The following is a 72,089-nucleotide window of genomic DNA, read 5'->3' as shown; positions in this document are numbered from 1 at the left end:
TGGTATATTGACGACTTAAAATGCTTTGGTTTCTAAAATATGACTATTTTATCAGAATCCCCTTAGAATCTGTGATTATCCAAAGCATTTTATCGTTCATGTGTATTGCTACTGATAAAAATACATATCAAAATAAGGAACGTTTAAGAAAACAATACATCAGAGAGCTAGACACAATAGAATATTCAAAAGTTATTCGACTCTCCAGAAACATTTTCATGTCAATCCGCTTATGTAAAAATCATGACTAAGAGATTCTATGTAAATGTGGGAAATTATACAAATGTGAGTCATGTTATTCACTAACAGTAAAATTAGAAAAACATTGAAAAGCTGTAATATGTGGAGAGATTGAAAAATCAGTTATGGCAGAATATATATGGATGGAAAAGATAAATCATCTACCATTATGGGATAAAGTAAATATTATAAATAGAGAAGAACAATGAAGAGTAAGCTAGGTTATATATTATTTAACACGATAACGGAACCATTAATAATAATAATATATATACATATAGTAATATGTAATAAAAACTGTCTATACATCCATATATATATATATATATATATATATATATATATATAATTTAAAGGAGATTAGAACAATAGTCTAAAGAGCTGAGTGTATTTTAATGTAACAGTGAAATTACTAGTTTAATTAAAATACAGGAAATAGAAAGTGCTCGTTGTAATTTAGATATATAATAAGCTCGATAGTTAAATGTCCTAGAGCTAATTCAATATTAATAATGTGATTTATAATTTAAAATTTAAAAATTTTTTAATTTAAAAATCAAATTTTAATTAAATTAGAAATCAGTTTCATAAGAAGGAACAACAACAAAATCAATTACGATCGTTTCGGAAATCCGTGCTTTTTATTGTGGTATACATGAAGTTATGTAGAACAATTATATATAGTTTTTGGGTAAGCAAGGTCTCCTCATCAGCAAATTTAGGAGGGTTTTATTGAATTTAAAAGACACAATAAATAAACCTAGCATTAAAAGTAAGGCAGATGAATCTGAAAAAATTATAACAACTACCAACATAATAAATTGAATTTTACAACATGAAATGTACTTTTTCAAATTTATTTTATACTTTCAGAATTTGCAACAATGAAAAGAAATTCATTAATGGATAAGAAGCACCTTTCTTGTGAAGTAGGTGGTTCTTCTTTTACACGGAAGTCAACGTTGTTGCATCATATGAAAACACATACGGGAGAAAAACCACATTCTTGTGAGGTATGTGGTTCTTCTTTTGCACGGAAGTCACATTTATTGCATCATATGCTAACACATACGGGAGAGAAACCACATTCTTGTGAAATATGTGATTCTTCTTTTGCACACAAGACAACTTTATTGAATCATATGAAAACACATACGGGAGAGAAACCACATTCTTGTGAAGTATGTGGTTCTTCTTTTGCACGGAAGTCAAGTTTGTTGCATCATATGCTAACACATACAGGAGAGAAACCACATTCTTGTGAAGTATGTGGTTCTTCTTTTGTACAGAGGTCATATTTATTGAGTCATATGAAAACACATACGGGAGAGAAACCACATTCTTGTGAAGTATGTGGTTCTTCTTTTGCATGGAGGTCAACTTTATTGAATCATATGAAAACACATATTGGAGGGAAACCACATTCTTGTGAAGTATGTGGTTCTTCTTTTGCATGGAAGTCAAGTTTGTTGAATCATATGAAAACACATACGGGAGAGAAACCACATTCTTGTGAAGTGTGTGGTTCTTCTTTTGCACAGAGGTCACGTTTGTTGAATCATATGAAAACACATACTGGGGAGAAACCCAATCTTTGTTAAGTATGTGGTTCTTCTTTTGCACGGAGGTCACATTTGGTGAGGCATATGAAAACACATACGGGAGAGAAACCACATTCTTGTGAAGTATGTGGTTCTTCTTTTGCATCTGGTTGATATTTGTTGAGGCATATGAAAATACATACAGAGCGTTCCTAATGATGCTGGACTTAAAAGTAGTTAAAAAAACTCCACACATTGTATTTCAAAAATTGGACAAATGTGCCAAACAACAGTGTGCTAAGTTTTTTCTTGAATTATTATTACTATATAATTATTACATAAGTAAGGAAGGAATGTTTTATAGACTGGCTTTAAAGAGGATTTCTTCACTATGATCAGCATAGAATTGTAATGACTGCTTACAATGAAAGCTTGATTACCACTGCTTTTAATAAGATAGAAAAAAGGTGGAATGTTTGGAGAATTTCTATTTTAGTAATTATAGGAGCAACTGAATTAGACAAAAGAATCTAAAAAACTGACAAATATATTTTGTGAAATGACTTCTTGATTGAAATATATTAAATTAAAAAAGAAACAAACAACATTCTGTGGTTTTGTTTTAGGTAGGGAGCCCCTTGATTTCTGAGAACTTTGAAAAAAATTGAAACAAAAGAAAAAACTATATGAAATCTACAAGCTAGTTTCATGACAAATCCTTATAAATATTTTTAACACAATGCTTAGAACACTAAACTTTTGCAACGAAGCAATAACAGGGATAATAACTGTCTATAAATTTTCCCTTGGCTATGAATTCATATCGTAATAAAACCACGTGTAAGTTCCATGAGGATCTCTTCAAACTAACTAAAATATATGGTTCAACTAACAATTTATCAGGTCAATTCGACATTCAGTTGTGAAAAGTTCCGACTGACAACTCAAAACTCTCTTCTCAAAACATTCAAATTCAAAACACGACAGTATTTCAAGTTGACTTACACGCAACTACACACATAGCACACCTTGTTCTAACTCGTCCTCTGTTTACATTTTTATTCACCTTTATCATTTGCATAAGAATGTGACAGTCTGCGTTGGAAGCACTTAGATGGACAACACCCAAAAAATGCAAGGCCACCTCCCTGCAAGATTTGTGAAAACCTAATGTCATAATTTCCACTGATATTGATATACATACAACAGGAGATTGCTTGTGAATTTCATAATACCATGAAACTTTGAGAATAAAAACTTTGTTTATTAACAGAAAATTATTCACATAATCAAAGAAAAACGATTAAAACAGATACTCAATTAGGGCGAGTTGGAACAAGGCGTGCTACACACGTGTGTAAGGTAACTTTAAATAGTATTGTGTTTTGAATTTGGACGTTTCCACTCAGCTAATAAACCAAGAACCACAGTCTATATAAAAACATGATATTAACGGATTTATACTCAAGAAAAATATTCTGTTGTCACAGCCCTACTAATAACTGTGGCAATTTTCGTTGTGAGAAATTAGACCAGGGCATTATGTATTAAACTTCCAAATCATACGATAAAAGAAGAGTGTTGAAAAACATTCGATTATCATTTACTGTTGCAGCATCAGATATCGATAAAAATTCAACAATTAAAAACTGATAAGCCATATACAGTCTTGACTTAGTAAATTGTGTAGTAGTTATATTTTGTAGGATAGTTTTATATTTATGTGAATAATTAAGTGATATGGATTCAGGTAAATCAGGGTGTGGAAAAACTAATCTCTTAATGAATTTCTTACTAATTATTATTAATTTAATGGTATATGGTAAATCTTTATTTCAAAAGGAATATGAACTACTACAGAAGTTAGAAGAACTCCCTAAGGATGCGATATTAAAATTATTTCAACATCAAGATATGGATTCAGATCTAGTAGTAGAATATTTAAAGAAAAATGCAGTATTCACTCCAGATATAAACGTTACCTTCTTTAATAAAAATACTGATATTATGGATCCTTCTGATGTAGATCGTAGTTATAAGAACTTAATTATTTTTGATGATGTAATTCTAGAAAAACAAGTAAAGATTGAAGAATATTATACTCGTGGAAGACATTCAAATATTGTTTTTATATCTCACAAAACTATTTTAAACTAAACAAACCATCAGAGAAAATTCTAATCTATTAATTCTTTTCTATCAAGATAAAAGATCTCTTAGATTTATCTATGAGGATTACGCCTGGGATGATATGTCTTATCCTGAATTCCAAAGATTATGTAATGGTATATGGAATAAGGACTTTGTTTTTTTATGTATAGATCTTAGTAAAAAGAGAGATCAAGGGAAGTAAAAGATAAGTTTACTCCTTAAAATCTATAATAAAATTGATATATTTGGAAGAATAAATTCAAAAACTCAAGGATCAACTGTGAAAAATACTGATTATGTAAAGAATGGAATTGCCTCAGGAGAAATTTATATGAATTCTCAGCGTATAAAACATCTTAAAACACCAGTAGATTCCAATGATGCAGTTAATAAACAATATGTGGATTCAAAAGAAATAAATATTACAAAGAATCTTGATATGAAGAATCTTAGAATTCTTAATCTAGAGAACCCAATAATCTTATTGGATTCTGTGAATAAAACATATGTTGATTATCTTACAAAATGATTAAACAAACTGGACCAAAGAATCTAGTTTGTACTCCTTGAGGATTTGTAAAAATTTGTGATGTAAAAGTTTGTTGAATGGTCAGTAAGAAATCTAAATGGTTTTACACCAACTAATTTAGGAAAACCTTTTAAGGACCAAGAATCAACGAATAAGTTATATGTAGACTCTACTAGATTTAAAGGTGATATGAAGAATTCTAGAATTACTAATCTTGACGAACCTATAGATCTAACTGATGCTGCTACTAAGAATTATGTTGACTCTACAAGGATTAAAATGTAAGAAGTAAACTTTGGAATATTTCAAAGAGGAGATACTCGTAATGTATTCCTAGGAATCAATAGAGATAAAATAATTAGTTTAAAATTTATTACTAGTAATTATTCAGTTGCATATAAAGCATCAGCAACATTTCATCCTACTAAAGATTCTAATGGAGAGTATGTAACAATAACAACTTATGAAAAACCTTATCTAAAAACTATTTCCTTTTTATTCGTTTGGGTTAATGATACTACTTTTCAAATTCATAGTTTAGAAGCAGCTTATCTAGATGTTAGAAATGGAAGTGGATCTATAAATGGGGTGTATTAACTAGAAAAAGTTAAAGTTATTTACGTTTAGAAGCTCATTATTAAAACCTTTCTTATAATATTGATATTGAATCAGTAAAAACTAACCATTGAAGGAAAATGTAAAAGTATACCTTCCAAGGAGATTTACTAATATTATCCAAAAGAAGATTAAAAAAAATGAAAACTATGAGTCTTTATTATCTAGGAGAAAATTCTAAGGGGTGGAATGATATTAAATTCACTAAGGATCAAGAAAAAGAAGAAGAAGAGTCTGATGAGGATGTAGAATTAGAGGATTAAAAAAAGTAAAAGGAGGGAAAGGAGTTATATACGTTTAAAGAATCTATGTAATTCTAGATGTAATTTATTTCTTAGATTATCTATTTTAGGTAAAATATTAATATTACATTTACTACATATAATAAATCTAGGAGCACCAGAAATACTACAATGATCAAGACATCTTCTTTTATTTTTTCTTACAAAAGTAACACTCCTTAGAATTAATATAAACAGAATATAAGTAATCAAATAAGGGGTTTTCATTCCTCTTGAGATCCATAATTTAATTAATTGCCTTTTACTATTTCTTTTATAATATTCTTTACATAAATTCCTAGAACAATAAATACAATATGCTCTGGAATTATCTTTATAAAAGTTTTCAAGAGGTTTTATTTCTTTACAACTTCGACAGAATTTACTACGCATTTTTAAAGGGAACTATATTTTTTAATTACTTATGTTTTAAAAGGATCTGAATGCCTATAAAAAGGTCTAGTACTTATTCCATCAGGGAGAATATATCTCTTATTATCAAATGGATGAATTGAAATCTTTTTTATCTGTTGAAGGAATAGTTTATGTTTCTTTGAATTTAAACAAAAGTTATTATACTGTAGAGTAGAATTAAATAATGATTGTTTGTAATCCTCTAGTTTAATATCCTTTCTTACAGTAGCACTAGAACTACCTTTAAGTTTTTTAAAGACTTGTCCCGAATGAGAGTAAGTATAACTTTTACTTTTTAGAGCTACAAACTAATACATCTTTTCTCGATTTAGTTCATCTTAAAACTTTCCTACAACCTTCTTATTCTTTTCTGAGTATAAAGGGGAATCTTTAGGATAAGCAGAGGTATCAAATACATTTTCTATTGATTCATTATTTAGATATAAAGGATGTTCCTTAGGGACGTTAGTAGTAAGTTTAGTTTCTTTCATCATTTTGTAGATATCTTAATTAGAGGTTATAGATATTACTATTGAATCTGTATCAGAATATAATACTTCATTCTCTAGCCATACTTTTTCTATGATATCATAATAGAATTTATACATTAATAATTTAGAAAGATCAAGGATTGCTTGACCAAGATATAAAGGTTTATTTAATAGTACACTTCCTTTTCTAGAGATTAGGGCTACTAGGTCTTCATTAAAGATTATAGAGATTAGGGCTATTTAGGATTATTGATCTTTTTCTTTAATATAAGTTCATTATTAAATAATTCGATTTCATTTGGATCTCTTACATTTTCCATTGTCTTTCCGAAGATTGTTTAAATAGATCTTTCTAAAAGTTGGATTCTGCTTTCTATTTTCTCTATTAAATGTGATATACTCCTTAAGCCATGATTTTTCTTTAAAGGATATTGTTCTATGTACATTAGTTACTTTCATTCCTAGTTAGATATATTTCCTTAATACTTTATAATGTACTACATAATTCTTCTTATCAAAAAGAGTTAGCATTAACTTTTCTTTCTCTAGTGGTTTATCTCCTTGTAGGTCTCTTTGATATTTAGATAACATTTCTTTTGTTGGTTGGAAGTGTTCTGGTGCTAGAGGGAATTTCATTGTTTTATTTTTACATCTTGAAGGATATTTCAAATCACATTCGATAATACACCCTCTTCCTTCGGGGGGATTTTTAAAGTAGTTAGGACCTTCTTCCCATTTAAAATCTTCATAAGGTAGTTTTTCTGACATTGCATATCCGTATAAGTTATTTGAATCTAAGTAGAGTAAGTAATCATCTTTCTTCTTTGTATTATAATTTGGTGAATACTTATTATTTACTTTCTTATATCTTGAACCTAGTACTCCAGAGAAACCTCCATTATACTTTTATCAAATAGTAGAAACATTTCTTTATCTTGCAGATTTTCTAATTCTATTCCAGTGTATTTTAATCCACATTGCCAGGTAAGTCCAGGGTTTGTATAAGTATATCAAGTATCTATATTATTATAAGTTAGATTAAATTCTCGATATTGTCCAAAGGCATCTGCTAAGAGTAGAACATTTAAGATATAGATTATGATAATCTTGAAGTGATTTACAATTATAATATTTCCATACTTCTTTGACTCTTGAATATTCTTCAGGTGTTATATCTTCTCTCTTTAAAGATGAATACCATGGAGATACTCTTTTGTAGTTATACAATTTAAGAATATAAGGATATAGTTTATGATCTTTAGGGATATTAAATAATTTTTTATCAAGATGTATAACTCTAGTTTTCTTATAAGTAGGAAGAGAAGTTTCTTTTAAGATATCTACAGATGTGATATACTCATAGAGATATACTCCTTTCTTTTTAAAAAACCTGTTTTATATTCAGAGATGATTCTTTCTCCTTTATTGGAATCAAAGTAAACAAACATTTCATCTTCCATTAAAGGAAATTTACTAAAAGATATTACTATGCAAATCTAAGCTACTTGCAAGGAATCTATAGGAATCTACGAACCTTAACCTAAGGGATTGGTTTCCATAGTCTATTGAGATAAATTCTTCTGCTGTTCTAGCTAAGACATTTACTTTATGATATTTAGTTTCATACTTGATTAGTTCGGTAATTAAGAAATGGAAATCATAGTTAGAACCATTGTGGAAAAGTATAGGAATTAACTTTGAAGATTTACCTTCTTGACATGATGCTCTACGATACTTATGACTAAGGTGAGAATGTTCTTTTATTTTAGTATCAGTAAATTCAGTATTACACATATAACATTTAGTTGCATTCTCAAATTCTATTTTCTCTTCTGTAGTTAATCTTATTTTAGATTTACTTTAAGTACCATCTCTACAGATTCATAGAAGCACATTATATTTATAATATATTTTTAATTGCATCTTTTCCTGTATAGGTTACATATTCGGACGGTATTAAGTCAGGGTAATACGATTTAAAGTATAATCCGAAACTATTAATTTCTTGTGTTGCTAAGGTCTTTGTATTATCTTCACAAAGTTTCTGTAAAGGAATATTAGTTGTTTCGAAATCAGAGTATATTACAAAGGGAAGTCTTGATCTAAAATGATGATTAATAAATTTAGTTACAGGTTGAGTAGGCATATTACATTTAGCTGAACTATTTTTCTCACATTTGATGTCTTTCTAGTGCTTCTTCTGATCTATGAAGGGTTAAACATCTTCTACATACTATTTTAGAATTTCTATGTACTTTATCTGAGAGGTATCTATTAAGGTCTTTTATATAAACGTAGTAAGAAGTTTCTGAATCTTGTATAAAGAGGAGATCTATTACTTCTTCTCCTTTAGAATTATTTGATACATATATTGGATACTATCTTTTACTTTTGGATTTTCTAGACCAAAGACATTTATACTAAGGAAGGGGTTCTGTTTTTCTACTTTAGGAATATCTTTTATCTTTACTGGATAATCTATATTATTCATATTGATCATTTCTTTATATGGTTCATATTTAGATACTCTTTCTTTATGTACTTCTGCTGGGTAGAGTTTTGCTAGGATACACCATAAGAAACGTTATCATCATTCTTAATATTGATTACTCAAGTACCTTTTTATCTTTAGAGGAATATAACTTGAACCTTCTAAGAAGGATGTTTTTATATTGTTTAATTATTCCTTCTGTTGGTGCTATGAAATTATATCCACTTCCATTTAGTTGTACTTCTTCTACCCATGTTTTAAATTCTTTATATAAGTTGTAATATATTGTACTTGTATTATTTTCTGTTTTTACTACTACTACTGGGTATAAGTTAAAGTACCTTTGTATCTTCTCTTCTGTTTCTCTTTTATAGAGTGCACTTATCTTTACTTTTACTGGGAAGAACTTTATATATATAAGAGCAGGAATATCAAGTATTCCATTTATAGTATAAGTTTGATGAAATATCAATTCTTTGTATTGCTTGCTAATCACTTTGGTGTCTGCCATTTTTTAAGATTAGTTTTTAATAAGGATTTTTTAAGTTAGTTTTTTTCTTTAATTTCTTTAATTTTTTTACCCTTAATTTTCACTACTTTTTTTACCCTTTAATTTTATAAGTGATTGTGATGCGTGACCAATGTTCAGATCACCCTATGCTGTTTTTACCGCCGACTAAAATGGGAAATGTTTTTCGTAAAGCATTTTCCTCGAAGGAATTTTTCCTTTCTTAGTTTTACTTTATAAAATGTTTCGTTTTTTACATATTGTGTCTCCATCTACTAACAATTTCAACGCAATATATATATATATATATATATATATATATATATATATATATATATATATATATATATATATATATATATTGTACGCAATTAAAAAAATTATTTACACGCACGTTTTATTATTATTTTTAATTAAAAAACTTTCTGAAAATAAAACTTTCTAATAAATAATAAACCTTTTTTTTTTAAATAAATAAAAAAATAGATGAATTGACTAGAGCAGGATAATGAATAGATGTGAGATGAGGGCGGGAGTGATGTGGAGGCGAGAATGATGCAATGATGTAACTTTGATAGCGTAGGGAAGGAGTAATATAGAAAGAAGGGGGAGTGGGGGAGAGTAAGATGGTGAGGAAGAGGGGAAGGGAGGTGAAGAGAGGAGAGGGGAGGAGAGGTTGGCGGAAAGATTGAGGGAGAAAAAGAAATAATAGAAAAATATGGTGAAGAAAGAATATGGAAAAGAAAAAAATCAATAGAAAAAAGAAGAGAATATATATATATATATATATATATATATATATATATGTATATATATGTATATATATATATATAATGAGTAAATGGTAAATAAACCTGAAAAAGAGCTCAATACTACTGTAGAGCAAAATATGTTTTTATTACCGATATATAGACACACTTTCTGAACAGTTGTAACTGACTGATTTCTGTATAATTTTGTTTGTCTATACTTCGCGTTAACTGGTGGGTGTGCCCCATGGGCTCTTTTAGGGCTAATAGGGCTTTTTTTTTTCAAAATAATTAAAACGTTTTAAAAATTGCTAAAAATCATACATTTTATTTTCTAAATTTAAAAAAAATGCGGCTTTATCAATTTACATGATTTTTGGATTATGACTTTGTTCCGTGAAGAGTATGTACATGAAGGATTTGTGTGTATTTTTTAAATAATAAAATAAATAAATAAAAGCATTAACCCCTCCACACACACACACACACACCAACCTCCACCATATCCTTTAAGTACCCAGAATAAATCAGTAGGTCTGCTCGTTTTTCCTTTTTCGATAAGACCTCAAGAAGGAAGGGTCAGACTCTTCAGACCCCAAGCTAAGCTAAGTTAAACAATTTTTTTATCTATAACTTTTGAAATCTATTTCATCTTAATACAGATAACATTTGCAGTTTTGACTTACACTCGGAACATCTTAACTTTCTCTTGTTTTTTTTTTGTTCTTAAATCTTTCTGTCAAATATGCCTAGTATTACTCTAACCCAGTGTAGGGGACTAAAAATTAGAGAACACCAGGAAGGAGTAATCTGCCCCTTATATATTCCTTGTGTCTTTGGTCACTGGCAGACGTGTTGATTTTCCCTCTCAAGGAGAGGAGAACCTTTTCCACCATGAGGAGGTCAGCTCTAAGGCCTTATTCCACCAGCCGGTGAGTCTTATTGAACTGTCTCCATTGTATTATGTTGTGTTGTTCTTTAAATGTTTGTCAGTGTACAATAAATGTGTAAATGTAATTGTTTTATTTGTCTTTTATTTGTATTTTTCTGTTTAGTTTAAACTAACATGTTCAATTAAAGTAGTTTAATGAAATTAAAAAGTAGTTTACTTAACAAAATAGCAGAGTTAAGTTCCAAGATTAACTTTTAAACCGTCTTTTGAACTAAAAAAAAAGTTTTTCAAAAATAAATAAATTACGATAATTATAAAAGTTGTTTTCTTCTTTTAATAGTTGTCTATTTTGCATGTATTATATCTCTTAGTTTAACCCCTTCAATAGTTATCTCCCTTGGCCGGACGTTTTTCTTATGGAGTTTTCCCTGACTCGACACCGGAAGCTTGACCGGTTGTAGTTTTATTCCCTAATTGTAGTCTTTCTAGCTGCACATGTCTTTGTCTCTTTTATCTTCTGTTGTCCTTCGCCGTTTTAAGCCATCTCCGGTAAGAAACAGTATATACCTCCTTCTTAAAGACACTTTTTAATATTTTAACGTTATTTTTTTTTATATTATTTCATCTTAACTACGAACTTTGTTTATTTTCTTTACCCACATGTCCGACCCCCTTACTTCTAGTTGTGTTGTTCATTTCCTTACGCATACGACTCCCCATACTTCTCGATTCTTATCCTTTCTCTTTGTGTTCTAAACAATGTTTTTGTTTTTTTTTCAGTTTTTTTCTTTCATTTTTTTTTTCCGTATCTTTTATCGAACTTACAAGGGAAGATAATAATATCTACTCTTAATATACGTTTGTTAATTAAACGGGTTAAAAATATAAACAAATCGAACTTATTAGGGAAGATAATAACTTCCGGGGAATGCCGGAAAGATATCCAGTAAATAAATCGTTATTTGTATTTTAAACTAAATATTTTATTGTGGTTTATTTTTTTGATATTTGACATTTCATTTAACTTAATATGAAAATGGATAATAAACTTTAAAATATTAATTATTGAATGCATTTTATTATTTCCTTTTCTTTTGTTGAGAAAACTTGAAGCACTTACCTGCGACTCTCAGGAAGAGTGGCAGCAAAAACCTTTTGTTTGGGTGATGACTCTTTTTATATTGGTAGTTGTTACGTTTAATTTATTTGATTGGCTAACTGGATTATAAAAGGGATGGAGTGAACTGAATTTTGCTTGTGATTTCAGTTTGGGATTGGAGTTGAAGGAAATTGAATCGTTACCCTTATTACCAGACCGACAAGGTTCTACAATTTTTACCTAGTCACAGGTCGCAACAAACCATTGTTGCAAAATCCTTGTTAATCTCTACCTTTCAGTGGAGAAAGTGTCCACACTTTAAACACTCAGTTTTATTTTTATGGATACATGTGTCCAGTGACACAGATATGATGACTAAAATCGCAAATTATTCTCTTTTTAAATTAAAAATAACGCATGAATTTCTGTTTGCTTTTTTATATAAAAATAAAACATTGTAGATGTTAACAATTAAAAATAGTTTTAATATTTCAGGAACATTACGATAAGCAGTATTCATTTCAAATTTTCACAAAAAATAATATCAAAAATATTTGCTGTGGTTTTAATGATAAAAAGTATCACAAAAATGTTGCTTGCATGGTTTAATGGCCGTTTTTCTCCCCGAAAATATACAAATTTGACAAAAATAATATGAAAAACTATTTAATGCGGTTTTAATGATAAACATTTCGCTTACATGATTTAATAACTATTTTCCTCTCAGAATTCATTTCAAGTCACGTGTGACACTCTGTTCATAAAACTCAGTAATCTTAAACTTCATGTTATTCTCACGAGATCCTCATTTAGCTAAGCCTGCATAATGAACACTCGTTAAAAGAAAATATTTATGTTGAAACGATTTGAATTAATATTCCTAACACGTAAATAAATGTTATTTCATCTAAATACAGTGATTTCGAGTTCTTTGTCAAGTGTCGTTATTTTCCAGAGTTATTTCTATATATTTATTTTATGTATGTGAGGATGTGCCTTGGTGGAAACCTATTTATTGCTGATCTCGTTAAATTTACTTTTAACGGCCCTGCAGATACTCTACTACTTTTGACTTTAAGAGATTCCTGCAGTCCTGCACCTGCAATCTCGCTCCTAATTGATAGATCCCAATTATGTTATCTGTCATGTACATATTAAAATGTTAAATAAAATAATATTAACTTTATCCATGATATTCACCAAATAGATCGGCTCTATTTCGAAATGATTTATTTTTTTATTTTTCCTTTTCAATTTTGTTTTCTGCGAACTTGCTCTTCCGTTCGTTATCTTGAATGTTAAGTTGAGATTGTAAAGTCAATCAGTCACATTTGAAAAATCGTTTCCTTTATAAAAGCAGATAAAGTTAATCTAAAGCAGATTATAAAACAAAAGCATAAGTATTACTACATTAATTTACTATCGATTTTTTGCGCATTTGCAGAATACGTTTAAAATGTAAGGGAGATAACTACATTTACTAAAGAATAATCCTAATGAAAATGTTGATTTATCGTTTAACATTTTTCGCAGTGAATTGTTTTTATTTTGTTTTCAATACTGATTTTAATATAAAAAATTTCTTTATCGTTTACAAAAGAAAAAAAATAATTTTATAAATTTTAAATGTTTTCAACTGTTTAACAAGTTTAAAGTAAAAAAAAAATCTTTTGTTTTTTATTTTTTTCAGCAAATTATTTTATAGTTTTTCGGGTGTGCTAAAAAGGAACAAATATTTCAAAAGCGGCACAGAGAATTATTTTCCATGATATGAGGAAATTACTTTTTCAAAAGTTGGGATCAGTTTTCCGTATAAATTTAATGTAAAATAAGCACCCACTTTCTGGCCACATGGTGATAATTCTTTTATATGTTTTGTTGGCCTGCTTGAAAGCCGTTTTGGTAAATTGTTATTTACGTTCAAGCTGAACAATCATCTTTAACCTTACAACTTCGATATGTTTTTGGATATGCTGAAAACGAATATCACTTTAAAATTTGCTGCAAACAAGTAAGTATCTGGATATAAAAAAATGTAATTGTTTGTTATCAGTGGTGACCAATTATGTATGCACTTGCACGTACAGAATTGGTCACCACCGATAACATAAGGAATTACATTGCTTAATACTTGGAAACCTACTTGTTTGTGGTAAATATATGTGCGCACTTGCATATACAAGAATGGTCATCATTGATAACATGAGGAATGACACGTATCTGTAGACAGATTATACTTTATTTTTGTTCTTAAATACCTTTGTGTCTTTATTGAAAGAGGAAATCAGAAAAAAACAAAAACAAAAAATATTTTTTGCTCAAAAAACAAATGCAAAAAATTACCCCTTCCCTAAGTTGCCATAAAGTGGGTGCTCATTTTACGTTTAATTTATATTTAAATGTGATCCCTCACTTTTGGAAAAAGTAAATTTTTCATATCATGAAAACTATTTCTCTGCACCGATTTTTGAAGTATATATTCGTTTTTAGCACCATCGAAAAGAAAACTTCTAAAAGTTGTCATTGTAAAGGATTTGGGGGGCGGGGGAGATTTCAGACATTAACCAAAGCAACAAACCTTACAAATAGTGTTGACTAAATTAAAAAAAATTACAATGATTTTTAAACAAATTACAATATTACGGTTCTGAATTTTTTAGATGAGGAATGATTCTTTGTATTATTTAGATTATTAAGACGACTGTTCTCATCTTGAGTGTTATTTGTTGTGCAAACATTGTTAAAATAACATTTGTCGAATATTTACTTACTGGATTGTGATAGTACACTTTAACTTTAATTCTGTTTTAAAAAGTGAAGACGATATAAAATTGAACTATTTTGTATTTGGGGAGACATTAATTGTGATAGATGAAAACATTTGAATTTTTATTAATGGGTTTTCATAAGTGAATATTCTGCATTTGTCATGTGCACAGCTTGACAGAGAAATGACCTTTTATTTGCGTTTCCACTTTTTCGACCATTTTTTTCTCTCACGGCATATGAGTTAAAATACGTCTGACTGCTGTCGTTTAAATTGTGTCTTATCCATTTTTCTGTCTTTTTCTCTTCTTTTCCGTGACATCAGTATACGCACACTTGCTTTATTTGCATATGTGCTAAGATGTTGGCTGCTTATATTTTCACTAGCCAGCTATCCTACAGCTGCTTCTGATTTCCTCACATGAGCACCATGCACGTTATATTACAAGAACATGTGTTTTTGATAGCTGAATTATATATGCAGCATTTAAATAAAGCCTGAGTATTATAACTCTAATTTCTTTCATAATTTATTTCAGCTGGTAAGACCCTTCTGGAAAGTTGTTAAATCCAGTTATTTTGAAAGTTAAAAAAAGCTGAGATTATTTTAGTTTTTCAATAAGTGATTCATTATTAATTTTTCTTGGTGTTGGATTGTTAATGCTTCCTATGCTTGTATGTTTTATTGTTAATGCTTCCTATTATTTATTACTACTGCTGTTACTCCCCCTTTTCTATTATGAACTTTTCTTTTTCTTCTGGTTATGATTGAAGGTAGCCTTTTGTCCATGGAAATAAAGTAAGGAACCGTTATGCGCCTCTTGTTATTTGTATAATATCTTCTTTTTCTTTCAATTATGAGTAAAAGAACGTGTGTATCTAACTTTTAGATCCCTAGCCATGTGTTAGTTATGAAATTTGGATACGTTTCAAATGTTACCTATGATAATCATCTGGGAGGATGTAAGCAAGTAAACTTTTAATCCCCTTCCTCATCTTGAGGTGAAAGAGGATAAAGATTGTCACAAGGAAGAGACATGCTTGTTAGTTCTATTTGGATATAGGGCACATATGAAACTAACAAAAATTCCTTCTCTTGGAGAGGCTTTCCTTAACTCTTAAGAAGAACTTCAGCGCATGCCGGCACTCGCGGTAGAAGAGGCATTCACCTCGGGGCAACCTGTGTGCCTCCCCCTCGGAGTCATGCTCCCCTCTCAAAGCCGGAAAGGCTTTCTTGGTGTCCTCCATCCAGAGACCATCGTTTTACCTATCTTGTATGCACATTTGATCTATGAAACTTAACCATCATCAAAATTATGTGATTAAAAACAATACATTAAGATGGTTCTTATTAAAATACATGACTTTTTCAAAACTTTAAAATTGACATCCATTGTGGTTATTGCTTGTCAGTCCCAGAGTGGTATGATCACTGTTAAAATGGGTCAATATTCTATGAGATGTGCTATTGATATTCTTAGCTATCAGGGTTGCGGAGTCAGATTATGAAAGTCCGACTCCGACTCCTAGAATTCCTAGAATGCTGACTCCGACTCCTTTGATATCTTAGACTCCGACTCCCGACTCCTTGATCCCTATGCAGAAATCAATTCTGCAGATCCATATACGAGCCTCCCACACCTATTCAGCATTTTATAATTACTTTTCATGCATATCATTTTTTATGTTTAACATTCACTTGTATGATTAATATACTCACATATACACTCAACCAGATTTATTTATTTATTTATTTTACTCACGGTAACTCTGAGTGAGGCATATCACCAATTGGACAAAAAATGGCTACTTTTTGGGACCATATCTAGGAAAGATTAGCAAGATGTCGATTTATGTTACATTTAAACTTCTGCATATCAGTACGACCAGGAAAACAGGTAGCAGGAAGGGAATTCAGAAGTCTAGGTGTTCAAGGGAAGAGACTATTAGAATAGAAAGCTTTTTGGCTTCTAGGGACCTCAACAGTGAAGGAGTGAGATCTTATTGCTAAACAGGTTTATCGGGGATATGTATGGGGTACAAGTTCAATGAGTTCATCAGAACACATTGCACAGAGATGCAACATTGTGACGATGGGAAAAGAGCTGAAGCTTAGTTGATAAAGTGGGATTAGATTGACAATTCTTTTGAAACCTATCCAGGAGGAAGATATTAGTTTTAGGTGCACCAGCCCAGATGTGGCAACAATACTCCATGCATGACCGATTGTTGGCCTTGTAGAGGTACGGGATACTCTCAGGTGTGAGTAGTCATTAGCTCGATAGAGGGAACCCATCATCTTTGCAGCAGTCTTTGCAATGTCCTCTATGTATTTGTTCCAGTTCATATTGCCCACAAAGTAAAATATAGTAAAATCGTCCCAATTCTCAGGTAGGGTGTTATTTTTCATTGATATAAGCGGTTCAAGAGGCGTCTTGTAATTGTTAAAGGAGAGCAGCTTAGTTTTATTTAGTGTTATTTTTCATTGATATAAGCGGTTCAAGAGGCGTCTTGTAATTGCTAAAGGAGAGCAGCTTAGTTTTACTAGCATGTTACTACTCATTTGCGTCCCCATTCAACTATGGACTGGAGGTCATTTTCTTATGATTCTACCGTTGTCTTAGATTTATGTACATCTGTTCTTCCTAATGCATGTTATAGAGCATTGGATCATCACCAAATATACCCATCTTTTTTTACATAGGCATCACGACTTATCAAGGCCCAGAGACCACTCAAGGATAAGGGTTTTTAGAATCAAGAATTCACTTACCTTCCCTCTCCACCATTATGGACCATTTAACTAATTTCAACATATTTATTCAGTAGCAATTAGTGGTATGCTAATTGCCATTGGACCAGCCTACAATTAGTCAGGGATGGTGGGTTGTTCTATTTCAAGGCGCCTGATTGGCTAAACATGCCAGGAGGGGCAGGTGCCACTCTACAAATGCCAGCTGCTCTGGCATTCAGGGTTTTCTGTTCTAGACTTCTGCCAGGAACTACACTGTCAATTATCGCATTGGATTAGCTGGCTCACCCTAGCAATATTCTACAGATAAGGGTTAGCTCGATGGACGGAACACATCAGCTTTGCAGCAGCCTTTGCAATGTCCTCTATGTATTTGTTCCAGTTCATATTGCCTACAAAGTAAAATATAGTAAAATAGTCCCAAAAAAGGAGTTTGAAGGTAGAATTCTCAGGTAGGTTTTCATTGATAAAGGCAGTTCAAGAGGCGTCTTGTAATTGTTAAAGGAGAGCAGCTTAGTTTTACTAGCATTAAATGTTACTACTCATTTGCGTCCCCATTCGACTATGGAGTGAAAGTCATTTTCTTATGATTCTGCCATTGTCTTAGATTTATGTACATCTGTTCTCTCTAATGCATGTTATAGAGCATTGGATCATCAGCAAATATACTCATCTTTTTTTACATAGGAATCACCATTTATCAAGGCACAGAGATCACTCGAGGATAAGGGTTAAGAGTGTACAGTAGTCAATTGAACAATATAGTAATTGTTAGTAATAGAAATTAGGTAAATTTGTTAACTTAAGTGGAATGGCTCATCAAGAACTTATTTACGTTGGATTTGAATACAATCAGATTGTAGTCAGGCGTGCAGTTTTAAGAAAGAAGCTTTTTTCATGGAATCTACGTTTAGGTTTAGGCACAGAGAAAGTAGTTATTGATAGTGTTTGTAGCTAGATGAGTGTTTCTTGTGAAAGTTTGGTGAGGGAGGGACTACAGATTGAAGCTCATTCGAGCACTTTCCATAAAAATAACGATAAAGCAAACTCGCAACATCTCTTCTGTGAGATAGAGTTTGCAGAGAAGAGAAAAGGAATCTCGTATGATGCTACAAAGTCTATTTTGAACTCTATAAAGGCAGGACAAGTCCTTTCTAGTAGCTCCTGCCATAATGTGGTACCAGTACTCTATCCTTAGATGTACCTGGCTCTTATATAGATAGAGAATTGCATCAGCAGTGATATATCTACTGGATCGATAGAAGGATCCCACCATTTTTCCAGCGGCCTTGGCAACAGATTTGATGTACGTGTTCCATTTCTGATCAGGAGTAAAGGTCAAGCCCAGAAGCTTGTCAAAACATAAGGCCTCCCCAAGACGAGTGCCATTCATTTCCATTGATGACAGATGGGGATCAGAACATTGATAATGTAAAGATAAAGTTTGGTTTTAGATGCATTAAAAGTGACCACCCACTCCTTTCCCCATTGTACCACATGCTCAAGATCAGAGGAGGGAGAATCGGAGAGAACTTGGTCGTTTACTGTCTTAGATGTGCTACCATAGATAGTAGTGTCATCAGCATAAATGTCTACGAATGATGTAAGGATGTGATTTGGAAGATTATTAATGTAAATTCAGAGAGAGTTGGGCCCAGGATTGAACCCTGAAGAACTCAAGCATTAATACTGTGAGCTTCTGATTTCTGCCCATCAACTACTACTCTTGTGGACCTATCAGAGAGAAATGATTTAATAATTGAGAAGACATTTCCAGCTATTCCATAGCTGAGGATCTTGTAAAGTAAACCTTTATGCCATACCTTATCAAAGGCCTTTGATACATCAAGAGCAATTGCCCTAGAAAGGTTGCCTCTGTCGAGCAATTCGCTAATCCTATGAGATATAACTGTAAGCACAATAGTTGTCTGAAACGTTGTGAGAAACAACAACTAATAAAGATGAAAACAACAAATGATAAAGATGAGAATAATAGTCCGAAATGAAAATAAATTAATATAAGTTTTGGGGGTTTTTAGGCTTTTTTTTTCAGTAAAGATTTTTGGGATGTTTGAAACTGAATTTGTTAGCTTTTTGTTTATTCACTTTCTTCAAATTTGAAAGTCGCCTCCTTCCATTCTAATAGCGCTTTTTCATTGGATAAATAAATGCACACTCAATGAATTACAAAAATACATAATCAGAAAAAACTACCGACCCCTTAGCCTCACCAGAAAAATAATAAAAACATTACAAAATAAATAAACAAATAAAAAACTCGATTTAGTGTTTCAACATTTGAACAATGCTCGGCTTAAACTGATGATTTCTGGTTACCCGATCCATGGGTCTGGGGAATTCCCAAGAATCTGTGTCAAATTATGCAAGAGTAGTGAATATTTTTTAAACAAAAAATATAGATCTTTCCAAGCCTAAACAATTCTCTCTCACTTGTTCATCTTCCCCACTTCCAAACTCCAAACCTACTCTAAGCCTTTTCGAATGGATCCTGTTATCATCTTTGACATTCAAGTGATGCAAATAGGGGATAACTCAAAGTCATGCTACGTGTTAGTTCTATCATCTCCATTAATAATATGTCACTCTTCATTCGGCTTTTCCTGTTGATCTTTACTCCTTCATATTGTGATATCAGTTTGTTCCATGGCTGAATTGCTATCTGACTCAGTGGACTCCATCAGAGAAGCCAATGTGGTCTTTCTTAATGGTATTTCCGTTTTGGGAATGTTCTATTTCTTGATCGACATTGTCAGCAGATGTTCCGCATGCACCTTTATCATGAACATGTCAACTGATCGTTAATACTATATGAGACGGAACCTGTTTTATCTATGACTACATAATTTGGTTTCCAACATACATCTAACTTTCCTCGACTCTGGTGGATCTACATTGTAACGACACTATTTTCCTGTTATCGATCTTATTACTGACCCCACTGCCTTTTTCAATTCTGAATTCAGTCTCTGCAGGAAATGTAAATGTAGCTGCTTAATCATAAGAATAGTATGCTACTGACGAAGGAACAAAATAACAATACAACTCAAAATCAATATTTGTTAAGAAACACGAAAGAGAGAGAAAAAAAAATAAGTTAAAAAAAGTTTTATCATATATTTTTTGCCATGTTATGCACGTCACACACACACATATATATATTGTATATTTAACATATTTATATATTGTATTTTGTGTACAGAAAGTTGTTACATGAGACAAGTCATCGGTACCGTCGGTTTAAAGCCCTATAATTAGGACCGTTTTAGATATCCATACCAAGCTCTCTTCAGCCAATACGCATCTATTTTATAACCGGAAGTGGAAATATATATATATATATATATATATATATATATATATATATATATATATATATATATATATATATACCGCACGAATTCACGTTTATCTCGTTTTGTTTTATATCCCCCCATTTATTTATCGGATGATGATGATTTCATTAACTTTAAAAGTTGAATTATTTTAATTTTAAAATCTAATTTCGATTGAAATTTTTTATATATAAAATTTGTTTTATATATATATAAACGGTTTTAATTTTAAACCAATTTAATTAAAAAAATCTAATTTTTTATACATAAAAATTCAAACAAAGTTTATATCAATATCGATTAAAAACGTACAATTTCATTTAATTATATCAAATTACATTTAAAAATTTCAAAATAGGTTTTAAAATTTCTTTTAAAATTTCAACTCTTTCAAGGTTTGGGGAAGTGAGTATTTATCTAGCCTAAGGGATTTTCCTAGTATATTAATACTATTATATTTTTCCTATAGTTTACAAATGGAAACCGATTGTAAATTACATTTATAAAGTATGATTTCTAAAAATTTATATAATACAATAATTTTAAATCTATAATACAATTATGATTAAAATCCAATTTTACCAACTAAAAGCAATTTTGCATGTACACGTTTACTAAAGTTTTTTTACATTATATATATATATATATATATATATATATATATATATATATATATATATATATATAAATCTAAGTTTGCGCGTTTTCACTGACCCATTTTATTAGGAGTGCTTTCCTTCTATGTATACAATCTTTCAAAGATTCATTCCTCACATTTAAACACCTTATTTCTGTGTCATGAATTGTCTGGAGGTATTTTTCCGCATTACAGAGCGGGCATTGACTTAATTCCGATGCATATGCTAGTTTGTGCTCTATTTTTCTCCATTTTATGGAAATAGGTGTATCTTTTTTCTTTAAGCTCCCACACCCGGGTAGCTAATGCTGTATTTATCCTTGTTTTAGCTCTAAACGAGCTCATGTGTGCAAATTATCTTTATTTAAATTGGCCTTGTGTATACCTATATATTTTTCCGGTATATTTGTACATCGATCCATTATTGTGGCCTCATAAACAAGGGATTTAGCTTTACAGTTGCCCTTCAATGGACAACTATTTTCGGTCCTGCAAGAGCAGCCTGTGTTATCTATCTTTCTTGGTTCCTTAGATATAATCGACTTGATAGATATAATCGACTTGATAGATAGAGCCGTTGAGTAACTAACTTTCACAGTATTTCTATTAAAAATTTTTATGCAGTTTGTGTTTTTCTGGAAAATGCTTATCTAAGAAAAATGTCCCACTCTAGTTTTTGTATTCAATGAGAACGGAGGTAAAAACCAAATTATCTTCCGTCTCCTATTTTGTTTTTTATTTTATTTTTTATCCTGAGTTAAAATTTTATGTTTCTCTGAACCCACTTTTATGTAGTGCTCGTTATAATATGGTGCTGCTTGTTCAACCACTTCAGCGGTCCAAGAAAGTTCGAGAAAATACACCTGAATAAGATGGGAGGTGAAATAGAAATGTTGTGAAAATAACACCCAAGACGAGAACAGTATTCTGAAGAATCCAAATAATATGAATAATCATCCTCGTCTCAAAAATTAATAAATGTAAACAAATTTTAGTTAAATATTTGAAAATAACACCCAAGACGAGAACAGTATTCTGAAGAATCCAAATAATATGAGCAATCATTCTCATCTCTAAAATGAATAAATGTAAACAAATTTTAGTTAAATATTTGAAAATAACACCCAAGACGAGAACAGTATTCTGAAGAATTCAAATAATATGAGCAATCATTCTCATCTCTAAAATGAATAAATGTAAACAAATTTTAGTTAAATATTTGAAAATAGAAACAATTTTGTTAACAAACCAGTATTGATTAAAACTATACTTATTTTATTTTGAATTTCATAAATTTATATTTATAAAAATCAACATAAGAAATTCAATTTTACCAAATGAAATATATTTATATATAAATCCTCATCTCTAAAATGAAGAAACAATGACAAAATGTAAGAATTTTTAGTTAAATATTTGAAAATAGAAACAAATTAATTTTGTTAACAAACCAGTATTGATTAAACTATTAACATTACAAGTTGATTTTATTTTGATAATTGTTATTTTATCATAATCCATAAATTATAAATTAAGATGTACAAATTTCAATTTATTTTAAATTGGCGCATGATATCATGCAGTGGGTTTTCATTCATGAACAAAACTAGGTATTATACTGGTATTTGAATATAGCTTTATTGAGAGTAGATATTTACCACTAAAATCTAAATCTAAATCATTTCAAACTATGTAGGACTTTTGAATAAAACCCTTCCAAATTATACCTATACTTAAAAAACTGACTTAGTCCAATAAAATCATGCAATGAAGTAGTCTTATCATTGATCTGGATAGGACATACGAACATAATCCACTCCTACATTCAAAAAGTGAAGAGTGTCCCAAATATATACCATATCACAAACCTTATAAAGTGAAACACCTTTTACTTGACTGTTATGACCTCACACAAATCTATCAACACTACTAAAAGACCACAAACTTACAAGAACTCTTTGAAAAAGAAAAGCCTTAAACGATTCTAAATTTACTAAAAAGAGATAACCTTTACCATAAAATATAAATGCCATCAAATGAGAAACTATTCCAAAAAATTACACGAATATACCCAGTGAAAATGGATTCCGAATTATCAAAACTTTTTAAAACTTATATACAGCATTAATTGAGCCAAAGAAGGTCGATATGCTGGTTGAACAAAAAACGTGAGAATTTTGTATATATTTGTGCGTTCAAGAGAAAGATTCCAAGTTCGACGAAATAGAAACGTTGTGAAAATAACAAGAAGAGAAAATTATTCTAAAGAATTCAAAAACATGAATAATCAATCTAAAATGAATAAAAGTAACAAATTTTTAGTAAAATTTTTGAAATTAGAAACAAATTAACTTTATTTACAAACAAATATTGATTAAAATTATACGCATTTATTTTGAATTTCATGAATAATCAATTTATATTTATATGTGTATTGATTTTTATCAATACATTAAATTCAATTTTACCAAATGAAATATATTTTTTAAAATTTATTGTATATTTTCAGAATTTGCAACAATGAAAAGACATCCATTAATGCATCAGGTGGACCATTCGTCATTTATGATTTCAATAAGTGTATAATAATAAAATTTGTTCATATTTCATCATATTATTGCATGTGGAATTAGATGTGAGCAAACATGGGAGACAAACCTCATTCTTGTGAAGTATGTGGTTATTCATTTGCATGGAAGTCATATTTGTTGCGTCATATGAAAACACACACGGGAGACAAACCAAATTCTAGTGACGTATGTGGTTCTTCTTTTGCACGGAAGTCACATGTGTTGCGTCATATCAAAACACATACAGGAGATGAACCACATTCTTGTGGAGTGTGCGGTTCTTCTTTTGCACTGAAGTCAAATTTATTGAGTCATATAAACACACATACGGGAGAGAAACCACATTCTTGTGAAATATGTGGTTCTTCTTTTGCACAACAGTCAACTTTGTTGCGTCATATGACAACACATACTGGAGACAAACCACATTCTTGTGAAATATGTGGTTCTTCTTTTGCACGACAGGAAACTTTGTTGCGTCATATGAAAACACATACCAGAGAGAAACCACATTCTTGTGAAGTATGTGGTTCTTCTTTTGCACTGAAGTCAACTTTGTTGAATCACATGACAACGCATACGGGAGAGAAACCACATTTTTGTGAAATATGTGGTTCTTCTTTTGCACTGAAGTCAACTTTGTTTAATCATATGAAAACACAAAAGGGAGATAAACCACATTCTTGTGAAGTGTGCGGTTCTTCTTTTGCAATAAAGTCATGTTTGGTTAATCATATGAAAACACATACGGGAGAGAAACCACATTCTTGTGAAGTGTGCGGTTCTTCTTTTGCACAGAAGTCAAATTTATTGAGTCATATGAACACACATACGGGAGACAAGCCACATTCTTGTGAAGCATGTGGTTCTTCTTTTGCACTGAAGTCAACTTTGTTGAATCACATGACAACGCATACGGGAGAGAAACCACATTTTTGTGAAATATGTGGTTCTTCTTTTGCACTGAAGTCAACTTTGTTTAATCATATGAAAACACATACGGGAGATAAACCACATTCTTGTGAAGTGTGCGGTTCTTCTTTTGCAATAAAGTCATGTTTGGTTAATCATATGAAAACACATACGGGAGAGAAACCACATTCTTGTGAAGTGTGCGGTTCTTCTTTTGCACAGAAGTCAAATTTATTGAGTTATATGAACACACATACGGGAGACAAGCCACATTCTTGTGAAGCATGTGGTTCTTCTTTTGCACTGAAGTCAACTTTGTTGAATCACATGACAACGCATACGGGAGAGAAACCACATTTTTGTGAAATATGTGGTTCTTCTTTTGCACAGAAGTCAACTTTGTTGCGTCATATGACAGCACATAGTGGAGACAAACCACATTCTTGTGAAATATGTGGTTCTTCTTTTGCACGACAGTCAACTTTGTTGCGTCATATGAAAACACATACCAAAGAGAAACCACATTTTGTGAAGTATGTGGTTCTTGTTTTGCACGAAAGTCACATTTGTTGAGTCATATGACAACACATACTGGAGAAAAAAGTACATTGCAAGCATACCCGGTGAACCAAGTACAAGTGAAATACAAACGATTGCACTGAAAGGGACGGCTAGAATCCTGAAAAGATCTCTTGGTTGGACTCACTAAAATAGGGGTAAATGTCAGACATCTGGTTGGATGTCCCATCCCCTAGAAGAAAAAGTTTAAGAAAAATGAAAAAGAAGAGAAGCAAACCACATTCTTGTGAAATATATGGTTCTTTTGCATGAAAGTAGGGCTTGTTGAGTCATATGAAAATTCGACTTTGTGTTATCATCTGATGATGCACACGGGAGATAAACCACATTGTTGGGAAGTATGGTGTTCTTTTGCAGAGAAGTCAAATTTGTTGAGTCATATGAAAATTCGACTTTGTGTTGTCATCTGATAATGCACACGGGGGATAAACCACATTGTTGGGAAGTATGGTGTTCTTTTGCAGAGAAGTCAAATTTGTTGAGTTATATGAAAACACATACAGGAGAGAATTTACATTGTTGTGAAGTATGTGGTTCTTTTACAAAGAAGTCAACTTTGTTGTGTAATCTGCTTACACATTCATGAAACAACGTATGGTGACCTTCCAGTATCAATACGTCAAAAGGCTATACAACATCATGGAACAAGACTTACAGAAAATTGGAAAAATGCGGCAAACCACAGTGTAGCGAGTGTTTTCTGTATTTATTCACCCAAATTAGGAAGGCTGTATAGACTGGCTTAAAAGAGGATATCGCTAACAATATCAGGACAGAATTTTGTAATTACTCTGTATCCAAGCTTGATGACCAATTCCAAGTGCAGATTGTACCACAGTTGTCAGATTCTGCTAAAGGATTGCTATTATATAATGGAATACGATGGAATGTGTAAATATATTACGATCTGTCAAATGTTAAATATTGAATGCTGTAACAGCTCTTTGGAACAATAGTTATACATTTTATACACACTATACTATGGCTGCGATAACGATAGCTACGTTTCTAGGCTAAACAGAGTGAGAGGAAAAATAACGAAATACCATGGCCTTACAATATAGAAAAAAAGTAAATACAAGACATTTCATAGGATGCGCCATCACCAGCCTAAAACTAATTAAAAAGAGACAAACACATTCCTATGAAGTATGGCGTTCTTTGCATTTGGTTATGTCATATGCAAAAACATACGGAAGACAAAAGAACTTTAAATTCAAATATCTATGTATCTCATATAGAGTTCAAGTGTAAACCCCAGATAGGGAGCCCTTGATTTCTGAGAACTTCGACCGAGGAAAATTGTAACCAAAAAGACGAAAATATATGAAATATACAAACTGGTTTTATGCAAAGTCCTAAGAAATATTTAAACACAATTCCTAAAAGACAAAACCTTATAAATTATAACAACTGTACATGTTCGTGTTGACTTGCACACGTCTGTAGCATGCTTTCTTCTAATATGTCCTCTATATGCTTCACGTCTGTTTTTATTCATCTGTCTCATTTGCATAGAAATGGCGACGTTCTCTGTCGCTCTCATGACCGACACCCATAAAACCAACTAACCATTCTAGTTTTGTTGCGTTTTTGTTACTCAACGGACCCGTTGAAGCATACACACACACACACATACACATACACACATACACACACACATACACACACACACACACATACACACACTCATACCAGTCAAGTATGTTTCGATTTGCTCCACAAAATAAAAACTGAAAAGACATATTTTTGTAATGTAGCTCTTCTGTTTTAAAACTAAAATGAAAAAAATGTTGAAAAAGTAAAAAAAACATATTCTTGTTACGTGTGTGGGAATTCTTGTGTTCAAAATTTGTGTCACTCTCTCACGCAAAAACCGAAGAAAAGAATATGATCCTTTGATTATGTAAATATTTTTCTTTTAAAAACAAACTTTTATTGTGTAAATCTTTAAAATCACCGTAAAGTACACACATCCTTTCTGCCAAAGTCATGGCTTACTATTTTTTTAAATTTAATGCATCTCAAAAAACATTTTTATCACGTATCCATGTCTTAATAATTTATAAAAATTTAATACATCTCAAAAAAACATTTTTTATCACGTATCCGTGTCTTAATATTTTTTTAAAAATTTAATACATCTCAATAAACATTTTCTATCATGTATCCATGTCTTAATAATTTTTTAAAATTTAATACATCCCAATAAACATTTTTTATCACGTATCCATGTCTTAATAATTTTTTAAAATTAATACATCTCAATAAACATTTTATATCACGTATCCATGTCTTAATAGTTTTTTTTTAAATTTAATACATCTCAGAAAAAACATTTTTTATCACGTAGCCATATCTTAATTTTTTAAAATTTAATACATCTCAATAAACATTTTATATCACGTATCCATGTCTTAATAATTTTTTAAAAATTTAATACATCTCAGAAAAACATTTTTATCACGTATTCATGTCTTAATAATTTTTAAAAATTTAATACATCTCAGAAAAACATTTTTATCACGTATTCATGTCTTAATAATTTTTTAAAGTTTAATAAATCTCAATAAAATAGCAGCACCTACATCTGGTTGCTATTCATCTGTCATTGATTAGGCAACTTTAAGCCATGATGAGGCGACATTTTTTGAAGATCCATGCTTGATTATTCACTAAATCGCCGAAAAGTTCATGAATAGTGCAGGTGCAGGGTCTGTTGAAATTATCTTATGGGTTCCTAAGTTGCTGACGACTTTCCAAAAGCAAACACACATCGAGTATCATAGTGTGTGGAAGCAGTATTCAATCTAGATGTGTTTAACTGGCTTCAGCCGAAAAAGCAAGTTTTATGTTAATATTAATTTACAAGCATCCTCCATTTGCATGTATATCTCCATCAGATAAAATGATGACATTGGGTTTTTGCTAATCTTTCTATATATAGCGACTATTATTCCCAAATAATTACTAATATTGTACTGACCATGCTAAACGTTGCTTAACTTGGGTGAAATAACGAAAACTGGTGTGCAACGTTATTATGACATATATATGTCGATTGCTCTAGGATGCATTTTAAGATATGCTAAGATTATGAGTCAAACGTTTTCAAAAGACTGATTACATCGGATGAAACCTTGGTCTATCACTGTGATAAAGAAATCTGATCCTGTTAACCTAGGCACAAGATATATAGGCTTTGTTAATTAGACTTAATGTAATATTTTAATGTTCAACAAAAGTTCATACACAATTATTCTTTTATAAATGCATAGTTTTTTCTCATTTGTGTTTTCGCTTTCAATCGATCAAGTTCTTTGTTTTATGGTCGACTTAATTATTGTTCCTGACTTGTCGTGATCTCGTTGGTTTTAACATGTAGCCATCACTTTGATTAAACTTAACGAACAAAAATGACACATGTAGTAAAACACAATGAAGATTATCTGGTTTTCAAATTTCATTGTACATAACTTTGCGAAATTAAGCTTCAGTAGACTAGATACAAGTGTTTGTCTTTCTTCCTGCCTACGGCTTTGATATTCGCTTTCAGCATACCAGATTTCATGTAACAACCTCAGAGAAGACAACACGAGCCAGGATTTCCAGATAAATAATGGGACTTAACACCTCACAGGAGGGGTAACAGATTGGTGGCCGCGACAAGGATAATCGACCTGAAAAAAAGGGTGACACTTTATATTTCTCATTTTTTTTTTGTTACCACAGAAAAAAAAAGGAATTGGGGTTGCATTATAACCTTACATTATCGGTGGCAGGAGAAAAGACGTACTAAGAATGAGACAGATAGACGGGGACATTTGAAAACAAAAGGAAGGAGAGACAAAAGGAAACCGATAAAGAGACGCCCGAAGAAGAAGAAAGAAAGACAAACGCCTGGAAGAAGACTTTAAATCAGAAAAAGAATTCGCACGCATGAAAAGGACATTTTTTTAAAGAAAAAAAAAACTTTAAACAGAGAAAAAGAAAACGCCGGTTGAAAAAGACAAAGAAAACGCTGTGGCGTGGACGTTTCCCTGCTGTGATTGAGATATATTTTTTGTTGTTGTTGAATCAAAAGGCTTGAGAGAGAAGGAAGAGAAAGTGTTATTGCTTTTTAATGCTAAAACAATTGATTGTAATCCAATTGACGCTTAAATTAATTTTATATATTTTTTTTACTTTATTGAATTAAAAACTTGAAAGAAAAAAAAACAGAAAATGGAAAAAAGTTTTTATTGCCTTTGGTTGAAGTTTTTTTTTTTCGTGATTGAATAATTGTTTTTTATTATTATTCTGTTGATATTGTAATTTTTCTCTCTTGTGAAATAATTGATATTGCATATATTTGAGTATTTTAATATCATGGGGACGTAGAGAGATTATCAATAATGATGAGATAAATAAATCCTTGCAATAATGTCTTGCGTAAGACGTAAGAAGGAATGCTTAATTGCGACCCCAGCGTAAAAGGGGATCGCATGATGCGGGCATTGTACCAACAAGGAGGGGTCACGTCTGGAATGGTGGTGATGGTGGCAGAGGTCAGGGTGGAATTAACTTTTTACGATTAAGGAAAGAAGGCCTTAGCAACCCTCGACGATGGTGGGTGACGAAGATATCAAGAGACAACCCAACAGCCCAGAGAAAACCCTGGAGGGCTGGAAGACTGACTTGATTCTGGTTGATGTCACCAGGAGTCAACGACAAAGGGTTCGAATGACCTTGAGTGACATGCGGTCAAGATTAAATGAGAATTGTAAGAGAATACCTGCCTCTTGGGGAACGAAAAATCGGAAATGGGATGATGTGTGGCCCCATGACCCACCTGATGCGAGGCTGGAAGGAAAAATGAGTACCTTGCCTCGAGAATAGCTTAATACAAGGGTAGAGTTTTGTTCACTTATTTTAAAGTGACTATTCATTGAGTTCTGTTGAGAGCAGGTTGGCTCTGATGATAATGATTTATGACTGTAGTGGCTTTACAATTTTATATTGTGAAGGAAGAATTCCGATGATTGAATTTTGTTGAAAAAAAAATGAGAATACTATTTTTAAGCAGTTCGTGAACTTTGACAAAACATTTTAGCTGGATATCAGCTGTGTATTTATGTAGCGATGTTGAACACTGTTGTGAGAATTAAACTGTTCAGAGTTGTGTTTTTATGTATTCAAACGAGAATAATTGGAGATATTAAGTTTTGAGAGTTGAATTAATTTTGGAAAAAAAATTATTTTTGTTACCTCAGTCTGGAAGGATTTCCTTATCAAACTGAACAAATTTTAGTTGAGTTCAGTTGAGAATAATTAGAAGCATTCATTTCGGCAATTGAACTGACTTTTGGAGGAATTTGAATTTTGCCTCAGTCAGGAAGGATTTCTTTTTGCGAGATATGAGTTAAGAGGCCGCACTTTTAGCAGGGATTAATTGGAATTAATTATTAGTATCAATAAATGAAGTGATAACTAAATTAAGCACACCCAATTTGTGCACGAAAATCCATTTATATTTTTTAGATGGATTTTTCCCTTGCGAGTAAATCAGGTGCGTGATGTTCGCACCTGGAGATATTAATGGAAAAAACAGAATTTGTCGTGCGATTACTAGGCGCTAACTGAGTCTTTGAAGGTCGCGACTTACGAGGTTAAATGTTACATATTTTAGTAACTAAATTTTTGTAATTGGTTGAAAGGGATTACGGAGCATTTAAGCTGAATTTTGGGAGTAAGAAGTTTGCCAATCCCTGCGTGACCTTGTGGTGCATTTCTGGATACGGGTCCATTCGGACATGCTACCTGGGAGGACGCTGGGGGCGTGTGGATAGCACCCTGCAGTTATTTTATTAATCGTCCATATGGAGACAGATGTTGAAATTGAAGTCGTTGTCTGCACGAGCGTGTATGTGTCACACAGAGAGAGCGTTCATGAGGAGATAGATTAATTATGCCGAAATTGAGGTCGTTGTCTGCACGAGCATTTGTGTGTCACGCGGACAGAGAAAGCGTGTATTATGGGAACGTTTTTGGAAATATCGAGGGGAATTCAATAAATTAGGGGGTGTATCTAGCTTCATGTAGTTCCTTTTTTATTTTGACTATCCACTGTCCATGAGGGTACGAAGTAATTTTAGTGAAACTGAATTGGCTATTTAAACAGCCTGTGACAAAAAGCTACTTGACTTTTTGTACATAGTTGTGTACTGACAGACGGGATTTCCCTCGCTTTGTTCCGGGGATGGACGTGATCAAGCTGGTGTATCTGTGGAGACCAGGAGAGATGGTCTGTTAGCAGAGCAGCGAGCGGTAGCTGGCAGAAGGAGGGAATTACGTAACGCGACGTAGACAGAATCATGAATTGTTGACCCTCGGTGACCCTGAGCACCCCTGTTTAAACGGTCTGGAGAATACAGAAGCTAGGGATAGGCTTCATAAGGTAATGGTTGCAGGAGCAGGAGTGAGCATGCTAGTCATTATAATTGTGCTGTTGTTGGTGATTGTATGGTGCGTGAAGAGAGCGAATATGGGAAGAGACCAAGGTGATGAGTATCTCGAAGCTGACTGCCAGAGACTTCCCTGATGCTGAAATCCAAAGGAACTGAAGACGACTTGAAGATCTTCTTTTCTTTTCTCTCTGTTTTACCTAAAATTCTTGCTCATCACTCACTGCTCCAAGGTTTGGCAGGAAGAAGTTGAAGTGGGAATGGAGATAATGAATCTTGAGTGACATTCGGCACTTTATATCTTCATAAGACTTTAGCAACTTCGCAACACAGACTTGGTAATCTGGTACACATGTGTTACTAAGGAATCCACTACAGACCGACTTGAATGCTTCCCATGGTCTCGGTTCCTTTCGTTTTAAGAAGCTCCTCAAAATCAGCACTTCTCGGATCTGAGGTCCGACAAAGATGTCCGTTTTGAGCTTAGCAGCACTGACCTGGAAACACAGTAGACAATGTTGGAAGGAAGCACCATTTTTGTCCAATGTTTTAACGAATTTCTTTATCAAACCAAGCTTGATGTGAACAGGAGAAAGACGCACCTTATTCATGTCTATCAGAGGATTATCCTTGAGACTGTGTTCGCCAGGAACAAAAGTGCTTCTAGACTCCTAATCTTTCTGCTTGTAATGCTGGGATACAGCTCGACTATCCCAGAGACAGAGAAAACAACAGTACTTTGTGAAGTCTGCTTCCTGAAATTCTGAATCCCTGAAACTGGTCATGCTTACATCTCCCTGGATTAGGTTACATATACTCTTGTTATTTATGTCTATTGTAGCAGGGTTTACAACAGATGCGTTGAGCCCAGTGCACAATAACTAGAAAATAAGCCATAATTTTCACAATATTTAAATGAACCCTGAATTAATATACGCTTATTATTTATGTTAGTTATGTAGCGTATATTTAAATGAACCATGAATTCATATACACTTGTTATTTATGTTAGTTATGTAGCGTATATTTAAATGAACCCTGAATTCATATACACTTGTTATTTATGTTAGTTATGTAGCGTATATTTAAATGAACCCTGAATTCATATACACTTGTTATTTATGTTAGTTATGTAGCGTATATTTAAATGAACCCTGAATTCATATACACTTGTTATTTATGTTAGTTATGTAGCGTATATTTAAATGAACCCTGAATTCATATACACTTGTTATTTATGTTAGTTATGTAGCGTATATTTAAATGAACCATGAATTCATATACACTTGTTATTTATGTTAGTTATGTAGCGTATATTTAAATGAACCCTGAATTCATATACACTTGTTATTTATGTTAGTTATGTAGCGTATATTTAAATGAACTCTGAATTCATATACGCTTGTTATTTATGTTAGTTATGTAGCGTATATTTAAATGAACCATGAATTCATATACGCTTGTTATTTATGTTAGTTATGTAGCGTATATTTAAATGAACCATGAATTCATATACACTTGTTATTTATGTTAGTTATGTAGCGTATATTTAAATGAACCCTGAATTCATATACACTTGTTATTTATGTTAGTTATGTAGCGTATATTTAAATGAACCCTGAATTCATATACACTTGTTATTTATGTTAGTTATGTAGCGTATATTTAAATGAACCCTGAATTCATATACACTTGTTATTTATGTTAGTTATGTAGCGTATATTTAAATGAACCCTGAATTCATATACACTTGTTATTTATGTTAGTTATGTAGCGTATATTTAAATGAACTCTGAATTCATATACGCTTGTTATTTATGTTAGTTATGTAGCGTATATTTAAATGAACTCTGAATTCATATACGCTTGTTATTTATGTTAGTTATGTAGTGTATATTTAAATGAACTCTGAATTCATATACGCTTGTTATTTGTGTTAGTTTGTAGCGTATATGCACAAAATACACATTATGCATATCTAAAAAAATAGAGGTGATGAGAAAAACGGATTTCAAATTTGAATTCAAATTAGGTAAAAACGGGTATTTTGTGCTTGCCTAAGTTTCTTTGTAAACCAGTGTAATTAGTTGTTCTATACAAGTCCTGGAGAGAACTGGTTCTCAGTAGAAAGTTGTTTTGTACAAGTTCCTGATTTTATCATATTGTAGGTTGCAATTTGAAGTGACCAGTACCGCATCCACAGACAGGTTGTACTCTGTTGCCAGCTTTTTACGGTCGCCAACCTCCGTCTGATCAGCATCCCGCTGGCTGCCTTAGTGCGCACCCTAGTCTTTCCTGTCAGTGTGTCTGATATCCAGTGGTACACGCATAGTGAATCTGCGTGTATGCGTAATTTCCTGACTTTCCACCGGAGTGCCAGGTTTATACCTTTTATTAGCGCATCGAGTTCTGCCAGGTTGATATGAGCAGCGTCACTCGCCGGTCGCAACCAGCAAGCGTCCTCAATCGCAACACCACTCTTCTCCAACAGCACACCAATTGCTAGAGAGCTCGGATCCACCCGCACATTCAGTTTTTCTCCCCGCACGCACCAGTCTCCTTTGGCGGGGTCATCCTGCTTTACCCTTGCGATGGTCTCCTTCACCATGCAAACCAACAGATCGTCAGCTGTTTCATCATCCCAGTCTTTGGTGACTACGTTTGCCCTCCTTTTTATGATGCCTGTTGCCACGCGAGTCCATACACACACTGGTAGGTGCCCCACAACTTTTCCACACAGGGAGAATACTGCTCGCCTCATGAAGATATCGGGCACTTCAGGCACTGCATTTCCGCGCCTCCATTTTAAAGTCCCTCGCTCCTGTCGAACGTTAAGGCCCAAGACACGAACGCCATTCACGAAACGTTCTGGATCCTTGCACGTCAAACCAAACTCAGCCAGTTTGGCCCTCACACGTGACGATGACACAATGTCTTCGTTCACATATATGTCATCAAGGTACGCCGATGTCTCATCTTTTATTGCCTCTTCCTGTGACAACACAGCGTTAATAATGGTCTTCATTATTTGGGGTGCCACGTTCAGCCCAAAGCCTAGTCTGGTAAGGCAGTATCTCCTGTCAGTAAACACTACCGTCTGAAATGGCCACATTTTTTCACTGATTCGGACCTGCAGGTATGCTTTTCTTCGATCCAGCAGGGACAAATTGGAATCCTGCTGGCGCCACTCTCGTAACTTGCTGGCACAAACGTCAGCATCTGCCGTGAACGCATCAACATACGCGTTCAATTCGCGATAGTCCATCACTGGTCTCACCTTTGCTTTGTTGTGCTGAGCGACCGCCGTCAACGGAATCAGGCCTTTGGAAGGTCCAAGTTTCTCATAGGGGTAGGGAATCAACGAGCCATCCTTGATCCAATCACGAAGTTCCTCTTCATGTGCAGACCTCATTTGGTCGGGCACATGGTACTCTGTTACGTTATTTCGCAGTTTGGCTCGTTCCTGGTTTTCCGACCACTTCCACGCGGCTGTCCAAGCTATCTGCTGCTGGTCAAACTCGACAATAAAGTCTGGCTGATCAATCTTCAAAGCAGCACGCACTGGAACCTTCTCCCGAAACTGTATCGCCCCTGTCTGCGTTATGTGAGTACCACCTAGGGCTCTGATGGTGTCATAGCCTAAGAGCAGGTCAAAGCTGAGCGGTTTCTCGAGTACTACCAGCGCTTCGATGTTAGCTGAATTTCTAGTGTTAGTGCGAATGTTCAAAGTGCCCATCCCGCAACATATCCGCATGGTTAATTTAGTAGTTTTCTTGTTCCAAGTGCGGCAGAGGCCCGCACTCACTACAGAGTCGAAGAGTGCTCAGCACAAGGTCTCATTGACATAGGCCAGAATGGTTGGAAGCGACTCGTCTAATTTCTGTTTGGGGAAGAGGTCGACGCTGGCACCTTGTTTCCGATCCCGTTTCCCGAACAATCCTTGGCCATATGACCAGTCTTATTACATCGGTAGCAACGAATAGCTGCCAGTCGCTGTCGACAGTTCCTCGCAATGTGGCCCTGGTCATTACACCTATATCACATGACTTCACCGCGCAGGACGGGCCCCTGGGACGGTATATCCTCATTTAATGTTCACTGTGCAGCAGCGACTACCGGTTCTCCCATCTCATAAGTATTCTTCATCACATTCCTGGCCCGCTCTACCAGGTCGTTAATGGACAATGAAGCTATGCTTGAGCTAGCCCGCAGGAGTTGCTTTGCTCCGGTTGGGAGCCCTGCCAAAAATTTGCATGCCAAGGCCCACTCAGGCAGCCCACCAAACAACACCGTCAATTCCGTCAGCCCGGCCAAATAAACGTTGACAGTTTCACCGGGATGCAAGGTTCTTGCCTCAAATTGCTCCCAAGAGTGGCGAGGTCGATAGTGAACGTCTTGTATAATGCCGCCTTGATCCTTCCATAATCCTATTTTTCCTCAGGACTAAGCTGTTGATATACTGCGAAAGCCCCGCCGGACAGACGTAGAAGAACCACATGTTTAATGTTCTTCACACTAGACAACAGGCAATGCAGTTCCACCTTCTCCAGCCAGTCAAGTACCGAGGTCGAGCCGTCGAATTCCGGTATTAATTTAAGGTCGAATTTGTCCCCCATTATGCCGAAATAGCTTGACGTTAAATGGGCTGGTAAACAGCAAAAAATAAACCAAATACAATATGCAAAAGTCCAGCTAGAGTTCGTCACTGACAACTTTCTTTCTCAACTTCCAACACGTCTCTCCAAACTGCCTCTGCCAACAGACATTTTATCAGAAAACTGACCCCATTCGATTTGCATACATGTGCAGTGGAAGATGAGATCTCGTGAGATTCCACGAGACTACACCTTATAATTTTTCTTTCTCTCAGATCCCATCCGAAGGAAAGTTGTATGACCGCACGACACACACACACAGGGGGGGGGGGCTTTTCTCTTTGAAACTCTATAATTCTCCAATTTTGTTTTGATATGTAATTTAAAATAATGGATTCCTTTTTCACCTCGTTACTGATGAAGTGGTATTTAATATTTATATGCTTAGATCTTTGGTGGATTACTGTGTTCTGTGCTAAGACTATACTGCCTTGATTATCTCAATTATAACGTGTTTTTTTTAGTTTATCCTAGCTCTAAAATAGTCTTTAGGACATTTTTTTAGGTCAAGTGCCTTCTGCGTAGTATGTGTTATTCCGATAAATTCCACTTCACAAGTAGGAGATACAATCTGTTGCTTTTTAGATTTCCCTGAATAATATGGCCCATTTTCTGATAGTCTGAAACAATATCCAGATATACTTTTTCGATCTTCGTCGTTTCCCCAGTCTGAATCTGAAAATCCTACTAATTTTAGGGGATTTTTTTGGATTTTCTAAATACTAAATTATATCCCTTAGTTTCTTTTAAACTTGTTTAGCTCTATTGAAACCCTTCATTGTCTCTCTAGATAATTCTTGTGATAATTTTTTTACTGTGTAACATACGTCGGGTCTCGTAGCAAACATGCAAAGTTGCTACAAAAATGTTTTAATTTTAATTTTTATGGGGCAATTCTGGTTTCTGATTGGTTGGTAGAAGAACGTGACTTAATTTCAGTTCCTAGCCAACTCTGAGGGACCATACTCCATTATGAATAAAAAATATTGCAACATACGCTAACCCTTGCCAAAATTCATAGGACTAATTGTCTAAGATTAGAAATATTTGGAGTTAGCACGTTCTTGTAGGAACTAACTTGCTTTTGGAAATTACTATAGGAATTATTCTCACTACAAAGTATACGTAGGTACTATTCTAACTTGTTTATTTTGCAATACTCAAATATTTCACGTTCATATATAAACACAAAAAGAAATATAATTACTCTAAGAAACTCTTTGGTAATAATTTTCTGATGCAATGTTATTCATCGTATATAGTTAATATATAGTTAAAACTTTCTGTACAGACAACATACAACACTTTAGTTTGCTATTGCATGTGGATGCTGAATCTTTAAATCCCTCTTTCTGACTCGCGTGTCTCATTAACCCGTCGTGTGAAAGAGGATAAAAATGAAAAGAACCGGTAGAACGCTACGAGCCAACAACTGAAGTTTTGGCCTTTAATTTATGTACGCTTAGCCATACATGTGACAAAGATGACAAAACATGTGTTCCTGGATATCTAACAGAATAAAGACATTTAATAAACATGAAAAGACAAATTCCATTATAATATAACTGCTATAGATGAATTTGTTTATTTTTAATCCTAGTAAAGTTTTTTAGTTAGAAATGTTTCTTCTCTTAATACAATTGTTTCGATTTTCTAAGTATTATTTATATAATCGTATTCAATTTATATGCATATGAAAATTGCCAATCTCACGCAATTACGCTGTCATAAGCTGGGTGGTACTGTTGGCACCCTCTTAAGACCCAAAGACGTCTACTCTCCAAAAGAATGATGAAATACCCGGAAGTAAAGACCATACATCATTATAGAAAGCAAGATGATAACGGCCACTGTACAAAAAAGGTAAAGAATGAAAGTTTTCGGATGACAAAATAATGGTTTAGACGCTTGACAACGTTTCCATATGTTTATATACGTTCAAAACACAAGCATGCAAAACATGTAAAACAAAGAAATAACTCGGTTGCAAAATATAAAATAATAAAACAATTTTGTTGACAAAAACAAAGATCGATGTTTTACATGCTTCCCACATCAGCAATATTAGACACAACTTCAATTTCTAGAAAAAATCCAGATTCATAAAAAGGGTTACCCTAATCTGATAACCTGCAAAGTCATAATAGCAGATTCTTAGCAGTTGTTCAAAACAAGTAGCTATTAAGGTTAAAGGCAATAAACTCAGCCACACTCTGTAATTCAATGTTTGTGATGATAGTTCCCTAACATGAAAAAATAATATAATCCGGTAATAAGCTTAATCCATGAGTTGCTTATATGCATTTCATAGCAGAAAGATTACGCACAGTTTATAGTAAGATTCACAAAAAGGGAGCGATAATCTGGCTGCAAAAGAAAAAAAAGATAAAAATCACACAATAAGTTTCTCAACATATAGAATACATAAAGGGAAACATGAGAAAATCAAAGTAAAAATAAAAATAAATCCACATTTAAAAGTAAAAAATGTTAATGCATTAAACCTACATTTGTTTAGTGGTTTTATTTAGTATGTTTTTACCGTACTTATATAACTACAATACATAATATATAATAACACTCTGGTGACTCATGGCTAAAATTAGTGGGAGTGCTGATTCAGAAAAAAATCCGGTACTTATGTATTTTTACGGACCATGCTAGGATAATAACGTTATTATTTCTAAGACTATTCTTAAGAGAGTGTTTCGTAACTATTCTGTGCTCTCACCTAGCAATTTAATAAAAAAAACAATATATCGTGACACTTATATTTATTCTGTAAAAACTATTTAGAAGTTCCAAAAGATTCAGGCTTGGCTTTGTACCATTTACTCATTGCCCGTCCTTCCTCGAGCTGAACCCACTGAACTACTTCCTTTGGTCATATGTCCTATGCTTTAAGTGCTTAAAGTGATTTCTGATTAATCCGAAAGATTCCAGTTTCATTTTAACCGCATCTGCTGACAGTATGTCTTCATTAACGTAGATGTCATCAATGTAAGCTGAAGTAGCTTTCACTGTGGTCTCATCTTGCATCAAAACAGTTTTAATGATATTAATGTCATTATTAAGGTACTACGTTTAGACCAAAACCTAAGCGTGTCAAACAGTATCGTTTTCCCTTGAGTATCACTGTATGAAATGGCCACAGTGACTCATGGACCCGTATCTCTAGGCAGGCTCTCTTCAAATCCAGCAGTGCTACATTACTCCCTTCATGACGCCAATCTCAATGTTGAGCAGCGCACACATCTGTATTCCCGGTAAATTCAGCAACATGCTGATTAAATTCTCGATAATCCATTACGTGTCGAATTTTGTGTTAAGTCGGTTGGTCAATAGCCATGAGCGGAATTAATCCTTTGAGTGATCCTAGACGTTCTTTTGGGTATGGTATTAACCAACCGTTATCAATCCACGTCTGAAGTTCTTCTTCAGATGCAGCCCCATTCTTGGTTGTAACGGCATACTCTAGAATGGTATTGGATCACCGATCATCGATTCGATCATGGTCAATTTCCACATCGCAGTCCAGGCCCTTTCTTTTTTGGCAAACAGCAGAAAATTTCTTTTCCTTAATAGACAAAGCCGCACAGACTTATTTCCCTCTGCCAAGCGATATACCTCCGCCTGCTCTTATTGCGTCAATTCCAAGTAATAAGTCTCATCCAAGGGATTTTTCTTGCATCACCAGGACGTTAACTTCAGCTGTGATACCTTTCTCAGTGCAGATTGTTCTCAGTCTAAAGTGCTGAACATTGCACACCATTAATTTTGACACCGAGAACAGACAATGCTGTGTTCATTCTTTGGCAAGGGGCTAGGGTGGCGACAATAGCTTGTCCTCGACTAAGTTTCCCGAACAGTTACGAGATATATGACCCAACTTATTGCAGCAAAAAAAATTGTAGTGTTCTGTGTGCTTGTGGATAAACCTTCATTGTACCACTTTTACCCCGACACTCCTTAGCAAAATGGTTAGGGCCCCAACATTTATAGCAGACAGGGCTCTCACGCATAGCATTAGCTGGGAGGGAATCTACATTGTCTCCGTAGGGTTTAGATGTTGCACTAGTGCCAGCTGCTGCTGGAATTGGGTCTGGTTCCTGAAGGATGTTTCACGTTTCGGCCAATAACTCGTCCTTGTTAATCTGTCAATATGTGACGATGCTTGCAAAAGTCTACTGACATCCTTAGATCAGCCCAGCAAAAATGGCACAGCTTAACATTTTGTCGTTGACACCAAAAACGGTGCTGATAACTTCCGTAAAGCAGCTAAGTAAGCGCCCACCGTTTCATTGGGATATAGTCGCCGGGTAGTGAACTGCTGCCATGCAACAAAAGGATCTGTACCAAATGCTGCATATAAGTTTAGGAGTGTCAGAAGTTTCCATTAAAAAGGGGTGATTGATTAGACTCGCTATCTTTCGAATAATGTAATTTAAACCTTATTTTTTTCAGTAAAAGCAACAAAGACCAAATTGTAAAATAATAAAAGGTTTAATTGAAAAATATACAATATTTTTTAATCGGTTTTCTTTAAACACGATTTCACGAAATGCAACGAATTTTAACTAAATCTAATATAATAAATATATATAAATTCAAAAAATCACTTACCAATATAAATACTAATCAATGGGTGCTTCCAGTTTTCATTTCTAAGAATTTCTCTATATTTATATTTTATATTCCATGTACTTTTTAAATAAAACATTTTTTAAGAACCATTGGAAAAGATTGCTATTCTGTAAGCTATTACTCGGTGTTAGCGAAGCGGTGTTTCCTTGCTTTCTTGCAGTTGTCAAATACGGATTGCTAAAATGGCCATAATTATTTCAAAAACGTAAAAACAACACATATGCGTAGGCCGACGTGCCTTGTGTGTGAGAAATGGGTCACCGTACTTGAAAAATGATCATATTAAACTCATCAGTTTTTGCCGTTTAAACAAAATCTCCCAATTTTCCATTTTTTTATTCTCTTAAAGAAATACATGAGTTTTTGATTTAATATATTTTATTTCTTCTTTATGCAGTGATTTTTTTCATCTAAAAAAACATTGAATGAAACAGAAAAATTGTTGCAGGTGTTCAATTTTTTCAGGGCAAAATTTAAAAAATGTGAGGTTTCACTTAAAAAAAATCAACGTGTTTTTTTTTTAAGTTTTAAACTTTTCACTTTACAGATAAATTTGCACAAACTATTTTTTATTTTTGTTTTAAATTAGATCATTTAATTTACTGATCTTTTATCTTCAGTTTGTGATATATAAATCTGAGGGGAGAAAATGAATTATTTTCATTTTGATAGACTTTTCAAAATGGGGGTGAATAAAAAAAAACGTTTGTCTAGAATATTATAATCGGTTTTTTTGAAAGAGCATAAAATTTCAAATTAAACCTGCAAATATTCTAAAAATTGAACAAATAGAAAATTTTTGATAGATTATTAAATTGAAAAAAGAATGAAAAAATTTAACTCGTAAAATTAAGTTCATTTTGTAACGTGGAAAAAATGGCTGCAAGCGCGACCAGGCACTTTGTAACACTGTTTAAAAACAAATTTAAAAAAACAAATAATATGTCTATTATTTAAAAAATAAAAAAACTTTAATAGTTTATTTTGGGAGTATATTCCATAAAGAAATTAAACAAACCACTTTAAACAGAGAAATTTCGAGTTTTGTATATTTTTTCGCAGTTTTGTGTTAAGGGTGTCAAAAATTCTCAAAATTCTGACACCTATATAAGTAAACGTCCATCGTTTCATTGGGATGTAGTCGCCCTGTAGCGAACTTTACCCATGCAACAAAAGTACCAAATGCTGTATATAAGATCTGTTTAATTTATTCCCAGTCAGGTTCATCTTCGAGTTGCTGATACACTGCATAGGCCCCTTCAGTTAACCTCAACGGAATGACTGTTGATGGCTCCTTTATTTTGCACAATTTGCAAATACGCTCATTATTCTCAACCCATTGGACAACAGACGGCCCAGCAGGAGATCCATCAAAATCCCAGTATTAAACGAAAGTCGAATATGTCCATTTTTTGTCACCGCTTATCAAAGTCACTTGAAAATAAAATAAAACGCCGAGATAGATTATAAAATGAAAAGGGAAAAAACGTGACAATTATTAAAATGTCCTCTTGTTGATACACAAAAGTCCTTTTTTTATTTCTTTCCGGAACTTGCAATAACTCCTCGTGTATTCAATATTATCTTCCACCGTTCATTATCGGTCTAAACTGGCCAACAAAATAACAAAACTCGACCCTCATATGCGTTAGAATTCGTCCCTCTTAACAGTTACCAATTGTGAGTACACATATGCAAATTAATGACGTACGTACTGGATATGTTTTCAGTGTTTTTATTTAATGTAACATGTTTCTTCAGCTCGAAAAATATACTGTATTTACCGATGTATTGGAAAATTCAAAATAGCGCCCGACTCTCTCTCTCTTTAACACGGTAAGTTTGGGAAAAGGTGCTATAAATATAAAACTAGACAAAATACTGTTAGAAACTCGCTCAATATATATTACCGTGACATAGGTTGACATATATTCGGTGTTTTTTTTAATAGTATTTTGTCTAGTTTATTATTTATAACACCTTTTCCCGAACTTACCGAGTTGAAGAGAGAGCCGGGCACCATTTTGAATTTTCCAATACATCGGTAAACAATGTATGTTTTTTTCGAGCTGAATAAACATGTTAAACTGAATAAAAACACGAAAAATAGATCCAGTTTGGTAGAAAAGTAATTTATCTTGCTTTTGATAACATTTATTTGTTATATATTTGTTTTTTTGACAACTTTTTCGAATCTATGTGTACAGTAATACAACCACATTATTTCCTTAAGCTGAATTACACCCATGGTAAGTAACCAGTCAAGATTATCGATTAACTTTAAGCTTTAATCTTTAAAACACGATAAAAAAAAATCGGAAATCGATTAAAAAATATAAGCTTTCAAAACTATGTTCACCTATCTTCCGCCATTAAATTGCACCGAAAAAAAAAGAAAGAAAAGAAATCTATAAAAAAATATGATAAACTATTGTTCCCTAACATGTTCATTTTTAATGTGTTTCGTAAACTGCACAAGCATCACATTAACTTTAGGCTTTAATGTTTCAAACACGCACAAAAAAAAGTAAGAATCTAATAAAATAAAAATAAAAATACGAAAAGGCGGCTTTAAAAACTATCGGGTTCGGCCATTAAATTGCACGTGCAACGAATTATAAAATTAATAAAGATGAAACTTGTAATCTGTTCTCACTCATGTAAATATTAAAATGTTAAATAAAATAATACTAATTTATCCGTGATATTTACCAAATTAAATAGATCGGTTCTATTTCGAAATGATTTCTTTTTTATTTTTCCTCTGCAATTTTGTTTTCTGCGAACTTGCTTTTCCGTTCGTCATCTTGAATGTTAAGTTGAATCAATCACATTTAAAAAATCGTTTCCTTTATAAAAGCAGATAAAGTTAATCGAAAGCAGATTATAAAACAAAAACGTAAGTATTACTACATGGCGCATTGGCGCACGTATGTGTATTTTTTATTTTCATCTTTTTTTCATCAGATTATTATCGAATGGTCACTAATCTATCAGATTTTGTTTTCAATACTGACTTAAACATAAAAAAAGGTCAATACGTAATTCTGTATGCGTTTTCACGTTATCAATTGATAATATTTTTCATGATTTTTGTTCTCTAATGCCCTTTTGTCTTTATTGAAACATAAAATCAGAAAAAAACAACAAAATAAAAAACTAAGTCTAATGCTCAGTAATCTATCAGATTATATATAAAAAAGAATTCAATATTTACCATTTTAAGATGTACTCTTTCTAATACAACACTCTAGTAAATTGAACCCCCATTTTGGAAACATCGACTTTTTTTTAGCCAAATTTCACGAATTAATTTTTTTTTTTTTTTTGCTTTCTTGACATTCAGTTATTGTTTTCTCCTTTTTAAAAATTAAGTGTTTGTATTCTCGTCGAGTGGTTTCAATATGAAGGATCGATGTATTAGAAACTGTGTACACACCAAAGAGGGTACTAGTGCACTTATTGATCCGGGTTTAAATAATAAGGTTATTATTTAAAAAGCCATTCTTAACATGGAAGGGGAGTGTGTTTTGTACCTATTCTGTACTTTAACCTTACAATTGAATTTTAAAAAAAACATATCATAAAACTTTAATTAAACTTGGAAATACGATTACAAAAATAGTGCGGATCAATAAGTGCACAAACACCCCAAAGAGTTTTCCTGTTAATTTATTTGGAACTGCATTTATCAAATTTTCTGTTCGTTTGTTTCAAGAATGCTGATAATTAAAGAAACTTATGTTGTATTTTTAAGTTCTCTCAAAAGTACATTCAACAAACCTTACAAATAACTTTGACTAAATTAAAAAATAATTATGATTCTTAAATTACAATATTACGATTCTGAATTTTTTTAGATAAGGAATGATTCTTTGTATTATTTTAAATCAACGGTAACATAAGTGCATAAGCACCAAATTTTTGTGTTAATAATTTTTTTTATTCAAAAATAAAAATTTCAATTGTTGAAATCAACGGTAACATAAGTGCATAAGCACCAAATTTTTGTTTTAATAATTTTTTTTGTTCAAAAATAAAAATTTCAATTGTTGAAATCAACGGTAACATAAGTGCATAAGCACCAAATTTTTGTTTTAATAATTATCTTTTATTAAAAAATAAAAATTTCAATTGTTCTAATCAATGGTAACATCAGTGCATAGGCACCAAATTTTTATTTTAAAATAAAAATTTCAATTGTTGAAATCAACGGTAAGATAAGTGTATAGGCACCAAATTTTTGTTTTGCTTTGCTTTCATTTTGTTTGTTTATTAAATCCGACCCCTCCCCCAAGTAAAGTTTTTTTCACCAATTTTCCTGTTAATAAACTCCGGCAAAAAAAAATAATAATAATATCCATCCCAAAAACAAACAAATAAAAAAGAGATAAAATCATAACAAAAATCATTCGATAAATTTTAAGCCAAAAAAAGAAAAAAAAAAAAAAACTAGGTCACACACGTAAAAATTCTTTCCTTGTAAAAATAATGATGAACAATGTTCAACATTGGAGCCGATGCATATTTCATTGCACGTTGGACAAAAACAAACAAAAGACAAAATAAAAAAAAATATTACTATGTGGGCACAATGTGCGTGCTTATTTTACATTAAATTTATAATGAAAAGTAATCCCCCAATTTAAAAAAAAAAGTAAATTTTTCATATGAACACTATTTTTCTATGTCACATATATATATATATCCGTTTTCAGCACCCCCGAAAACTAAAAGTCGTCATTGATGAAAATATAATAATTTTATAAATTAAAAAAAAAAAAATGGTCAATGTCTCGAGTCTTTCCAACTCTAAAAATTTCTTTGCAATGACGACTTTTATAGGTTTTCTGTGGTGCTAAAAACGAATATATACTTCAAAAGTGGCGCAAATAATTAGGTTTCATGATATGAGGAAATTACATTTTCAAATGTAAGGGATCACGTTTCTATATAAATTTAATGTAAAATGGGCACCCATTTTCTGACCACATGGTGATGGGGGGGGCTTTTTGGTAAATTGTTACTTTCCACCTTAACAATAACCTTTAACATAACGATTTCTATAGTTTTTCAGGTATGCTGAAAACAAATATCGCATTTAAATTTGCCACAAACAAGTAATTTTTCAGATATTAAGCAATGTAATTGTTTGTTATCAGTGGGAGCCAATTCTTTATGCATTTGAATCGACCACCACCGATAACATAAGGCATTACATCGCTTAATATTAAAAAATATGTGTGTTTACACACGCAGAAATGTTAACCACTGATAACATAAGGAATGACACGAATCACAATTTTTCATTATTTTTGTTCTTAATATCCTCGTATCTTTATTGGAACATGAAATCAGAAAAAAAAACTGTTAGCCCCAAAAAAATTTAAAAAATGCCCTCTCTCACTGGGTGGGCATAAAGTGTGTGATCATTTTACATGAAATTTATAAAGAAAAGTGATTCCCCACTTTTTGAAAAAGTTAATTTTTTATATTATGTAAATTATTCCTCTGCGCCACTTTTAAAGTATATATTTATTTTCAGCACCCCTGAAAACTAATAGAAGTCGTCATTGAAACTTTTGGGAGGGGTTGTAAAGATTCTAGACATTGGCTAAAATATTGACCATTGTTTTTTGTGGTCAATGTCTAGAATCTTTCCAACGCTACGAATTTCTTTACAATGACAACTTTTTATGGTTTTCGGGGTTACTGAAAACGAATACATACCTCAAAAGTGGCACAAATAATTAGTTTTCATGATATGATGAAATTACTTTTTCAAAAAGTGGGGGATCACTTTTCTGTATGAATTTAATGTAATGGTGATATTTTTTTTTTTTTGCTGCTTGAAAGCCGTTTTGATAAACTGTTTCTTACTTTCCACCTTAACTTTTAACATGATGACTTCTATAAGTTTTCAGGTATGCTGAAAACGAATATCGCATTTAAATTTGTTGCAAACAACTAGTTTTACAGATATTAAGCAATATAATTCTTTGATATAAGTGAGGTAAAATTCTGTATGACATTCAGTTGTTGTTTTCTGATTTGTTTAATTAAATGTCCGTACTCTAATCGATTGGTTTCAATATGAGGAATCGATGTATTAGAAACTGTGTACACATGTAAGTATATACCAAAGAGTTTTCCTGTTAATTTATTTGGAAATGCAGCTATAAAATTTATTGTGCAAACATTGTAAAAATAACACTCAAGATGAAAACAATAATACAAATGATACGAACAAATCACATGTTTTTTTCTTTACATGTATTTTTTACACGTCAAAAACTTTACTTACTAGATTGTGATAGTACACTCTAACTTTAATTCCGTTTTGAAAAGTGATGACAACACAAAATTAAACTATTTTGTTGAACATTAACTGTGATAGATGAAAATGGTCGGAGTTATTATTAATGGGGCTTTCATAAGTGGATGTAATGAATTTGTGTAAGGAAAATTATAACTTACTTGGCTAGCATGTGTGTGTGCATCAAAGTGTTAGTTGTGTAATAAAAAAGAAAGGTTAAAATGGTAGTTGGTTTTATTATTGATGTGTTACTATGTATGTTTGTGTTTGTTGTGTCATGGACTATTGTCATCATATCTTTAATGTCTATTGTAGTGGCCCGTAATTCATCATAGGTGTTGGTGTGTGATTGCATGTCAAAATATAAACTAACAGGATGACACCATACCTGTTTCTGCTGCTTCTGGTAGGTTCGTCAATTGTCCTTGGGGAGCTCGCATCTGTTTAAAGGTACGCTTCAAGACAGGGCCAAAGACGGTGTAGGATTTTATATCGTTGAATTGGGGATTTCTTCTGTGCTTCCATTTTGAGACTTTTCATTCATAGGAGTGACCAATTTAATCCCATCTGTCTTTCTCGGCATCTCTAATCATACTCCAGCTATGCTGGCACAAATGGAACATATAATATGGCATGTTTGGTCACTGTTTGCATCATCTTCCAGTGAAAACCCACTGTGTCACAAATAATGGAAAATATTGGGAGTGTATCCAATTTACCCAAGAAATTGTTAGTTTAATAATAATTTTCTAATTTATATTTACCTGCTGAAAGGATTGTAGTATAGAAAGGCAAAGTCTCATTCTAACATTAAAAAACATTTTATTAATTTATTTGTTAGTAAAAATGTATAAAAGGAGAAAACGATTGAATTTGTGTAGGGAAACATCACTTACTTTTGTGTGTGTGTGTGTGTGTGTGTGTGTGTGTGTGAAAACGATTGAATTTGTGTAGGGAAACATCACTTACTTGTGTGTGTATGCTTGAAAGAGTTGGTTGTGTAACAAAAATTAAAGGAAAGAAAAGATAAAATGACAAAACTGTTGGTTTTATTGTTGACTAGCGAGGGGTACCCGGCGTTGCCCGGGTGTTTGTAGGTGTGTGTGGTGTTAAATAAAAAAGAAACTGGGGGGGTAGGATCGAAGCCGAACCCCTGAGGCAAAGTTTGAAAATAAAATGAACGAACGTTACATGAAAAATGGCTTAAATAATACAGTGTTCAATATTTAAATGTAAAAAATCGAAAAAAAGGCATCTCACACCACGATTCGAACCCAAAACGTTTAGATAATGAACCAACCCTTAACTACCTATGCTAAAGTGGCGTATATAAAGTTTGTTCGGTTTTTCAACTATTTAAAGTAAATCAGGTCATGACGTCATCTGACACATGCATTGTTAACCCTCCTCCCTGTCGAATCTGTCTAGATATCTCTCTTTCTCTCTCTCTCTTTCTCTCTCTCTCACTCACTTCGTCTGCCTTACTCTAAAGACTGAAAAATAGCGTGTGGCTGTTTTTATTTTTTAAAACTTTGTTCGTTAATATTTTTTGTAAGCGTATTTTTTTTACTTCATATTTTTGGCTTGTTATTTTTCATTTAACTATCGTATCTAACTATTTTGAATGTGCTAATAAGTTTGGTAACATTGTCATAACATAGAAGTTCATAGTTTAGCTTGTGTGCGGGTTAAATTTTCTTTTTACGGATAACAACATTTTTAAATTGTAAATTAAGACCACCATTAGAGGTTGCTGACGTCAAGATCACGTGACATGACTCAGCGGGTTTTAAATACAAGTTGACCCAAAATAAACGGCCCCGTGTATACTTTATATTGAAAAGTTGGCGCCCGTATTTTTTGGGGCAGTTGTAAATCGATTTAAAAATATGTAATGTTTAACATTAAATTGTTACTTTTTTGGAGCCCCCCCCTGCTGAAAATCGATCAGTTGACGCACTTCTGATGGTCCTTTTCGGCTAATTTATCGATATTTGTCGTCCGGAGGGTGGGGCTTTAATATGATACCAAGTTTGTGAATTTTTGTTCCGTCGGTCAAAGGTTTTAGCAGACACACAAACATGCATAGATACATACATTTTCGCTTTTATATATATAGATGGTCAATTGTGCAATGCAAACTGTCGCCATTTCTATGCGAATGAAACAGGGAAATTAGTTAGTAGAAGCCCCATCCAGTGTGTTGTCAGTATCAAGAGCTGGAAATGAAGAGAGGATTACCAATGTTTAATCGTTTTATGAATGTTGTCAGTTGCCTGAGAAATGGCCTTTTATATGGTAAGCAAGAAGAGAAGTTAACTGCTAGCAGCAATCAGCACAGATTATAAACAAAAAACTCAAAATCTCAAACCGTGAGGTGTCAGTGCTGCTGCTATAGAAATAATTGTTTCCACCTAGTCTTTAGGTGCTGCTTTTGGGTCATGGCTCAGTAATAGAGCAACTGGCACAGTCACTGGTATCTTGGTTTCGAATCTCACTGATGATTTATAGAGATGAGACTATGTAATGTGGCTCTTACACTCGAAAAGTGTCATTACATTTCAAAAACTCAGACCCGCACATCATCTGGTGCCATCGCAAGAAAAAAATATGGAAGGACATTTGTCGTTTTCGTCATCTTCCATTTTTTTCGACCATGCAGCACATTTTCTCTCCCACTGCAGATGAGTCTAAACACGTCCGATTGCTTTCTTTTTGCATCAACTTCTGTTTTTCCCCCTTTTCTCCTCTTTCCTGGAACGTCAGCATAGGACACACTTTCTTAATGTGCTAAGATGGCTGCTGCTAATATTTTCACTAGTGAGCTATCCTACAGCAGCTGCTGATTTTCTCACACATCTACCATGCACGTTATATTACAAGAACGTGTTTGTGTATAGTTGAATAATATATGTGGCATTGAAACAAAATTTGAGTATTATATATCTCGTTTCTTTCATATCTCTGCACAAAATTTGAAAATAGATCTTTCTTCATCATAACAATAGCATGAAAATAGATCTTGCTTCATGATAACAATAGTATGAAAATAGATCTTGCTTCATGATAACAATAGTATGAAAATAGATCTTGCTTCATCATAACAATAGTATGAAAATAGATCTTGTTTCATGATAACAATAGTATGAAAATAGATCTTGCTTCATCATAACAATAGTATGAAAATAGATCTTGCTTCATGATAACAATAGCATGAAAATAGATCTTGCTTCATGATAACAATAGTATGAAAATAGATCTTGCTTCATCATAACAATAGTATGAAAATAGATCTTGCTTCATGATAACAATAGTATGAAAATAGATCTTGCTTCATGATAACAATAGTATGAAAATAGATATTTCTTCATCATAACAATAGTATGAAAATAGATCTTGTTTCATCATAACAATAGTATGAAAATAGATCTTGTTTCATCATAACAATAGTATGAAAATAGATCTTGCTTCATCATAACAATAGTATGAAAATAGATATTGCTTCATAACAATTGTATGCTACTGACGAAAGAACAAGATGATTAAATAACTCAAAATCATTTTTTAAGAAACACGAAAGAGAAAGAAAAAAATTAGCTTCAAATATTTGGAGCATATATATGTTTTTTTGTTATCTTATGTGTGTCACATGCGTATTTATATATGTATATATATTTTTATATGCATATTTATATATGTGTATATATATAAATGCGTATTCATATATGTATACATATATTATATATATATTTGAGCAGCAAAACGAGGATAAAAACTCAAATATTTTATTGTTTTGTTTTTTAATTTTGCTAAACTTCACGGAACCCTTATTTATTGTGTGTTTACAGTTCGTTCAGGCTCCCTTATTCTTTGTTAAAATAATGGATCAAAAAACGGCACCAAATGAAACGGATATTGTGCAATCAGTTTTTGTTAAACTTGCACATTTGTGCGATGTTGATTGCCAACTGAGTGTAGGCCTCTCTCGTCTTTTTCCTTTTTCTCTAGGCTGTATATGTGACCTGCCTTTAGCAGGTGCGCTCACTTTCGAGAGTTATGCCCATGAAATAGTTGACTTTTAACAATGACAATATCGATTCTGATAGCCTTACTCCATCCTTCAGTGCGTTTGCTACCGGCTGTCCTGCCTGTGTTTGCATATGTGCACATTCAACATGCAACACCAATTAAACTCTTGTCTCTTATTTTCCAAGTCATGTAATGCCACGTCGGGTTACCATCATTAAAATAATCTAGTAACACTTTATATATCTTTAAATATGGAGCTAGTATCAAAACTTCAATTCTTACAATCTATATAATGTAAACAAACTAAATATCTGTTTTCTAAAACACCGAGCAAAATCAATATGTACTAATAACAATATTATAATAATAACAATACATAGTAAAATGAGCTGAAGAGAAAAAACTCCACCAGCAAAACACAAGATGTTTCCAGATAGAAACAATAGATTTAAATAAAATAAATTTTTCAACAAAAATTGAAGAGAAGTGACATGCCTTTTCACTAGAGTATTGCCACAGACTAATTCAAGGAAAACCCAAATAATTGCAGATTGTCAGATTGCAAGAGGGCTTTGCTACTAAATATTAACAAGTTCATTGTGTTCCTGTTGTATTTGTGTTGCATTAATATTCTACAATTACATTTAAACAACAATTTTTAATTGCACGGGGTTTCTTTTTACCTTCTTCATTAGTAGTTAATTTTTGTAATTGACGTGAACACTAGAATATGTCAATTAAAGTCAAATATGAAAAGGTAAAATTATAGAGGATTAAAAGGCGAATCAAATGATGCGTAGGTTATTTATACAGTTACATTAAATTTAAAGTAAATTTCTAGTTTTTGAAAAATTACAAGTTCGGGCTTTTTTGGTGAAAGTGTATATATATATATATATGTATATGTATATATATATATATGCCATCCATATACAGTAATGTTTCACAGCTCATCAGTGCGGATAGACGGGCAACTACCTCAAGCCAGGATCGAAACCCGACTGCCTGTACGACAGTCAAGGTTTCTAACCATTATGCTAATCGTTGCGAGTCATGAATTAATAATCATCCGAAATATGTAAGATTTATTTGTTTAAAGAAACAGCATCACTTTATATGTTAATGGTAATTCACGTATCACTTCTCAATATGCTCAACTCAATTCATAACTGGAAATGTTTTTTTTTCAATTATTAAATCGTTTCTCTCTGATAGGCTCATAAGAGTAGTGGATGATGGGCAGAAATCAGATGTCCAAAGTATTAATGCTGGAGTTCCTCAGGGGTCCATCCTGGGCCCAATTCTCTTCCTGATCTACATTAATGATCTCCTAAAACACATACTTAAATCATTTGTTGACATATATGCTGATAACACGGCCAACTATGGCAACACATCAAAGGCCGTAAATGACAAAGTTTTCCCTGATTTTCTCCTCTCTGATCTTGAGCACGTGGTACAATGGTGGAAGAGGTGGCTGGTTACTTTTAATGCATCTAAAACCAAGCTCCTATCTTTACATCATCAACGCTCTGATCCCCATCTGGCATCATTTGAAATGGATGGCTCTCATCTTGGGCAGGCTCCATGTTTTGACAAGCTTCTGGATTTTACCTTTACCCTGACCTGAAGTGCAACACTTACATCAAGTCTGCTGTCAATGGCGATGGGAAAATAGTGAGGTCCTACTACCGCTACCAGAAGATATCTCACTACTGATGCAATCCTCTATCTATATAAAGTCAAGTACGTCCAAGGATGGAGTACTGTCACCACAGCATTTCCTGCCTTGACAGAGTACAAAATAGACTTCGTATTTTAGTGGGGGATGCCCTTTTCTCTTCTCTGCAAACTCTCTCCAGCAGAAGACATTGCGAGCCTGTCTTTGTTTTATCGTTATTTCCATGGCGAGTGCTCGTCTGAGCTTTAATCTCTGCCCCCTCTCGCCAATCTTTCATGAAAACACCCGTCTGACTGAAACCACTGTCAATAATTTTCCCCACTCTTTATCTGTGCCTAAATCAAAACGTAGATTCCATGACCAAAGTTTCTTTCTTAAAAGTGCACGCCTGTGGAACTCTTTTCCGTTTGTCTGGTTCCCACCTGACTACAACTTGGATATCTTCAGGTCTAACATAAGCAAAATACTGATGAACCGCCCCTTAAGTAAAACAGTTTATCAAATCTCCAATACTAATTGTTACTATGATTCTGTCCCCTTGATTACTATACACGCAATAACCCTTATCTCCGAGTGGCTTCCAGGCCTTGATAAATGGTGACTACCATGTAAATAAAATATATATATATAGTTTTTGAAAAAAATTTACAAGTGCGGACATTCTTTGTGTCACTATATATATATATGTGTGTGTGTGTTTGTGTGTCTGTGGTAAAAAATAGTGATATTATTAGAAACAAAATAGTTCCTAAAATTTATACTAGAACTTTCTGCAAGAACCCATGGTGCTATGGTTAGAGTACTTGGTAAAAATCAGTTGTAATTTAAATACTCGTAAACGTTGGAGTGTAAATCCTCAGTAAGATTAAAAACAAAAATTTCAAGTGACATAGGATTTTAATGCAGGCTTCGCTAATGTTACGAGATGAGAACAGTATTTTGAAGAATTGAATAATATGACTAATCTAAACTGAAAAGTATTAAAAAATTTTAGTTTAATAATTGACAATAGAAACAAGTTAATTTTGTTAATCAATATTGCATAAAACTATACTCATTTTATTTTGAATTTAATTAATAATAAATATTGTGAATATTTTTAATAAAAACTTACATAAATTAAATTTTACAACATTAATTATATTTTTTGAAATTTATTGTGTATTTTCAGAATTTTAACAATGAAAAGAAATTCATTAATGGATGAGAAGGACTTTTCTTCATTGGTGATTGAAAAAGTTTGAAAATAATTCAAAATACATTCATAAAATCCTCGAAAGTTGAAATTTATTAGCGTGTATATAATAATACAATAACATTAATGTATCCTTGTTGAATAAGATGCAATCAAACAGTAGAGAGAAACCACATTCTTGTGAAGTATGTGGTTCTTCTTTTGCATATACGTCAAGCTTGTTGCGTCACATGAAAACACACACGGGAGAGAAACCATATTCATGTGAAGTATGTGGTTCCTCTTTTGCACAGAAGTCAGCTTTGTTCAGTCATATGAAAACACATACGGGAGAGAAACCATATTCTTGTGAAGTATGTTGTTCTTCTTTTGCATGGAAGTCAGCTTTGTTCAGTCATATGAAAACACATACGGGAGAGAAACCATATTCATGTGAAGTGTGTGGTTCTTCTTTTGCATATACGTCAAACTTGTTGTGTCACATGAAAACACATACGGGAGATAAACCACATTCTTGTGAAGTGTGTGGTTCTTCTTTTGCAGATAAGTCAAACTTGTTGCGTCATATGAAAACGCATACGGGTGAGAAACCACATTCTTGTGAAGTATGTGGTTATTCTTTTGCAGATAAGTCACACTTGTTGCGTCACATGAAAACACATACGAAAGAGAAACCACATTCTTGTGAAGTTTGTGGTTCTTCTTATGCAGAAAAGTCATATTTGTTGCGTCATATGAAAACACATACGGGTGAGAAACCACATTCTTGTGAAGTATGTGGTTATTCTTTTGCAGATAAGTCAAACTTGTTGCGTCACATGAAAACACACACGGGAGAGAAACCACATTCTTGTGAAATATGTGGTTCTTCTTTTGCACAGAAGTCAGCTTTGTTGCGTCATATGCCAACACATACGGGAGAGAAACGATATTCTTGTGAAGTATGTGGTTCTTTCTTTGCATTGAAGTCAGGCTTGTTGAATCATATTAAAACCCATACGGGAGAGAAACCACATTCTTGTGAAGTATGTGGTTCTTGTTTTACATGGAAGTCAAAGTTGTTGCATCATATGAAATCACACACGGGAAAAAAACCACATTCTTGTGAAGTATGTGGTTCCTCTTTTGCACAGAAGTTTACTTTGTTGAATCATATGAAAACACATACGGGAGAGAAACCAAATTCTTGTGAAGTATGAGTTCTTTTTGTTCGGTCCACAGCAGCATTTTTCATATATAATTTATTGCTTCTTGGCATTCTTACCTGAACTGATTATTTCATTAAAGCCACACCAACCAGAAGTTATGGAGTAAAAAGTGTAATTTTTGTGCAATTTTGGGGCATTTTTGACCCCTTTCAGCTCCTCGTAATGCTGAATCCCAGTGAAAACGGACAACCGATGCAGTTTCTTTCCTTAAGACATGTATATTTTAATTCAGCACCATGGAAAACTACTATATAGTTGTACATATCAAGTTCTTGAGTAATATGAAGAAAGAGCTCCAAAAAGGAATTTTTAGCCCTAAAAATCCCAGAGGAATGCAAACCAGAATTTTGCCAGGGTCATTCATAATTAATTCATATTAAGAACAATATCTTCCACATTTTGGCCAAGTTTCAGGAAAATCTAACGGATGGATCAAACGCTATTGGGCAAAAAGTGTCATTTGGGGCATTTTTGACTTCTTTTGAGTCCCTGGGGAGGCCGCATCCCAGTGTAAAGGGATAACCGTGCACATTTAGGCCTTAACACATGTAAATTTGATTTGACCGCTGTGAAATGTTTTTTTTACTCCGGGTGAAGGAGATGAAACCAATGATTTCGATGATCTTTTTTATAACCACAAGTCATGATGAGCAACCAATGAAAAGCTTCTAAAGTTACTATAAAAATTTGTCGAATTTTGGATTCAATCGTCGCTATCTCTGTTCAACATAATTTCTCAACACTTAACAGGTTTTGTGCTCAGTTATCGTCTTTGATTGTTCGGAATCTAAATTCGAATTGTGGCAGGTAAATTTTCTGGGGTATGTAAGGATTCGGAAACTACATAAGCAACACAGAATCCTAACGACCCCGAATTTCTTGAAAAGAACGCAACTGTTTTTGTATAACTGATTCAATGCGTAGACGATAGAAGTCTGTCTCTGATTAGAAGAGATGCCTTGGATGATTGACGGAAAGCATTGAACATATTAAGAGGACATTATTTATCAAAAAAGAAACGAAAATTATATCACTATATACAGAACTAACGTTTCTGAAATGTAACGAGGATGGAACTATTACCGATTACGTTATAAGGGCAGAAACAACCGCCAATGCCTTAAAACTCTCAGGTGAAATAATAAGCGAAAGCTTGTTTATATCAATGACCCTCAAGGGACTTCCAGCCGATTTTAAACCATTTACAACTGTTATAACGCAAAAAGAGACCCATAAATTTCAGTGAATTTAAAGTGGCTTTGCGCAGTTACAAAGAGACTAATCGAATGCTCCTGGACAATAATATCTCCAGCAATATTATGAAGTTCAAAAATGCTTCTCGAAAACATACACTACCAAATTACGCAACTCACTATAACGTTTTCCCCAAAAGTAATTATCCCAAGAAAAACAATAAAATTATCTGCTATAATGGTGGACGACCACATCACAAAAGTTTCCAATGTTGATACAAACGCTCTAAAATGGACTCCGTAAAAAACATTGAGAATTTTGAGGAAGAACATACATTTCTATTCACATGTAACTTTGACAATACCACAAACGGTAAAAATCTACTTGTAGACTTGTGGTGCTACAGCACATGTTATCACCAAGGAATCTGGTTTTATTAATTTTGATTCAACCTTTAATCCACAAAGTCATTTTTTCGAACTTGCCGACTGTAGTCAAATAAATGATATAGTCTTGAAAAGAGCTGATGCTAAAATATCCTCAAAAATAATAAATAAATGCGAAATCTGTAACTGTATTCTAAAAAATGCTCTGTTCATACCTACATTTAAGCAATATCATATCTACATATTTTCCATTCAGGCTACAATTAAACAAGGGGCAAATATAAAGTTTGGACAAAACAACTCAAAATGGATATACCCTAATGGAACTGTATTTGACATTAAAGAAAATGGCCAACTATATTATTAAAAACGTATGGTTCCCTCAAAAACTGCCTGTCACGACTTGGAAACCTGGCATAAAATTCTAGGATACTGCAATACAGCTGATATTAAAAAATTACCAAATGTAGTCGAAGGTATGAAAATAATACCTTCAGACGATCTCCTAATGATGTGTGTGCACAGTGGAAAATGACAAAAGATATAAGCCAAACGGCAGATAAAAAAGCTATGAAAATTCTCTCACTTGTGCATTGTGACTTGGCAGGTCCAATCAGCCCGATGGGGTGAAATAATCTAAGGTATGTTTTGAACTTTATTGATGATGGCGAACCCTTTTTGAGATGACAAGATGACTACTTATCGAATCAGAATTAGCGCATACTTTATGGACATACGGAGCAGCATATATTAGAAATAGACTGTTCAATAGAAGATTAGACAATACACCGTATGAAGCGTTTTGCAGTGTAAAACCCAAAATGAGCTGAATGCATATATTTGGTTCAGATTTTTTGCATTTATAGAAAATACCATTAAACTAAATATTAAAAGCGAAAAAGATATTTCGTAGGTTACGATAAAAGCAGTCCAGCATATTTAATCTACTTTCCAACCCAAAATGCCATAAAAAGGGTTAGATGTGTAAAATTCAGTGATTCATTGAATTTAAAAAATGGCGATCCAGTGGATGAAAAACGAAGAAATATTACCTAGCATCTTAATCAATCACAATGAAAATATTAATGACGACAATTACAGAAGAACTACTGACGAAAATATTAACCAGACACGTTGATACCTGATAAGTGAGCGAAAAAGGCCAGACTTCTAAAAATTTAAAAGATACAAGACTACACAGTGGATTACTGTTACTCATTGAAAAGCGCACCAGAAATTTATAATAACACATATGAAATAGTGGCAAAACCAACAGATAATAATACAATTTCTTTATGCTGGGTTTTTTCAAAAAAAAATCTTAACTTCTGGCAGTGAAAATTTTAAAGCAAGATTTGTTGCAAAAGGTTTTTCACAAATATCTGGAGTGGAATATTTTGCAACATTTTAACCAACGACAAATTTAATGAAATTAGAATGTTATTACAACTTACTGACAGTATAATTTAAAAATACATCAAATGGATGTAAAAAAAAATGCTTATTTAAAGGCTCTGATTGACTACGAAATCTATATTTACCCTCCAGAGGGATTTAAAATGAAAAATAAAAATTGTGTATGGAAATTGAATAAATCGTTATATGGACTAAAACAAAGTGCTCACAATTGGAATTTAACACTCCATAATTATTTAAAAGAACAGAAATTCAAGCAACGTCCCGTAGACGCGTGAATGTATGCCAAAAATGTAGGTAATGAGTTGTTGATTTTGTTTTGTTTTGGTTACTCGCCTCAATCTGTGACAACACTTTAAAAGATGTGAAGAAAAAATTAACAAAAATATTTTAAATGGCCTTCTAAAATTTATTTTAAAACCAGATCTAAGTAGAAAACCTATAGTAATCCATTATGACAACCAGACCAGTATCTTATTAGCGAATAATTCTATGATTTATCGAAGGTCAAAGCATATTTATATAAGATATCATTTCATAAGGAATGAAATAAGTAAAAAAATTATTACTCTTAGTTATGTGACATCTGAGAATAATATAGCCGACATTTTCACTAAACCTATAAAAAGAATAAAATTAAGACATTTTATAACCGGACTTTTTGGAATCTAATTATGAATAAATCTCTTTTCAGAAACCCAAAAAGAGAAGCATGAACAGTCGAGATCACCGCTCCCCCCTACAAAAAATAAATAAATTGTAAATTCCCCAGACACGGGGTTAAACTGCGACCATTTCTATCTCACTAACCAAATTAACCAACTAATATCTTGCATAATGTTGACAGTTTTTGTGAAAAAAAATTTTTTTAATGTATATTTGTGAATTTTTTTTTATTGAATGTTTATATATATTTGAATAGGATTCTCTTTGTATGTTTGTATATATATTTAAAAAGTGTGTATTTTTATATTTATAAAAAAAGTTAATGTGATTTACAAAAACATGGCTGCTTTTTGCACACATTATACCAATATATTAATAATTCCTTTTGCACACATTATACCAATATATTAATAATTCTGTTTGCACACATTATACCAATATATTAATAATTCTGTTTGCACACATTATACCAATATATTAATAATTCTGTTCGCACACATTATACCAATATATTAATAATTCTGTTCGCACACATTATACCAATATATTAATAATTCTGTTTGCACACATTATACCAATATATTAATTCTTTTTGCACACATTATACCAATATATTAATAATTCTTTTTTACACACATTATACCAATATATTAATAATTCATTTTACACACATTATACCAATATATTAATAATTCATTTTACACACATTATACCAATATATTAATAATTTTTTTTGACCAATGAGAATAAAGACAAAGTCCCCCAAAACAAAATAAAATTATTTTATTGGTTTGTTTTTATTTGTTCAGTTTTGTTTATTTTTCTTTTTATTTATTTTTTCTTTCCTTTTCTCAAGTCAAACAAAAATTGAATCCGAAAGGATTTTTTTATTATATCCATAAAGGGTGTGTGTGAAATGTTTTTGACTCCGGATGGGGAAGATGAAACCAATTATTTTGACGATCGTTTTTATAGCCACAAGTCATGGTGAGTAACCAATGAAAAGCTTCTAAAGTTACTATAAAAATTGTTGAATTTTGGATTCAATCAGTTCGCCGACATCTTTGTTACTGGTAATTACACTCAGAATCGTACTACACTGTTTCTTTGCCGCCATCTTTGTTCAACATAATGTCTCAACACTTAACAACCACCGTGAAAAAAAAAACAAACAAATATAGTAAGACATTAAGTTTTTGGTAAAAAATATGAAAAAAGAGCCACAAAAAGAGGCGTTTTTAGCACTAAAAGTCCCGGGGGACACAAACCAAATTTTTGCCAGGGTCACCTATACTGGATTTATATTAAGAACAATGGGTTCCACATTTTGGCGAAGGTTCAAAAAATCTAATGCATGGATTAAAGGTTATGGGGCAAATGTGTCATTTTGGCATTTTTGAGACTAACGGATGCACAGACGCATGGATGCCACTGATAGGTCCCTCTCCAATAAACCGATTACGTCTTAAACATTACTTTATTTCATGTATATTTTTAACAGTGGGTTTGGGATATAAGGCCAGTCTAGGAAATTGCTTAAACAGTTTATGATTTAAAGGTTACTTTATTTCATAGATATTTTTAACAGTGATGTGGCGGACATGAAGTCAGTCTCGGGATTGTATGAGAAAAGTGCAAATATGTACTAGCAGAATACCCAGTGTCGTACAAGATTGAATGAGATAGGTGGAAAACATATAATATCAGAATACCCAGCATAGCCTGGGATCAAATGAGATAGGTGGAAGATATATATTAGAAGAATACACAGCGTCACTCGAGATTGGATAAGATAGGTGGAATATATATACTATGAGAATACCTGGAATTTATTGGTGTGTTTGTAATTAAATAATCAGCCCAGGCAATACATCAGTCATTATTTTAGTAAGGAGAGGGAATGATAATGTGGGTTAGGATAAAATTATGAAAAATTATTGTCGAAATTAATAACATATCCAAAAATTATGAAAAACGATGAAATGTAATGTCTAAATCGTAAACTTTTTCAGCCATTTCCGGGACTGAATTCATATCCTAACCCCACTGTAAAAATATACATTAAATAAAGTAATGTCTAAAACGTAAATGGTTGTAGCCATTTCTGGGACTGATTTCCTATCCCCCACTCACCTGTTAGAATATAGATGAAATAAAATAATGTTTAATGCGTAAATGGTGTCAGCCATTTCCACGACTGATTTCGTATCCCCCACCCCACTGTAAAAATATACAGGGAATAAAGTAATGTTTAAATCATAAACTTTTTCAACAGGTTTTCGAAATTAATACTTAAAAAATATTAACACGGTTAAGTATTAGGCAACCATTACTTCAACATGAATTTATGAGTGTAGTATCAGTCTCAGCATTCCAGTGACTTTACCCCCCCCTTTTTTCTGGTCTCGGTTAATGGAGGAGAAATCCTTAATTTCTGATACAATTTTATTTTTGTTACTGACCAGAGTGCCCCTTTTGAGGAGCTAGTTTCTCCCAAAATTTGAAACCGACCTCATGTCTAATTCTGCCCTCGTGGGGACACACGTAAACAAACCAACAAAGAATAATCAGCAGCGAAATTTTCCAGTGCATCTTATAATAATCAGAAGAGACATTTCCAGGACATTTTATAATAAATTAGAGGAGAGATGTCCAGGGAATTTTGTTACTTTTCTCAGTTACTTTTGTAATATTAAAACTTTGTTACATTAAATATAGTACCTATTTACAATGCCTCCCAACGGGACCGATTTAGACACCAGGGTCGCTGTTTTTACCGTGGAGAAAAGGGGGAAAATATCTCTGTCGTGAAGGATTTCTCCTCCACTGAGAGAGAACAAAAAATTGAAATGTAGTCTCTGAAAAACAGGTTAAAAGGCCATTGAGAACAAATCATTTTTATTAGCTTTGCCTTAAAAGCGACACCAATCTTTTTAATGATAACAAAGCCTATTTTTCTCTCCTTCTGATGCAATCTCCTGCACATTTGCTAATTTGTATACATGCTGCAGCTAATATCTTAAAAAGCCAGCTAACCTACAGCTGCTGCTGATTTTCTCACACGTGTTTTGTAACACTGCTTCAGAAAAAGTTTTTCCTATTGTTGCAATATTTTATAAAATAAAAACAAAGATTAATATATATGCATAAAAATTATGTAAACTTAATAAAATCTTATAGAGAACCAAATATTTTATTTTACTCACTCCATTCTTGTTTTAATTTGGGAGAAAAGATAAAAATATTCATCTTGACCTCTGTAGTATTACTGAAGAATATATATTAAATAAAACTTAATAGAAAAAATAATAATATTCAACTTGACCTCTGTAGTATTACTGAAGAATATATATTAAATAAAACGTAATAGAAAAGATAATAATATTCATCTTGACCTCTGTAGTATTACTGAAGAATATATATTAAATAAAACTTAATAGAAAAGATAATAATATTCATCTTGACCTCTGTAGTATTACTGAAGAATATATATTAAATAAAAACTTAATAGAAAAGATAATAATATTCATCTTAACCTTAACCTCTGTAGTATTACTGAAGAATATATATTAAATAAAACTTAATAGAAAAGATAATAATATTCATCTTGACCTCTGTAGTATTACTGAAGAAAATATTAAATAAAACTTAATAGAAAGGATAATAATATTCATCTTGACCTCTGTAGTATACTGAAGAATATATATTAAATAAAACTTAATAGAAAAAATAATAATATTCATCTTGACCTCTGTAGTATTACTGAAGAATATATATTAAATAAAACGTAATAGAAAAGATAATAATATTCATCTTAACCTCTGTAGTATTACTGAAGAATATATATTAAATAAAACTAAATAGAAAAGATAATAATATTCATCTTGACCTCGGTAGTATTACTGAAGAATATATATTAAATAAAACTTAATAGAAAAGATAATAATATTCATCTTAACCTTAACCTCTGTAGTATTACTGAAGAATATATATTAAAAAAAACTTAATAGAAAAGATAATAATATTCATCTTAACCTCTGTAGTATTACTGAAGAATATATATTAAATAAAACTTAATAGAAAGGATAATAATATTCATCATGACCTCTGTAGTATTACTGAAGAATATATATTAAATAAAACTTAATAGAAAAAATAATAATATTCATCTTGACCTCTGTAGTATTACTGAAGAATATATATTAAATAAAACGTAATAGAAAAGATAATAATATTCATCTTGACCTCTGTAGTATTACTGAAGAATATATATTAAATAAAACTTAATAGAAAAGATAAAAATTTTCATCTTGACCTCTGTAGTATTACTGAAGAATATATATTGAATAAAACTTAATAGAAAAGAAAATAATATTCATCTTAACCTTAACCTCTGTAGTATTACTGAAGAATATATATTAAATAAAACTTAATAGAAAAGATAATAATATTCATCTTAACCTCTGTAGTATTACTGAAGAATATATATTAAATAAAACTTAATAGAAAAGATAATAATATTCATCTTAACCTTAACCTCTGTAGTATTACTGAAGAATATATATTAAATAAAACTTAATAGAAAAGATAATAATATTCATCTTGACCTCTGTAGTATTACTGAAGAATATATATTAAATAAAACTTAATAGAAAAGATAATAATATTCATCTTGACCTCTGTAGTATTACTGAAGAATATATATTAAATAAAACTTAATAGAAAAGATAATAATATTCATCATGACCTCTGTAGTATTACTGAAGAATATATATTAAATAAAAACTTAATAGAAAAGATGATAATATTCATCTTGACCTCTGTAGTATTACTAAAGAATATATATTAAATAAAAACTTAATAGAAAAGATAATAATATTCATCTTGGCCTCTGTAGTATTACTGAAGAATATATATTAAATAAAACTTAATAGAAAAGATGATAATATTCATCTTGACCTCTGTAGTATTACTGAAGAATATATATTAAATAAAAACTTAATAGAAAAGATAATAATATTCATCATGACCTCTGTAGTATTACTGAGGAATATATATTAAATAAAACTTATAGAAAAGATAATAATATTCATCTTGACCTCTGTAGTATTACTGAAGAATATATATTAAATAAAACTTAATAGAAAAGATAATAATATTCATCTTAACCTCTGTAGTATTACTGAAGAATATATATTAAAAAAAACTTAATAGAAAAGATGATAATATTCATCTTGACCTCTGTAGTATTACTGAAGAATATATATTAAATAAAACTTAATAGAAAAGATAATAATATTCATCATGACCTCTGTAATATTACTGAAGAATATATATTAAATAAAACTTAATAGAAAAGATAATAATATTCATCTTGACCTCTGTAGTATAACTGAAGAATATATATTACATAAAACTTAATAGAAAAAATAATAATATTCATCATGACCTCTGTAATATTACTGAAGAATATATATTAAATAAAACTTAATAGAAAAGATGATAATATTCATCTTGACCTCTGTAGTATTACTGAAGAATATATATTAAATAAAACTAAATAGAAAAGATAATAATATTCATCTTGACCTCTGTAGTATTACTGAAGAATATATATTAAATAAAACTTAATAGAAAAGATGATAATATTCATCTTGGCCTCTGTAGTATTGCTGAAGAATATATATAAAATAAAAACTTAATAGAAAAGATAATAATATTCATCTTGACCTCTGTAGTATTACTGAAGAATATATATTAAATAAAACTTAATAGAAAAGATAATAATATTCATCATGACCTCTGTAGTATTACTGAAGAATATATATTAAATAAAACTTAATAGAAAAGATGATAATATTCATCTTGACCTCTGTAGTATTACTGAAGAATATATATTAAATAAAAACTTAATAGAAAAGATGATTATATTCATCTTGGCTTCTGTAGTATTAATGAAGAATATATATTAAATAAAACTTAATAGAAAGGATAATAATATTCATCTTGACCTCTGTAGTATTACTGAAGAATATATATTAAATAAAACTTAATAGTAAAGGTAAGAATATTCATCTTGACCTCTGTAGTATTACTGAAGAATATATATTAAATAAAACTTAATAGAAAAATAATAATATTCATCTTGACCTCTGTAGTATTACTGAAGAATATATATTAAATAAAACTTAATAGAAAAGATAATAATATTCATCTTGACCTCTGTAGTGTTACTGAAGAATATAAATTAAATAAAACTTAATAGAAAAGATAATAATATTCATCTTGACCTCTGTAGTATTACTGAAGAATATATATTAAATAAAACTTAATAGAAAAGATAATATTCATCTTAACCTCTGTAGTATCACTGAAGAATATATATTAAATAAAACTTAATAGAAAAGATAATAATATTCATCTTGACCTCTGTAGTATTACTGAAGAATATATATTAAATAAAACTTAATAGAAAAGATAATAATATTCATCTTGACCTCTGTAGTATTACTGAAGAATATATATTAAATAAAACTTAATAGAAAAAATAATAATATTCATCATGACCTCTGTAATATTACTGAAGAATATATATTAAATAAAACTTAATAGAAAAGATGATAATATTCATCTTGACCTCTGTAGTATTACTGAAGAATATATATTAAATAAAACTTAATAGAACAGATAATAATATTCATCTTGACCTCGGTAGTATTACTGAAGAATATATATTAAATAAAACTTAATAGAAAAGATGATAATATTCATCTTGGCCTCTGTAGTATTACTGAAGAATATATATTAAATAAAAACTTAATAGAAAAGATAATAATATTCAACTTGACCTCTGTAGTATTACTGAAGAATATATATTAAATAAAACTTAATAGAAAAGATAATAATATTCATCATGACCTCTGTAGTATTACTGAAGAATATATATTAAATAAAACTTAATAGAAAAGATAATAATATTCATCTTGACCTCTGTAGTATTACTGAAGAATATATATTAAATAAAACTTAATAGAAAAGATAATAATATTAATCTTGACCTCTGTAGTATTACTGAAGAATATATATTAAATAAAACTTAATAGAAAAGATAATAATATTCATCTTGACCTCTGTAGTATTACTGAAGAATATATATTAAATAAATCTTAATAGAAAAGATGATAATATTCATCTTGGCTTCTGTAGTATTACTGAAGAATATATATTAAATAAAACTTAATAGAAAGGATAATAATATTCATCTTGACCTCTGTAGTATTACTGAAGAATATATATTAAATAAAACTTAATAGAAAAGATAATAATATTCATCTTGACCTCTGTAGTATTACTGAAGAATATATATTAAATAAAACTTAATAGAAAAGATAATAATATTCATCTTGACCTCTGTAGTATTACTGAAGAATATATATTAAATAAAACTTAATAGAAAAGATAATAATATTCATCTTGACCTCTGTAGTATTACTGAAGAATATATATTAAATAAAACTTAATAGAAAAGATGATAATATTCATCTTGGCCTCTGTAGTATTACTGAAGAATATATATTAAATAAAACTTAATAGAAAAGATGATAATATTCATCTTGACCTCTGTAGTATTACTGAAGAATATATATTAAATAAAAACTTAATAGAAAAGATGATTATATTCATCTTGGCTTCTGTAGTATTAATGAAGAATATATATTAAATAAAACTTAATAGAAAGGATAATAATATTCACCTTGACCTCTGTAGTATTACTGAAGAATATATATTAAATAAAACTTAATAGTAAAGGTAAGAATATTCATCTTGACCTCTGTAGTATTACTGAAGAATATATATTAAATAAAACTTAATAGAAAAATAATAATATTCATCTTGACCTCTGTAGTATTACTGAAGAATATATATTAAATAAAACTAAATAGAAAAGATAATAATATTCATCTTGACCTCTGTAGTGTTACTGAAGAATATAAATTAAATAAAACTTAATAGAAAAGATAATAATATTCATCTTGACCTCTGTAGTATTACTGAAGAATATATATTTAATAAAACTTAATAGAAAAGATAATATTCATCTTAACCTCTGTAGTATTACTGAAGAATATATATTAAATAAAACTTAATAGAAAAGATAATAATATTCATCTTGACCTCTGTAGTATTACTGAAGAATATATATTAAATAAAACTTAATAGAAAAGATAATAATATTCATCTTGACCTCTGTAGTATTACTGAAGAATATATATTAAATAAAACTTAATAGAAAAAATAATAATATTCATCATGACCTCTGTAATATTACTGAAGAATATATATTAAATAAAACTTAATAGAAAAGATGATAATATTCATCTTGACCTCTGTAGTATTACTGAAGAATATATATTAAATAAAACTTAATAGAACAGATAATAATATTCATCTTGACCTCGGTAGTATTACTGAAGAATATATATTAAATAAAACTTAATAGAAAAGATGATAATATTCATCTTGGCCTCTGTAGTATTACTGAAGAATATATATTAAATAAAAACTTAATAGAAAAGATAATAATATTCAACTTGACCTCTGTAGTATTACTGAAGAATATATATTAAATAAAACTTAATAGAAAAGATAATAATATTCATCATGACCTCTGTAGTATTACTGAAGAATATATATTAAATAAAACTTAATAGAAAAGATAATAATATTCATCTTGACGTCTGTAGTATTACTGAAGAATATATATTAAATAAAACTTAATAGAAAAGATAATAATATTCATCTTGACCTCTGTAGTATTACTGAAGAATATATATTAAATAAAACTTAATAGAAAAGATAATAATATTCATCTTGACCTCTGTAGTATTACTGAAGAATATATATTAAATAAAACTTAATAGAAAAGATGATAATATTCATCTTGGCTTCTGTAGTATTACTGAAGAATATATATTAAATAAAACTTAATAGAAAGGATAATAATATTCATCTTGACCTCTGTAGTATTACTGAAGAAAATATATTAAATAAAACTTAATAGAAAAGATAATAATATTCATCTTGACCTCTGTAGTATTACTGAAGAATATATATTAAATAAAACTTAATAGAAAAGATAATAATATTCATCTTGACCTCTGTAGTATTACTGAAGAATATATATTAAATAAAACTTAATAGAAAAGATAATAATATTCATCTTGACCTCTGTAGTATTACTGAAGAATATATATTAAATAAAACTTAATAGAAAAGATGATAATATTCATCTTGGCCTCTGTAGTATTACTGAAGAATATATATAAAATAAAACTTAATAGAAAAGATGATAATATTCATCTTGACCTCTGTAGTATTACTGAAGAATATATATTAAATAAAACTTAATAGAAAAGATAATATTCATCTTAACCTCTGTAGTATTACTGAAGAATATATATTAAATAAAACTTAATAGAAAAGATAATAATATTCATCTTGACCTCTGTAGTATTACTGAAGAATATATATTAAATAAAAACTTAATAGAAAAGATAATAATATTCATCTTGACCTCTGTAGTATTACTGAAGAATATATATTAAATAAAACTTAATAGAAAAGATGATAATATTCATCTTGGCCTCTGTAGTATTACTGAAGAATATATATTAAATAAAACTTAATAGAAAAGATGATAATATTCATCTTGACCTCTGTAGTATTACTGAAGAATATATTTTAAATAAAAACTTAATAGAAAAGATAATATTCATCTTAACCTCTGTAGTATTACTGAAGAATATATATTAAATAAAACTTAATAGAAAAGATAATAATATTCATCTTGACCTCTGTAGTATTACTGAAGAATATATATTAAATAAAACTTAATAGAAAAGATAATATTCATCTTAACCTCTGTAGTATTACTGAAGAATATATATTAAATAAAACTTAATAGAAAAGATAATAATATTCATCTTGACCTCTGTAGTATTACTGAAGAAACTATATTAAATAAAACTTAATAGAAAAGATGATAATATTCATCTTGACCTCTGTAGTATTACTGAAGAATATATATTAAATAAAACTTAATAGAAAAGATAATAATATTCATCATGACCTCTGTAATATTACTGAAGAATATATATTAAATAAAACTTAATAGAAAAGATAATAATATTCATCTTGACCTCTGTAGTATTACTGAAGAATATATATTAAATAAAACTTAATAGAAAAGATAATAATATTCATCATGACCTCTGTAATATTACTGAAGAATATATATTAAATAAAACTTAATAGAAAAGATTATAATATTCATCTTGACCTCTGTAGTATTACTGAAGAATATATATTAAATAAAACTTAATAGAAAAGATAATAATATTCATCTTAACCTCTGTAGTATTACTGAAGAATATATATTAAATAAAACCTAATAGAAAAGATGATAATATTCATCTTGGCCTCTGTAGTATTACTGAAGAATATATATAAAATAAAAACTTAATAGAAAAGATAATAATATTCATCTTGACCTCTGTAGTATTACTGAAGAATATATATTAAATAAAACTTAATAGAAAAGATAATAATATTCATCATGACCTCTGTAGAATTACTGAAGAATATATATTAAATAAAACTTAATAGAAAAGATGATAATATTCATCTTGACCTCTGTAGTATTACTGAAGAATATATATTAAATAAAAACTTAATAGAAAAGATAATAATATTCATCTTGGCCTCTGTAGTATTACTGAAGAATATATATTAAATAAAACTTAATACAAAAGATGATAATATTAATCTTGACCTCTGTAGTATTACTGAAGTATATATATTAAATAAAAACTTAATAGAAAAGATAATAATATTCATCTTGACCTCTGTAGTATTACTGAAGAATATATATTAAATAAAACTTAATAGAAAAGATGATAATATTCATCTTGACCTCTGTAGTATTACTGAAGAATATATATTAAATAAAAACTTCATAGAAAAGATAATAATATTCATCTTGGCCTCTGTAGTATTACTGAAGAATATATATTAAATAAAACTTAATAGAAAAGATGATAATATTCATCTTGACCTCTGTAGTATTACTGAAGAATATATATTAAATAAAACTTAATAGAAAAGATAATAATATTCATCTTGGCCTCTGTAGTATTACTGAAGAATATATATTAAATAAAATTTAATAGAAAAGATGATAATATTCATCTTGACCTCTGTAGTATTACTGAAGAATATATATTAAATAAAACTTAATAGAAAAGATAATAATATTCATCTTGACCTCTGTAGTATTACTGAAGAATATATATTAAATAAAACTTAATAGAAAAGATGATAATATTCATCTTGGCCTCTGTAGTATTACTGAAGAATATATATTAAATAAAACTTAATAGAAAAGATGATAATATTCATCTTGACCTCTGTAGTATTACTGAAGAATATATATTAAATAAAACTTAATAGAAAAGATAATATTCATCTTAACCTCTGTAGTATTACTGAAGAATATATATTAAATAAAACTTAATAGAAAAGATAATAATATTCATCTTGACCTCTGTAGTATTACTGAAGAATATATATTAAATAAAACTTAATAGAAAAGATAATATTCATCTTAACCTCTGTAGTATTACTGAAGAATATATATTAAATAAAACTTAATAGAAAGGATAATAATATTCATCTTGACCTCTGTAGTATTACTGAAGAGTATATTAAATAAAACTTAATAGAAAAGATAATAATATTCATCTTGACCTCTGTAGTATTACTGAAGAATATATATTAAATAAAACTTAATAGAAAAGATGATAATATTCATCTTGACCTCTGTAGTATTACTGAAGAATATATATTAAATAAAACTTAATAGAAAAGATAATTATATTCATCATGACCTCTGTAATATCACTGAAGAATATATATTAAATAAAACTTAATAGAAAAGATAATAATATTCATCTTGACCTCTGTAGTATTACTGAATAATATATATTAAATAAAACTTAATAGAAAAGATAATAATATTCATCATGACCTCTGTAATATTACTGAAGAATATATATTAAATAAAACTTAATAGAAAAGATGATAATATTCATCTTGATCTCTGTAGTATTACTGAAGAATATATATTAAATAAAACTTAATAGAAAAGATAATAATATTCATCTTGACCTCTGTAGTATTACTGAAGAATATATATTAAATAAAACTTAATAGAAAAGATGATAATATTCATCTTGGCCTCTGTAGTATTACTGAAGAATATATATAAAATAAAAACTTAATAGAAAAGATAATAATATTCATCTTAACCTCTGTAGTATTACTGAAGAATATATATTAAATAAAACTTAATAGAAAAGATGATAATATTCATCTTGGCCTCTGTAGTATTACTGAAGAATATATATAAAATACAAACTTAATAGAAAAGATAATAATATTCATCTTGACCTCTGTAGTATTACTGAAGAATATATATTAAATAAAACTTAATAGAAAAGATAATAATATTCATCATGACCTCTGTAGTATTACTGAAGAATATATATAAAATAAAACTTAATAGAAAAGATGATAATATTCATCTTGACCTCTGTAGTATTACTGAAGAATATATATTAAATAAAAAC

The sequence above is a fragment of the Euprymna scolopes genome, chromosome 46 (assembly GCF_053919585.1).
Source record: "Euprymna scolopes isolate OS-2025 chromosome 46, ASM5391958v1, whole genome shotgun sequence".
Lineage (NCBI taxonomy): Eukaryota > Metazoa > Mollusca > Cephalopoda > Sepiida > Sepiolidae > Euprymna > Euprymna scolopes.
The sequence above is the reverse complement of the archived record's forward strand: the minus strand, read 5'-3'. Positions refer to the sequence as shown.